We start from the raw sequence: 71,337 nt of genomic DNA on the forward strand, positions 1-71,337 counted from the left end.
CCAAAGAGAGAAAAAGAGAGAAATGGCTCCTGTCATTTTTCCTCTTTTAACTGGGGCTCTGAAGTGGTCTCCGTCACAAAGCCCCTGAGGGGAGGACATCAAACAAAGGAAAAACCTTTCACACTTTATTGTCTTTTACCGCAGAGAGCTCATATCTCTTTTCTCACTCTGTCTTCCCTCTTTTTTTTTAATACTTCTCACATATTCCCCCCGTTTCATCTTCTTTTCCCTTTTCCTCTTCCTCTGTGGGCTACATCTCTTTCTATATCTATATTTTATGAAGCTTGACGTTTTGACAATGCCCTTTGAGTATGCCAGCTTGTCAAATATACAGAGAGGGCAAAGAAGGAAAAAAGGGGGGAGAAGGAGAGAGACTGTGGAGTATGAGAGAGACATGATGGGGTGGAGCTGGACGGCTGTTTCGAATCCAAACAGAAGTGTGTCAAATCACTTTGGATGTTTGAAGAGCTGAGGTGCCTGGCAGGAAGCCTCACCTACACAGAAAAAAACAACTAAATTCCACATGTTGAAAATGTGCAAATAGTACTTGAAAAACGTCAGACAATTCAAAGACACTTGAAGAATCACGTTGACGTTGCTCACTTGTTTGTCATGTCTATGTCTTTCCAAAGTTTTCTCATACGCTTATACATTTTCACGTGCTTAAATTGCAATGAATGACATGATAGATGGGTTTCTGGATTGTCATGGTTGCTCACCTAGCACACACAAGGCCACAGGTGACCACATTTGATTTACTGTTCATGCTTCCTTCTGAAATACATGTGTTTATGTTCAGTTTCACCTTAAACTGAAGCTTCAGAGAAGTTCTTACTGTCCTGCAGATTATTTACCAGATATGTCTGTGATTTTTGGCATCAGCTTATTTTGCTGTTTAGTTTCCAGACATGGGGTTATTTAAAATATTTCAATAAAATTTATATTTTATAGGCAGGGATACAGAGGAAAGCTGCTAGAAGTCAACAGAAATGATCCTGTTGTGAAATACCAGTGATTACATTACTTCACTAATTACTCAAAAGTAAAAGTAATTAGTTACTTTACACATATTTGTTTCATCACCCAACCCAGTTCCATCAAAGGTGCCTTTAAAATACTCCTCACAGGTCAAATCTTCTGTATTTAGCATATGTAGAACTTGAAAAAACGACTCTATGGTTTAGCAAACAGTCAGCCAATATTTTAGAGGTATTTACTGACCATTAACATCAAGCTTAACATTAGCCATGGTGACTGCACACAACAGAGGACCCGTCCTCACATGGGTTCAGACGCCCTCCAAATTCGAACCAAACCACCTGAAAGTAAGCTTATAATTAGCTAATATTAGACATCCAAATAAAAACAAACATGTAATAATTTTTAAGTTGTTGAGAGTTAAATTTCTACTCATCTGGTAGAAGCTAAATGCTAATATCCCCACCTAGTGCCAAACTAACACATACCTAGCGCCAGTTTGGGCCTCTCATGTATTAGCATCAGTGGCGGGCCACGTGTTTTATACCTGGGCCTTCAGTGCTGTCCTACTACAGTTGAGCCACCTTCTAATAACCTCACTATGACGCCACAGCTGGTTATTAGGGTGTAACAATACACGTATTCGTACTGAACCGTTCGGCACGAGGCTCACGATTAGGTACGCATTACAAATCAAACAATACGTTTGAATAATACTCTCGCATTTGGAAAATGCAGAAGCTTAAATTGTGTGAAATATATTGTTCTCTCGGTGGAGCCATTGCGCTCAACCTGGCAACCCACCCGACGTAACAAACAACGTGCTGCCTGACACGCCCACCACGGAAGAACAACATTGTACTCTGGTGAGGCTTGTGTGTTCTGGGTGGCACGCTATGCTAAACTAGCTTAGCAGGAAAACCCACAGCAGCAGCACACACACTGAAAACTCTCCCCGCATCGGAGAAACAGGGCTAAAGCATTCGCCATACAATCCCCATTTCTCCAGACCATAATTCCTGCTTTGTAAAAGAAAACAATAGCCCAAACAGAAAACCAAATGTCCGAACCCTAACCCCTACAGGTTATTATTTGTTTTGTGTAAAAAATTAAGCTCCACACCTACAAATACCAGTGGTGGGCTGTCAGGGCCAGCAAAGCCTTCTCTGCTGGCCTAGACAGAATCACAAAGTTATAGCTATTTTATAATTTAGTAATTTTTCATAAATACCCTACATGTATAATGTTTTTTTTCCCCATTAGCTTATTATCTCATTGCACAGCTACTGTCGTCCTCAGTTGCTCTGCTTCCAGTGCAGCTTGTTTTAAGTAGAGCTTTTATCCAATCAGATTTCACCTCTGTGTTGTCTCTAGTTTAAAAAATTCTGCCTGGAGGCCTTCAGAATTACAAGTGAATCCCTCTGCAGTTTAAGTAAATGGGGACGATAGTGTTGATTGTCATAGTTTTCAACCAGTCAGATCTTTAGTTTGACATGTTGGGCGTATTCTTTGACATGCCAGAGCCTTCTAGCTGGCCTAGCCATACGTGATTGGTCAGTGGGCTAGCGTGACATGTTGGGCGGTGACAATCCCAGTACCTACTGCCTCTGTGGAGCGGACATTTTCAGCCCTCATAAAAACGTATTCAGGCTCGACTGTCTCCACTGGCGTCCATGAATAGAGAAGGACTTCTTACTGGAACTAAAACGCACGGATGTACTGAACAACCGTGGGATTAAACTCTTTGTAAACAAAAAAAGGAGGATGGACTTTGTCTTTAAGTGAACATCTGCAGTAGCTTTAATATGCTTGTTCATATATAATTATTTGTACAACTCGTTTTTATGAATATGGATTTTTGTTTGGTTTTATATGTAATAGGAACAATTGTTAAGTCCTATGTTGCGCTGGGGACACATTTAGTGGACACATTTAGTCGGTGCACAGCAACAACAAGACATGTGAAGCGGCAGAAGTCTATATACTCTGCGCAAAGTGTTAAAATCAAAGTGTTAAAGTTAAGTTAAAGTGTTTAAGTGATCGTCTTTGAAGATTCATGTGATTTCAAGTGGATTAATTTTCCCTCTTGGTGTTGACAGACGAATAAATCCGATGGGATGCTTTGTCATTAACGGACAATGCATATAGTCAAAATCAATGTAATTAACACAATGACAAGAACAAACTCACAAGAACCAGTCACATATATTTTTATGACAACAAAGCATGACAAATCAATCCAGCAAACCTGCGGCGCTAAAACACGTATTCCACCACACACTGAAGAGCACAGGCCATTCAAATATTATTCACATCAGAGGGAGCAATATTAACCATATCATAAAAATGACACCATAGACAAATTAACACAGTAGTAACGCTACTGCAGATGTTAAAAAAAAGCAGTTTACTTACCAAAGCTGCTTTTCACTATTTAAAGACAATGTCCATCCTCCTTTCTTTGTTTACAAAGAGTTATACAGTACATCGGTGCGGTTCAGTTCCAGTAAGAGGTCCTCCTGCGAACGTGTTCATTGAGTTGTTGATCCACTCAGGTTGAAAAAGTTTTCAAAAACACCGTAGCTTGTAAGTGTCCTGCCGTGCTATGGTGTCTTGTTCCTGCCTTAGTTAGCCAACTCAGGTTAGCAAATCCAGCGTGGCTCCAAACACCAAGACGCTCAGTTGCAAATAAAACGCATTCCCAGCCATAAAATGTGCAACACTTCTCCGACGCTGTCAGCCAGGAATACCGTTCGTAGTTGGTGGACTGAAAGTGGCGCACAAATCCTTTTCCTGGCTGAGTCAGGGCTGATGTCCAGCTTTTCTTGAAATGTCCTATTCCAGAAATCAGTTTCTCCTCCTCCCTCAGCCATCGAGTGTTAAAAACACAAAGCTACACCAAGCAAAATGCTAAAAATGTCATGTCAATGTCATAACTTCTTACATATCTTTCAACTTGAACTCTTACTATTACTACTATTACTTACTACTAAGTTCTGCTAGCTAGCTTCAATTTCACGCTAGCCCACTGACCAATCACGCCACACGTTAATGCTGAGCTGCACGTTAATGCTGACGTGCTTGTAGGCCACCTAGAATGCTCTGGCACATCAAAGAATACGCCCAACACGTCGAACTAAAAATCTGATTGGTTGAAGACTATGACAATCAACAATATCGTCCCCATTTACTTAAACTGCAAACGCTTCCTAGCAGGCATCAGGCCTCTCTTCTTACCTAGAGAAATAGGGGCGAAATCTGATTGGATAAAATTTCTACTTAAAACAAGCTGTGCTGGAAGCAGCGCTGCAGTGCTGGTAGCAGAGCAACAGAGGAAGACAGTAGCTGTGCAATGAGATAATAAGCTGATGGGAAAAATAATTAGAATACATGTAGTTTATTTATGAAAAATGATTACATTATAAAATAGCTATAACTTTTGTGATTCTGTTTAGACCAGCAGAGAAGGCTTTGCTGGCCCTGACGGCCCACCACTGATTTGCATACATTCATGTCAGGTTTTAAGACAATTCACTTGACTGGAAGAGTTTGGGAACCCAGGAGGTTGTTTAAAACTGATATCAACCCTCCATTATACTGATAGTAATTGCGGTTTTCAACAGGAATAGCACTGGCTTTGAAAAAAGGTTTCTGATTTTAGTTTCAAAACACAGACAAATGATGGTGATAAAAGTAAAGGAATATTGGAAGTAACAGCTGAAATAGAGCAGCTTATTAAACTGATTATATTATCATACTGAGTCTTTGGCTTTGGAAAATAAATGTATTCATGCTTTTATCAATAATGCAAAATAACTGTCCTGTCCTATGAGAATTAAATACTGTGAGACTATAACTTAAATAGATTCCCCTTGAAGTTTCTCACAGCTATGCATTTGAGTGTGTGACTGTGTTGTCTTTGTTTGTATTAAATGCAAAGTTACAGAAGGACTAACACAGGAGACAGACAGTGGGATGCCTTCTTACTGACAAGCTGATCACACAACATAGTATACACTCATACCAACCAGATGAGACATAAGCTCAAGGAATTGTTACACACAGTGCATCACACACATATATAGACACACACTCATTCAGTAGGACCAGGGCAGGGGTTAAAACAAAATGGCTTGGAGCGACCTTTATCTGCAGTAACTGTTTCCCCGTGGACTTCCTGCCCTTTTACAGCCGACAGAATTTCTCTAAGAGAAGACGCTCGCAGCGTCATTATTTTCATCTTCCATGCAGGAGACGGAGCGCTTCAGGAAGCAAAATGGCTTGACACAGCTGGTATCTTCTGGTCTGAGTTGGGGGTAGGTTAATCAATACCATTGAGGAAGATCAATCCTGCTGTGTGTCTCTCAGTGGTTTTCACACTGCGTGTATGTATGTGTGTGTCATTTCCCAAGTGGTCATACTGTTGGAGCTGTTATAAGACCTAATGGGGGACCTCCTGGCGACGGCTGTTAGCAGCTACATTCTGCCCAAACACACAATCTGATACACAATCTGATTGGCTGTTGGAGACACAGTTTGTGTGTCTGTGTGAGCGTGCATTTGTGTGTTTTTGCATATGTACAGGTGGGGGAATTTGTCGATGCACACAATTTTATGCGTGTGTGTATATCTGTGTGTGATTGCATGTGTAAGAGTTGTACCCAGGTGCACTGCCTGAAGGTTGGTGGGGCGGGAGGAGGGTGTGTGTGTGTGTGTGTGTGTGTGTGTGTGTGTGTGTGTGTGTAAAGGGATGACAGGGTGCGTCAGGAGGATTCTTCTCCCAAATTCCCAGAACACAAAATAAGGTCAAATTCAAAATATCATGTCAGAAAGAAAAAAAGGGAAAAAGAAAGAGCTGGACGTTATATTTATGTAAATTGTGATTATCTACTTAATTAGAAATGTAGAATAGAAACTGCAAATTTCAGTTAAAGTTAACTGTGCTGACTCAAGGTGTTGTTGATGTGATGGACATACAATTAGAATGACACTTCTTAATGAATCTTTCCTTTGTGTGTTAATAGTAGATCTGTCCTCAGGAAGAATATTTATTTTGTTGTTACTTATGGCAGTTTTTGGCACATAGATGCAAAATAGAATGAAATATTAAACAGTGTTTTTTTCAATATGAGTGGAAACCCCTCTGTATGGGTCTGACTAAATTTTAAAATTTGTAATTGCTTGCATTCCAGACATGGCTCTGCTTTTGCTGACATATATTTTAGTTTTTAGGGTTCTATAAAATGCTTAAAATTTGCTCAACCTTATACACCCGTAGGTCCCCCATTTGGACGCAGAGTACATCAAAACTTAGAGAGTTTTGTGTTAAAAGTAACTGGCAGAGAACCCACGAAGAACGAATATAATGATGTTATAGTTCTGCAGAAACCTCAGCGTCCTGGGAACAACATGAACTAGGTCACTTCTACATGAGACAAACACATCTCCCATCAGCCAAGCAAACAAATAACAAAATATCATAAATCATACTCGATATGACTGGGACAGACCGGAGAAAACAGCTGCTACACTCCGTTAGCAACGTGCTACCTACGAACATGCAGCATGAAAAAGCACGAGCGCCTGACGGAGATTACGGACATAGTTTCCATTTCTCTCCCCGGTAAACCATCGCAGAGATATTCAGCTTCGAACACAAAAAGTCACACAGCTTTCATCGAATATTGTACTTACTTTTGGTCGAATCTCAGCGAAAAAATGGAATATCTCCGTACTTCCAATGCATGTTTGTCCAGCTGCTGGTGCTCCGTGTGAATCCGTTCGATTCGTGTCTCTCCGACACTCCTCGGATTCTTGAGAGGGTTGGAAGCTCAGCAAATCAGATTTCAGAGCTGGACGTTTTTGAGCTTTATTGGCTAATAGTGCTGTCAATCATCTAGCTTTCAATTCCAGGCAATTCTATTGGCTCCTACGGTTCGAAGGATGTCTCAATGGTGAAAATCGGAGAAGGGGGGGCTGAGATACAGCCCTGAACAGAGAGAAGGGCTGAATCTGAAGCAGTATTTGACCTTAAACTAAATAACTAAAAAGGGCATAGAAAGAGCTTAAAACACTCAAAAAAAGTCCAATCTTCGGTCTATTGATTCAATGAACATCATGAGTGATACATAGAAGTGATATAGAGTGTTTTTGAATTTAAAAAATACTTTTTTACTCAAATATTGGAATATTTGATCAGTTTTCTAATTTGAAATGCTCTATATTTCATAAATGTTTCACTGTATCTATGTATAGCTGTGTATATAGAGCCTATATCAGTTGTTCTAAGAGCCCAGCATATTAAAAGTCTTGGATACCCATACTTTCCAAAAAACAATACCCTAAAAGTGCTGTTTTTCAAGATCAAGCTTTTGAGTTTTCCAAGTTCTGCTGTGTTCCATCCTTATCTTATGTGAACCAGTAACATGTATTCTGATAGTTCCATGATTTTTCTCATCTCAAAAATATATAAAAAATTTTTTTTTTTTTTTTGATTTTTTGATTTTTTTATTTTTTTTTATACAATTAATTAGGTATTTCTAATCTTTATTCGAGCTGAGGCCTGCAAATAGGCCTCGTTTTTAAAAGGTTTTAAGGCAAAACTAAAGAGAGCGGTAGAGAGGATAATGATACATTATTCAAATGAGACAAATTGAGTGAGACAGAGACAAAGAGACGAGGAGTAGGAAGACACCTGCGAGGCCCTTTTCCTCCTCTGCCCCATTATTCCATTTAGCCCTCTGGTGATTGGGTGTGTGAGTGTGAATATGAGTTTGTAAAATAACATAAGAGCAGTTACACACACACACACACACACACACACACACACACACACACACACACACACACACACGTGCAGACACAATGGTGTCTGAATATTTCTCAACATACAGGCCTTGAGGAAAACAGGATAAATCATGTGTGCAAATATTTGATTCGCAGCCCAAGTCCATCTGAATAAGCTATCGATAGGAACCATGTGTGACGCGTGAACATGTATGTGTCTCTTTTTGCCTTGTGTCTTGCTTTTTTGTTTTTTATTCATGCAGCCCTCATGTTTTTCTGTGAGCTTGTCATAAAACAGAACAGATCCTCTTAAAATGTTGAAGCTTTTAAGAAACCTGGGGGAGATGAAAGGAGGGATTGTGTGCTGTTAATGTTAGCCATTTCAGCTGGAATAAATGATAATAATACAGGAGGTGAAACAGTGGAGAAATGTGCAAATGAACCATGTTTTTTTAAAAATACATGAATTACAACTAAATCTGCTGTTGACCCCAGCTGTTAAACTCTCATTTGGCCCAGATTTTACTTCTCGATAAAACATGCATTACAAATCTGTCTCAATTAATTAGACCTTCTTATTATCATATTGCACCGATGCTTCATGCTGATAAATGGTCAGTCATCAATGCTAATTTCTGTGTTTTTTTTAAATGGAGTTAAATGACTAAATGTGACTTGAAAATTAGTCCTGATGGATGACGTCTTTTGAACTTTGATCATGGAGCCATGCGCTACTTTCAATAAACCGGACTGCATTAATCTCTCATGACATAAACACCAACGAGCATTTTCAGTTCAGTACTGCGGTAGATTAAATCAGATTTTATTATGAAATGGGGTTCTACACTGTCGCTGCTGGCCAGTTGTATATATTTAATTCATATCTTTAAATATTGTGATGTTTTTCTGTAGCACAATGCATTTTTTATGATGCAACTATTAATTTTAAATATTTTGAGGGCTTATTTTTTTATCTCCAGACGGAACATCAAGATTAAACTTCCATGGTTGTTTCCAGGCGTTTCTAGCTCTAGCAGCCAGAGTGTTGTTAAATGAGTTGTGGACGCTGCACCCCACCCTTCACCCGGCCTGGGTGGGCCTGTCTGCAGGGTGCCAAGCAGGGTGTCTGTGGCCAGTGATGTGAATTGACATGCTGTTTAAAAATGGATCCGTCTAAATTATTCAGTCTGTTATTTTAGTGTCAGCATTCTGTGATGATGTCTGGTTGTCACGGTAACATAGTCCCATGATCCCGAGCCCACAGCTGAGTCCCCGGACGACAAGGGAGAAAGAGATGCAGTGTATCAGCATGATCATTTCCACCGAAAATGAGGTAAAAATAAGTCACAAGTCAAAATGTGTATGAGAAAAAAATGTCTTCCTAGAGAGAGAGACAGAATATTTTTATGTGCCCACTAGCGGTGAGACATTACAGAGGGGCCACGGAAATGATATAAAATGTTATGTAGTGTATACTGCCAGTAGAGTCCGTAGGAGAAATATAATACTATCCTGGAAATACATACAGCCAGTTCCCTGGCTCTGTCTTTCTCTCTCTGTATGTCTCTCTCTTTCAAGAACACACCCACACAAAGGATGGGTCCCAGGCTGCGTCGGGCAGGCTTTATGGATCTCCAGTGAGACATGAACACATGGAACAGTCATCTAGCTTCCAGATGCTGGTGTGGAGTTTCTCTCCATCTCCCACTGAGGTCCTCTGTGTGATGAGAGGCTGCATCCGGGGGCTGGCACTTCACTCACTGGTCTGCAAAGAAAAACCTCTATTCATTGTCAGTAACCTCACCATGTGCATTTGTCTGCATGCCTAAAAGTGTTTGTGTGTGTGAGTGTGTTTGTGTTTGTGTACAGTGCAGTGAACATTTCTTTGTAAGAGATCAAGCTGTCAAGGCACAGTAACGGCTGTGGGAGCAGCTGGGGAATCAGACGGTGATTCTCTCTTCAACCTAAACACTGGGATTTACACACTGCTCAAAGCCCAGACACAGAGCGCTCCTGTGCCAAGATGAACATGCATATGCATGCAATCATGCACGAATACACACAAAGGAATCTTCCACATGCACACATTGCATCATACAGTTCAGGTCATTTCATCACCTATTATTTTTCATCCAAAGCGCTTCACCTTAAACAAACAATAATACTTATTGATGTATTCAGAGAGAAGGAGAGAGGAAGACAGAAAGAGAGTCTCTTGTGTACAAATTGGTTCCGGTTCTAGCAGTTTACTTTTGATATAATATGCTACTGTTTCAGTTCATTGCACACTCACTCAGCAGCACTTTAAGCCCTATTTAAACAGACAAATTGACAAACTCAGCACTGATTCTTTCTCCCAGAAGCGGGAGCACTCAGATATTGTGTGCATTCACACTGGTAATTGTTCAGTTGAACCAGTCAACATGTTGAGATGTCTGTCAAAGCACAAACTGTCACAGGGCAGACTGTCATTGCAGCTATTTGTGCTAGCACTATCTGTGACAACAATGACAACAGTGCTGACAGTGTTCACCTGGCGGGGAACCGGAGGATGAGCGCTACACTTCCGCGATGACGGCATTATCAGCGGCGGCCATTAGCTAGCCAGTAAGGCACAACAGAAAGATTCACATGCACTCAAAAGCACACACAGCCAGCCCAGCTACATAAACAAAGCAAAGAGAAGCTTGGACAACAACACACACACACACACACACACACAGAGGCAGAGCGACTTCTTTCTCTGCTTTGTGCTATATTAATCCCATATATAAAGAACTTTTAAGTGTTGTACAGCCCTAGAAAGCTAGACTGCTGTGTTTACAGTACCCCAACACTCACTGAAATTTAAAACTGAATCAAACTATTCTTTCAGTCACATTTACACAAAATAAAATGTTCACTGATCACGTGAGATAATGTGTGCCAAGCAGCTCAGGACTTAATGCCAGTCAGGATATGTTAATTCCCACAGCAGCCATTTGGAGACACCCAGCCTCCTGTCTTCACAGTGTGACTCCAAATCCCACCGTCCCTATCGCGCTTTTATCCCTACCTGTCAGCAGATGAGAGCTCTATACACCTGCGGCAGCCTGCGTTCGTGTGTATATGTTTGTGTACGTTTGTGTGTGCTCACTGAGGAGCTTGCTGTGCAAGCATATTCACAGCCAGCATTTCTGACAGGCCTAATGAATCTCCAGAGAACAACTACCTGCCAGCTCTCTCTTGTTCTGTCTTGTCTTCATTGTTCTCTCACTCTGTTTTCCTCCTTCTTGTTTTCTCCCTCCCGCTCTCTCCCCCTCGCTGTTTGTCTGCTGTAACCGACGATGCCTCTCTCAGTGCGGCGGGTTTCGCCTCCAACAGCTAACAAGCCTCCTTTATCTGTCTTGGGTACACAGCGTACATACCCCCCATTAACTCCCAAGCAAGAAAATGGTGCGAGAGAGACCTTGCTGTTATTCATGATTTGGATGAGATGAACTGCTCTCATAAGAGAGCCGACTAATGCTTTGTTTCTCCAACTTCTGCTGTGTGTGAGAAGGAACCTCCTTCTAGTGAGGAGGCTTTAATTATACTTACCCATGCTGTATTAGTCATGCCTCATCTCAGCTTGTCTATCCAAAATCCATTACCTATGCCTGATGGGGCCTTGTTAGTTCACAAATGTGCGCTAATTACACAACATTAAGATACATAAGCCTCATCTTGCTGTAATCACAGTAATTAGAGAAATAAAGTTGGTCTACAGGAGCAGGGAAGCAGAAGAACCACGACAGTGAGAACAAAAGATTAAAATTCACTCGGTATAGCATCCACCTTAAACGTCCTTCAAAACACAAATGCGTGAATGTGCGCACACGCACTCACACACACACACACACACACACACACACACACACACACACATATATCTTACATGTCAGTTAGAAAGTTGTGACTGCATCACTGATCTGTTGCCTCGCATGAACCGAGGTGGAGTGTGCACACACAGAGCATGAGTAATGAAACGCTTCACACTCATTTGGCTTTTGCACTTCAAATGAGATTGGCACGGCGCAGCGTCTAAAACACAACCATTAGATCTATAATGACTCCACAGCCTACTCCCCGTGGACTGGCTCCACACACACACACACACACACACACACACACACACACACTCCCAGCCCCCCAAATAGTCTATGTATTATGCATTCCACCCATCTGCCACTCTGTGAGCACTCTATCCCAAGGGGAAGAGAGGGGAGGATAGGGGGAGGAGAAGAGAGGGAGGTACTCACAGCTGGATGTAGGAGAGAGAGCAATGGTGAGCTCACAGTCTCTCTCACTCTCTATAGGTGTGTTTTTTATCCACCTGTTTTAGATGCATTTTCAATTTGCGCATAAAAAAGCCAAACTCAAAATATCTCAAAAAAGTTTTTAGGCTTGGCTGAGTTAAAGAAGTTTGTGTAGCAATAAAAGCAAAATGCGAGAGTGCAATGGAAACAGACTTAGCAAATTCATCATTACGCACATGTAGCATGTGACTTAAAAAATCAGATCTGTGTGGAGCGATGAGGAAACTGTACGTTAATCAAAAATACATGACTCAAAAATAAATGCCTTATTATTATATCATTTTTTTATATTTTCCCATCGGATTTAGTAGCGTCCTTTTCTCCTGCAATGGTTTAATGGTACCTGACTGGAAAGTTAGCGCTACCTACTGTTTATCTCCTGATATTCGGCAATAGTCAATTGAAACATGCATGAATCACATTTTCTTTTCAAGATTACGATTAAAAATTGCACATTTGAATGGAAACCTGGCTACACTCTTTTCTGTCTCTCTTTTCTCTCTCTCTCTTTCTCCTGTCAGGTTGCGGGCTGCTGGAATGTGAGAGGCTCACCAGTGTTTGGTCTTCCTTCTCACAGACAGGTATGAGCATATGGCTCCTGAGTGTGAGTGATTTATAGATGTCCATACCTTTTCTGTGTGTGTGTGTGTGTGTGTGTGTGTGTGTGTGTGTGTGTGTGTGTGCGTATGTGTGCGTATGTGTGTGTGTGTGTGTGTGTGTGTGTGTGTGTTGAGGGGGTTGTGTTTACAACTGAAAGATGGTTATCGCCCAGCAGGAGATGCCGCTGACCATCTGTAGCCGCAAGACTCAAAATATCTGTGAAGCTTCAGTGTGTGTGTGTGTGTACATGTGTTTGCATGTGTTGAAAGCACATTCACAAAGTAACTTGCTTTTGTGTGTGTGTGTGTGTACATGTGTTTGCATGTGTTGAAAGCACATTCACAAAGTAACTTGCTTTTGTGTGTGCGTATGTGTGCGTATGTGTGTCTGTGTGTGTGTGTGTGACACAGAAAACAGAAAGGGAGATGTGTGTGTGTGTCTGTGTGTTATCAAAGTATAGGTGCGCAGAAAACAGCGTCAAACTAGATGAACAATTATCAGGCGATCAGATCCTAAAAATGTCCCAGTTTTTGGAAGTCATGCACTCATGTATCCACCAAAAGACGCCCAAAAGGAGTGTTGATAGAATCACAAGGCCTTTCCACATTTAACTCAATGTTAGCTGGCAAAGTGACTGATTAAACAAGTTTCACTGCAGAGCCAGCTGGAGGCGAGAAGGGAGCAGTTTTAATAGTGTGTCTTTGTCTCACAGCTGCCAAACATTCACCCTGACCCAAACCAAACCACAACCCCATGATCCTCATCTGCCCTATTACATCCTTCAGCTGCTTCCTTCTTACTGCTGTGTGTGTGTGTGTGTGTGTGTGTGTGTGTGTGTGTGTGTTTGCCCCGAGAAAACAGAGGCTTTGTTGTCACCGCGCTGTCTGATGCAGCTGTATGGGCTTCAGATGTTCTTACAAAAAAGATGAAATGATAAATGAGGGAAATGAAGAGGGAGAGATAGAAAGAGGGTAAAGATAAAAAAAAACGGTGAAGAGATGGTAGAAAAATAGTTCATTTGTAAAAATGGGTCGTGTTTGTTTATCTCACATTTATTCAGATTTATTTTGTGATAAATAATTCACTTTTCAATACCACAAAAATATTTTTTGCTCCAAGGAATGATACCTTGCCCAACTAAAACAGGAATGTGTCTCTGGCATTCATATCCTTTTCTCAAGTAAATATAATAATACCACAACATGTAGAAGATACTCCTCTACAAGTAATAGTCTTTACGTCTTACTTAGCCAGGAGTACCTAATGAACTGACGACTGAGTGTATATTGTTGAGTTGTACGTAATCTAATCTGTAAAGTAACAAGTGATTATCACTGTCAAATACATGTAGTGGAGTAGAAATGCATATTTTCCTAGAAGAGGAAGTATAAAGTAAAAATGTACAAGTACTTCAAAACTGTACCCAAATACAGTAGTGGAGGAAACACACTAATGTCCTGTATTTATAGAAAACAAACAGTGGTAATAAGAGGAGGAAGGAGAGAGAGAAGAAAGAAAGGAGTGTGTTTGGAGAACCAGAACAGAAAGCATGATGATTATGAGTTCTGTTTCTTCTCCTCTCTTTCTATTTTGAACTATAGTGTCATGATAGTATTTTGGCTGTACGTCAGCACCACTGAATCAATGCACATCAGCGGGCTGGTCTGGGGTGAAGAGACCGGGGCTCAGAGTGTAAGGAGAGAAGTCTCAATGTGATAATCTCCCTCTCTGGTATCCTCTCACTCCACTGGTCTGAGCTCTCTGATGACACTACGTTTCTCTTCAGCATTTCAAAAGATAAACTGACACTGAGATGTCCCATTCTGACACTTTTTGCATAGGCGCACCTGAAACCAGCCTTAGTCTCTTGTCTTTGTAACAGTGAAGTGAATGTGCAGACACAGGAGGTCTGATAAGGCCAACTCAAGTGAAACACAACATGAGTTTGGCCAGGGAGTGAAACAGCTATTATGGGGTTGGGTTTCCACTCGCATTACAAGAGGCTTTGATACCTGGATTTTATCTTTTATGTTATCGTCTCACATCAAGAACATAAACACACACACACACACACACACACACACACACACACACACACACACACACACACACACCTGCAGGACCGCTTACCTTTACCACATATCTGTGAGGCAAGATTTGGGTGCGTGAAATTTTGTGTGTGTGTGTGTGTGTGTGTGTGTGTGTGTGTGTGTGTTATGGTGGCTGGCACTGAGAACAAGGGAGTGCATTTACTCAAGTAAATATTTTCTATTTCATGTTACTTTATAGTTAGTAGTCATTAGTTACTTTGCCAATTACTTATTCAAAATGAAATCTCCATGGAAATTATGATGCATTTGTTCCCTGAAAAAAAGGTCTTTCTCCTATTCATTTGACCTTCTGTCTCCAGTGCTGTAGGAAAATAATTGTAGCCAGTTTTCAATGCAAATTAATTTGTTTATTGTATTTGTCATAATTCCACTGCTACAGTTAACTTGAATTGTTCCAATACATTCAGTTCTTGTATGACATGTACCAGAGTATTTTAACACTGTTGTATTACTGCAGTAGTACTACAGATTTTGTACTTCTTCCACCTTTTCCTGTGTGTGTGACAGATAAGTATTGCAACATCTTACCTTTCCTATCAGCACAGCCTTTGACATGTTTGCAACAACGCAAACTCTCAACACTTACACACCCTGGCTCTCACACACACTCATACATGCATACACAGGTGTGCGTGGAGTTGTGAGAGCCATTTGTTGAATGACGGGCTGTTTGGAGTTGGGGTGAGGGGGGAGGTGGAGAGAGGTAGAAGTGGAGAAGGGAGGCAGAGGTGTGGAGGTGAAGACAAGCTGGACGTTTAGAGACAGACGGTCTTTGTGCCTGAGGCGCAGTATGTGACTGCATGTGTGATAGGCAGCTCTGCAGAGATGTCTGTGTGTGTGTGTGTGTGTGTGTGTGTGTGTGTGTGTGTGTGTGTGTGTGTATGTGTGTGTCTGTGGAGCCGGGTGAGTTAGCTTCAGCGTCCTCTGCTCCCAGGTCTCAGCTGGGGTGTAATTGATTAAATGAATTAGTATGAAATATAGAATTAAACTCCATGAATTGGGTCATGTGTTATCAGGGTTTGTGCACGTCTACGTGGGCAGATGTGTGATTAGAATGAAATATGAAATTAGTCATGATGAATAGCACCATATGCACTCATGTAATTGAATTAACCAATCTGTGTTCGGAGTGTTGGCATAAGTGAAACGTTCACCTAGTGTGCATCATCCTGCAGAGGGGTGGCAGGTCGGTCAGAGAGGCAGTTTTAACCTTCGAAATGTTGCTTGTTTAGTCTCTGTTCCAATATTTGATGCACATCTGGTTGGCAAATTAAGGGGAAAAACAGGCATAAAATGTCTTAGAAAGGTGTTGGGCCACCAGAACACCTTCAATACTCCTTAGCATAAACTCTCCATATGTTTCTGGAGGGATGAACATGTTTCTTCTGAAAGATATTTCCTTATATGATGTTGATTGCGGCCCAATAGGTGTTTAATTGGGTCTGGATTTGGTGACTATAGTTGTCGTAATTCAGTAGAAAATGCCTCTAAAATGTAGTGGAATAGAATTATAAAGTAGTGTCAAATGGAAATACTTACAGTAAAACTTCCTTTAAAACGTTCCTTTATTTGTCACCTGTCTATTTGTTTATCTCCTCCAGGCCTACTTTAAAGGCACAAACTATACATACTGTACAAATACACATGTATACACTATACAATACAACATCTGACAAGATTTACTGACTCACGGACACTCACAGACTTCCTCATTGGTGAGATCAGAGGCTTCTGGCACAAACAGGAAGTCAATATAATCTAATATCAGAGCCTGTATGAGTTGCACACATCATCTTCTCTGGCCACACTTACTGTCGAATCCTCATGAGCTTTATAGTGACTGTGTGTGTTTATTTTACTGACACAATCAGTGGGGAAGGAGCGGCTATGACCAAACTTATGTCCGACAGTGATGTGAGGGCACATACTGTACTTGAGTCATGTTAGAGTGAAACTATCCGGCTATGACACATGGCACATAAAACATCAGCCACAGAGCAGCTCTGTTTGCTACACAGCAGCCACTGTTATGGAGACACACACACACACACACACGCACACACACACACACACACACACACACACACCTTCATTCACACATGTGAACATACTGTACACATGCAAACAAGTTTGGCCACAGCATTACAGCACTGTGCCACCCTGACACACTTACTCCCCTGACAGAATACAAACTGAGCATTAAAAGAACAAACACACCGTAGATATGCACACTAAAAATGATCTATTGTAGATGCTTTGAAGCTTCCTTTGAAGCCTGTCTAACTCCACAACCTCTAGTTGAAAAGGGAGTTTGGATCACGTTCAAAATCGTTTGCAATAAAAAATATTAAAATGCGTTTCAACAGCCTCCAGAAAGTGGGTGCGGAGTGATTCATTTATGAGTTATGGCTGCGTGGAGGGAACAATAGCAATTGCAAAGGTTTAGGCTGTTGTGCATATAGTGTAGTGTCTTGTCATAATCACCTCGGGGTGTTGACATTATCTGCTCACCAGTTTTGTTCTTTTCAGTTACAGATTTACGACTGTTACAGTTTGATGTGTCTGTGTTGTTATGTCAGTCTGGATTGCTTTGCGTCACAAAGGTGCACCCTTCACATTGTGTTTCTGTTTTTTTTGCCAATAATGTAAGCAGAAATGCAAGAAATCCAGGAAGGGAAGGTTGGTCCTTCCAACTGCCACATAATTATTTGGAATAAAGTTAAAGGTGCAAGATTCGAGATCAGGAGCATTTCGATTGTCTCTCAACAGGTCTCAGCTAACAGCGCTAACAGTGCAAACTATGGCGAAAGTGCTGACAGAGCTAACAGCGTTTACCTGAAGGGGAACCCGAGGGTGGGTATTACGCTTCTGCAGAACAGCTTTTCCAGCTGTAACTGCTGTAAGAAAGCAATGCAGAGTGGTGGTCGTGAGCTCACATGCGCTAATATGCACTAAAAGTATGCTTTGTCAACAAAGCAAGGAGAAGCTCGAATAACAACACACACAGAGGGAGAGTGACTTCCTTTTCTGCTCTGGTAGACATTACTCCTCTATATCAAAATTGTTTACTGTTTATTAGTGCTCTGAATGTTAAATACAGCTCCTATTAGACTTTTAAGTCCTAAAGTAAGGGTCTTCAATGTTTTTCAGGCCAAGGACCCCCAAACTGATAGGGAGATGGAGCAGGGACCCCCTGCTATATTTATTGTATACAATTGTGTTTTATATTAAACTAGGCCTAGTGTGTATAAACATACCTTGTTATTGTGCATTCAATACTAAGCTATTCAAATAATACACAGGCTCATATATTCATGTTTTTATTTTAAAGGTACAGTGGGTAGGGTGGCCGTGCCACTGCCATTTAGAAACATACATTGTATGATAATCATGCATACAAGCTATTCAAATTGACGTTTGTATGTTAAACATAAATGTGGAAACGAAAATGGGTGATGACCTATTAGTACCACTGCCATGCATAAACATACCTGTTATCTTGCATACAATACTGAACTATTAAAATAATGGACAGATTCATGTTTGGGGGAAATCAAATAAAAAAAATTAAAAATTGTCTAATCAACCAAAAATTTCGCAGACCCCTGCAGTACCTCCGCGGACCCCCTGTTGAAGACCTCTGTCCTATGACTTTCATCACAAATCAGAGAACAAGCAATCAAACATGACTTAGCCACTCTGTAGTGTAGGCCTATATATATATTGATTAATAATATTTATTTTCCACAAAGTATTTGCAGCTCATTTGGTCAATGGATCAAAAAAGAATAATCCTAAAGCAGATTGAAATCATAGCAGTGATGAAAATGATATATATATGCACACCCTTTTGCTCCTTTCTCAGGTAACTTTATATGTGTTTCCTTTTGTTGTTCCGATAGAATAGCTATTATTAGTATTGTTTGCAAGAGTAGCAAGAATTAGAAAAAACGTGCACACATTAGGAAGTATGGTGATATCTTAGAAAGTTTGTGTTGATCAGCTTTCTCTCTGCCAAATAAAATACCTTGGCAGCACTACATCACCCATTACAGCCCATTATTCTCTTCGGTATACACAGTGATTTAATGGCATCTTACCAACCTTTTACAACTTTTATCTCCAGCCTCTTCATTATTTTGTAGACTGCTCTCTCTCTCGCGCTCCCTCTCTTTCTCCCTCTCTCGTGGTAGGCGGGTTTTCCGCCAGCAGGGTTTGGTTGATTCTCTATTGATTTGTTGGAGGGGCAGAGGAGGAGGAGGAGAAAGTGAAAGGGGAGGAGTGGAGGAGAAACCCCGGCCTGCATGGTGAGGAAGAGAGAGATGTGATTGTGCGTGTTTGGGACGAGAGAGAGGAGAGCACAGAGTGATCACAGTCAAGGCGAAAGTCCGACCGCACTTCAAAATCACGTGGGGCAGTGGATTAGTACAGGGGGAAAGTAAAAGTGTCGTCGGAGTGACTTCTACTTGTACTTTGTTTTCCTCCTCTCTTTGCCTTTCGACCCCCTCCGCCCTGCATTCCGCGGAGCAGCTGTGTTTTAATGCCCCTACGCACCCGAGGTGGAGAGGAAGGAGAGAAGAGTGAGGAAGAAGAGGCAGAAGAAGAAGTAAGAAGGCCTGGACACCACCCGTCCTCGCCCTTTGGAGGTCCGTCCACTCTCCCCTCCTGGCCCTGCATGGACGGGGATGGGGAGAGCCGGATGCTGTTGCCGCGGGGCTGAGCGCCTCGCCTCCCCGTCTCCAGTGCGCCGCTTCCGGCCGCTGCTGCTGCTGATCATCGCTCTCTGCTGCGGTGCTCACATAGGTAACTACACTACACTTCAACACTGCAACAACTGGTGTGTCTCTCCGTCATGATTGCAGTTTATCTGTAATTTTACGCACTTTTCGCATTAAAAAAAATGTGCGCTGCACAAACTGCAACCGCAGTAACATTTATGTTCAGTCTGTTGCATTTCGAAGTGATCAGAGATCAAGCTTTATTGGTTATTAGTAAGCGTTTGTGGTCATTGCATGGCCGATCCTTGCGTTGGGCCCAGTGCTGCCTGACAATGGCTCTCTCTCCAGCGGTAGTGCAGCAGTCTGAGCACGGATCGAGTTTCTCCTCCTCTCTCCTGGGCCGTCATTCTCCTGTCTGCCCCTAATGGCTCATGGAGGAGGGGAAGAGAGGCTGAATCTCTCCTAATGTCCACATCTAACAGATTGCAGCTTTACTCAGAGCAATATTGAAACAAACAGAATCTATCCTAGTGTAAATCCGACCATAAAAAGTTAGGATCAGTGCAGCACTGTGTTGTAAATATATTGTGGAATTCAGCTTATGTTCAGTTGCATGATGCAAATTGATAAAATGTATCTTAAGAGATAGTATCAAAGTGATTTAATTTACACAAGGTAGACTAAAATGCCTTTCTGAATAACAATGTGTTGATTTTGTGGTTGAAATGTGTGGTTGTTTGTCTAATAAGCATAAAGTCACACAATTTAAGCCACATGATGGACAGAAGAAGAAAACAAAGAAGTAAACAAAAGAAGAGTGTGTTCACTGAAAGCCTGAAGTAAATAAGGTGTATGTAAGGATCACTGACACTAATGTCTCCTTCTCTGTGGTCATACAGAGGCCACTAACCACTTATTTGCCACATTGTTTGTTGGTTTTAAAGTCATCATCACAGATGCATTTTTTTATACAGTGCAAAACGCTGTACAATGTCCTCTTTCTGGCAAACAGCCTCTTTTTTTCTGTATTGCTGTGTGTGTACAGGGGGTCGGCTGTTGAGGCGGCTGTCTGTTGAGCAGTCACACCTCCAGTAATTAGTTTAACACAGCTCAGGCAGCGGGACAAAACCGCCTCTGCACGCAGCCTGGTGGGAACAGAGAGACTCACTTCACGTTAAAGACCCTCTTGGCACCTACTGCTACACATGCGTCACCTGGAAAGAATGTGTATTATTTAGTCTGTTGTTTTATTTGTTATCACTTGGACATTTCAAAGCATTTAATTCATTGTCGAACCAGCCGTGAGCTCTATGTGTCTGTTCAGACAGCGAGGCAGGAATGGCTGAGTTGTTGAGTATTGTTTGCACTCCTGAGTGTCTGGTCGAGAGAGAGAGAGAAAGAGTGCATGCTGTAGTGAGCTCCTGTAAAGCTTTGTTTCTCAAAGCGCGGAGGGCTGTTTGTGTGATTTGAGCTCAGTGTATGTGTGTGTGTGTGTGTGTGTGTGTGAGAGCGCACACACACACACACACACAACAAGGTAATCAATAAGCACTTCACAAGCCATTCGCTCTGTTGAGAGATGATCCCAGTGGATCCTTTTCTGATCTCCGGAGATCAGAGAGGCTGCCGGATAGAGAGACAAAGAATCGCTAAACTGAGCCTGAGAGATTCGGCCGGTGGATCTTTTGACCTCTGTCTGGTGGAGAGCGTGCCTCAGGAGACAGACAGAGAGAGAGGGCTTAGGGCTGAAAACAGAATACAATAGTGCTTCAATATGTCAGAATTGTGCTGATGGAGGGAAATACCAAAATCTGACAGCAGATGAGGCTTGAGAGGAAAGAAGAGACGAGACCTGGGAGAGGGGGATGGAGAGAAAAAGAGGTTAATATTGTGGTAGGACATGGAAGGAGTGGTGTGGGCATTGCTGGCTGTTTTGTGTCTATATTAGATACTCACCCCAGGGAATGAAACAAACCAGGTTCTGGATGTGCTGAACGGCTCTCATGCCTCAGCTCTTCACATGAGGAGTTCTTTATTCTCCTCTTAACAATATTTTCAAGTCAATTCAGTCTTTATTCACTCAACTTATTGCTTATTTATCTGCATAGCTACATACATAGCTATGCGTGCCTAAAGAGGACGCTGAGGAGGACGGCTTCTCAAAAGGGAGACCACTGGAAGCCTTGAAGAGCAAAAATATGAAAATGATGCTTTTATATTATTGATCTTCCCCGTGAAAATCCTCCTTCCTTTTTGCGTGATGCATTCACAGGGAGGCAAAAGTGCAGGGTCATCTGGTGTGAAACTTTAGCAGATGCTTGTCATCAGAGAGGTTTTAACCTTTATACAAGTCAGCGGTTTGAACCCGAGTTCTTCTGTTACAGGGTCGACTCTTCTCACTGCTACGTCACCCTGCTGGGAAAATGTCAGTGAATGAGAGCTTTTGTGTGTTTTTAGAGCAGCTCATGATTCTGATACCCCTTCGACAGAGAATAAACCCACTCTGATTAGATTGGGAGCGGTATTTAGGTACTGCGGGGCAGATAGGAAGGAAAGAAGGAGGCTGTTGGTGCGCCAGTCAAAGACACAATGTGTCCTCAGTGCTCCGACCGTCTGTACAGCGGTGGTTGGCATGGACGGCAGCCTTTGCTTGTGTGTGTGTGTGTGTGTGTGTGTGTGTGTGTGTGTGTGTGTGTGTGTGTGTCTGTGGGTCTGTGGGTTGGTGTCAGTATTTAACAGGCAGGAGAGAGATTCTGAAGCGTGGTGTAAGTGGGGGTCCGTACCTGCGCCTTGATTTCTAAAACTCAGAGCACTACTGCCCCCAAATGGTGGCGCCCGACTCTGTCATGCCCCAAAATCAAATACATCTACAAAGAAGAGCTGGAATGTGCTGTTTGCTTGTGTGTATGTGTTAGTGGTTGTGAAGTGATGGTGTGACATTAATGGAATCCGTCGATTTCAGTAAAAACCATGCACTCTCTGGTTTTGCTCGGCCATTAGGAGATCATACCACCATCTGAAGATCACTGACTGTGAGTTAACGGAAGCACAAGCAGCATTCTTTCTAAGACAGCTATTTGTGTGTGTGTGTGTGTGTGTGTGTGTGTGTGTGTGTGTGTGTGTGTGTGTGTGTGTGTGTGTGTGTGTGTGTGTGTGTGTGTGTGTGTGGGTGGGTGGGTGGGTGGGTGGGTGGGTGCGCTTGCGTAGCTGCCCATACACTGCAGAGCCTCTCTCTGGCCTAATCTAATAGGAGCACGCTGTGACTGATGCATTAGGTCTGGTCTCTAATCTCTCTCTCGCTCTAACTCCCTCCCTCTCCCTCTCTGATGATCTATGATATAAAAGGATGGTTTGACCCTTGTTACATTCAGAAATATAGCAACAGATAAAACATCAGGGACAATTTCGGACCAAGAAATGTGTTCCTAATGTGTATACAGGGACAAAATAGTCTTTTGGATGCATCAACCTGCTCTGGTGCTCATAGCTGTAAACAACCATTAAAGTCACAGAAAACTAAAAGCTATATCTAATAAAGGTATAATTGTGATCGAGTATTTTTTTTTTTTGCTAAAGCCACACAGAATCACAAATATAATACCCTCGAAAATAACTACATAATTCAGTCAACATATTTCTGGCAGTCTCAACAAAATGGAACATTATACGCTTCACAAAGTCATGGCAGTGTGTGTGTCTGTGTACATAGCACACCTTGTACTGTCTTGCTCTCTCTTTACACTGTTTCTGTTATGTGCTCCCTGGCTATATAAGAAGTATTATCTCACTTCTTGTGGAAAAAAACCTTCTTTATCTCTTCTCTCTGGCTGCTCTTTGGTTTATTACACTTCAGGTTTATTGCACTCACAGAGCGGCACTACTGATTCATCAAGACATTACAACAGCAGACCGCTCTTTTTCCAATTTTATTAGGTTGGATTGTAATAGGTAGCATTGTGTTTTAAGTTCAAAGTAACCTTAGTTGTCATCTGAGTGCACATGAGCTTTGTATCTCTAGTTAAATCCAGCTCATAGTAAATACCCACACTATCAGACGTGTGATGATCTTTAAAGCCAATTTAGCTGGTCTCCTATCACCGTTACTGTTCCTGTGATGATATCACTTTGCTCACAATATTTCTGCTGTCCTCTCTAGGTCAGTGCCAGGTGGCAACCCCTCAGTGCCGTATCCAGAAGTGCACAACCGACTTCGTCTCCCTGACCTCCCACCTGACGCCGGCTGTGGATGGCTTTCACACCGAGTTTTGTAAGGCTTTACGTGCGTACTCTGCCTGCACCCAGAGGACAGCCAAGTCCTGCCGGGGGATTCTGGTCTTCCACTCGGCCGTGCTGGGCATCTCAGACCTCATGAGCCAGAGGAATTGCTCCAGAGATGGGCCCACGTCCTCCACTCAACCCGAGGTCCAACACGAGCCCTGCAACTACCACAGTCGCACCCAGCACGCGCACGCTCACTCCCACGCACACGCACACGTGCGTGCACACACACACTCCCATGCTCAAGGCCACGACCACGGCCACTCTCGGCCCGTCTACCTGTTCTGCGGGCTGTTCGGGGACCCACACCTGAGGACGTTTAAGGACAGCTTCCAGACTTGCAAGGTGGAGGGGGCGTGGCCTCTCATCGATAATGACTATCTGTCGGTACAGGTCACGAATGTTCCCGTGGTAACTGGCTCCAGTGCCACAGCAACCAATAAGGTGAGAAGAGAGAAAATTGGGTTTTTGGTTTCTAATCTGCTGTTATTAAGGCTGAAAGAGTTTCTTAAGTGAGAGCAGCTGGTGTAATCTAGTTTATGTGTGTGTGTTAGAGAGAGAAATGTTTCTGTAATGACCTCTAAGTTGCTTTTCTGTGCCTCAGAGTAAGAAATCTTATCAGTGTGAGGCTAGAAGACACGCTTGCTCTCCCTGCTCTACTTTTCTCTCTCTCTGTGTCTCTCGTATCCTCGAGCTCACAGGTGTGAGGCTAACGGCTCGATCTTGTGACTATCTCTTGTGACTGAAGCAGTGTTGGAAACCTAACTTGGTTTACGGCTGCATATAGCCTGACCTCTAATAACATGGAATGAGATGTGTGAAAGGACCCACTGTTTACTCATGTGTGTGTCTGCAAGTATTTGTGTGTGTGTGTGTGTGTGTGTGTGTGTGTGTGTGTGTGTGTGTGTGTGTGTGTGTGTCATAAGTGGCACTCATTACACTCTGCTTAATGGACTATGTGTGCTAAGGACCCTTATCCCTTTATGACAATAAGACACACACGTACACTCACAAACACACACGCACCACCAAATGGATGGCGAGCCACACAAGGTGATCTTTGTGGCGTTAAAGAAGCAATGTTGATGTTTCCCCCGATGATCTGCCCTCTCTAGCTCAGTCGATAGCTTTAATTATTAAAACACATACACACCCATGCATACACTTAGTCATGTATGCTTTGACAGAAACACACACATTAAGCAAATAGTAGGGTTGCTACACTGTGGAGCTGAAGGTTTGACCTTGTGTCAGAGGTGGGGCAAGTTATTAGTCACCATTATTAGGGACACACACACGCTCTCTCTCTCACACACACACACACATTAACAGCCCTCCAGGCTTAATGGCCTGCCAGGCCTCATTCCTCACGGCTGTCATGTGAACAAAGCAGCCATTCACCGGAACTATGATGCTAGTGCTAACCGTAATGCTCACACCACACCCTGTATCCACCACCGCCTCCACTCACCACTGGAGCCCTGTGTGTGTGTGTGTGTGTGTGTGTGTGTGTGTGTGTGTGTGTGTGTGTGTGTGTGTGTGTGTCTGTCAGCATGTTTGCATAGCTGTGTCAAATTACTACTTGTTAAAAAGTAATTTAGTCATTTCTCAAATGTAGTGTGATGAGAGTCAATAACCTGTGTAACGAGTAAATGTCAATATTTGTGTGTGTGTGTGTGTGTGTGTGTGTGTGTGTGTGTGTGTGTGTGTGTGTGTGTGTGTGATAAAGACCTTTTACCTTATTTCTAGGGCTGCAACCATTTTCTTTCTCAATTAATCTGTTTATTTTCAATAAATTGATTAAATGTTTTGAAGATTTCTCCAACCAAAAGATACTCAATGAAGATATTAATATAAACCATGACTTGGTTTTCAAAGTAGTAGCAGATTAGTTGATTAACTAATTAATTAATTAGGGCTGCAACTCGTGTTCATTTTCATTACTGATTCATTTTCTGATTATTTATAATGAAAGTCAGTTTGTAAATGATCAAATAAAGATATTTCATTGACTATCATATGTAACAAAGACAAGCAGCAAATTGCAGAAAATATTTCCAAGTGATTTTCCATTCAATTACCTAATCGGCTAATTGTGGCAGCTCTACAATGATTCGGCTTATTGTTCCAGCTTTACTCATCTCCTTGAAGAAAGTTGTGTTTGTCATCTAATGAATTGACTTTGTAACTGTGAACTGTCCATCAATCAGCATCATTCATTGAACCCACTTTACACTTATCCCTAACTTAGCTGATACTCCTCTCTCTCCCTCTCTGTAGATCACCATCATCTTCAAGCCCTATGAGGGTTGTACAGACCAGAGGGTCTACCAGGCCGTCACAGACAACCTCCCCGCTGCCTTTGACGATGGAACCGTGAGCAGCGGAGACCCCATCCACCTTTCTGCTGGCGCAGAAGGTGCAACTGGGAAGGTCCGGGCTCTGTGGATCTCTGAGCGCAGCCCGGGGAACCACGTGGAACTGTACGCTGGCTACATTGGTGTAACTGTAATTGTTCGCCAGCTGGGCCGCTACCTGACCCTTGCAGTGCGGATCCCGGAGGAGCTGGCACAGGCCTACGACGCCACCCAGGACCTGCAGCTCTGTCTGAACGGCTGCCCCGGAGGAGAACGCATCGACCAGGCCGGGCATCTTCCCCTGCCGCTCTCCCCTCCTGCGCTCGGCCTGCAGCTTCAGCAGCCGCGTCGGCCCAGCTACTCCTCACAGACACAAGCATCCCCCTACGGTACCACGCAGGTATTCAGTGTGGAGGGGGCGAAGGAACGCTGCAGGGAGCAGCTGGATGTGCAGGACATTTACTTCCACTCCTGTGTGTTTGATCTCCTCACCACCGGGGATGCTAACTTCACAGTGGCAGCGTACAGCGCCCAGAAGGACATGGAGAGTCTCCACCCACACAGGGATAGATGGAGGATCTACCCCCGTGGCTCTGCCACCTCCACCTTACACTCGGATTCCACACCTATCAAACGGCTGGCTCTGCTCCTGCTGTGTGCTCTGAGCGTGGCCTTGATGTAAGAGCGGGAGTGGGAGGCTTGTGTATGTGTGCACTAGAGAGAGAATTTGGGGAGTTTTATTGAGCACTGATACTTAGCAGCGCTGTTTCCTCTCTCATTTGGAGCTAATGGGGACGAGTGGTTTTGGCACAAGAGATACTGGCAACACTAACAGCGTCTTACCTGGCAGTATCGGCCTTCTGGAGAATAACACGGGAGTTGTGATGACGGCTTTCTCAATCTGTCTTCATCTTTAGATAAGACTCACGCCAATGACACAACCGTACCTGTGAGGGTGAATGGAGTGTGTGGAAATACACTTCAAACTGTAAATAGCTTGTCTTCAGTGCACAGTGTAATGGCGTAGAGGTTTTTTTTTTGTGCCATTTGATGTGATTTCTCTTTAATACCTCAGACGGAGGATGTTTGTTTTAACAGAAGCACTTTATATAGTTTTTTTTTAGTTTTTTTAAACAAATCCACATCAGTGTTTCTTCTTCTCTCACTTACTGTCCTCTACCAAAATCGCCAATGGCTCAAGTTTTGGAAACCATCAATAATTAGATTTTTGAACCTTTCAATGTAAAAGTCTGTGGAATACAAGGAGCTGCCATTTTTGTTCAAATCTTCCAATAGCTGATTTAACTCAGCATCTCATTTTTAAGTCAGTCAATGTGAAGTGTTCTCTTTTGAATGTTTTATGAATATTGTCACAGCAAATGCCATCAGTACTATTTTGTTGCTGTATGAATTTGTTCTATTTCCTCAGTCCTGATTTCAAACATGTTTGAGTGTGTTGGTGCATCAGTGTTTTTTTTTTTTTTCCGTCACCAGTTGGTGACATACTTGGATGTGTTTTATTTCCTCTGAAAATCATGTCAGAGGGATTCCCACCTTTTTGCCAAAAGGCTGTGACAATGCCGGCTCATGTATGTTGCTCTCTGTATTCTTTGTTGTGTTAATTTGAGCCAAAGACAGATAATGTATGGTTTTGTATGTACAAATGAGATCAAAACTCACCACCAAACCAGCACCCTTCTCCTCACGCTCTGCTCTTCTTTTTAAAGTTGCTACTGTAGACTGTTTTACTCCTACTACCAGAATTGATGAGCTGCTCCTTACTGGTATACTAGATACTGGAGTGAAGACAAAACACTGCAAATCATTGAGATTTTTAACATCGCCTGCTGTGTGCTTTAGCAGTGTGTTGTGGGACTATGAGCCTTTTCAACATGTAACATTCTGTATAATTATGCCCCATTTGGTTGACCATAATCAGCTTCATCTCAGTTTTTGGCGATGTGATCTCTTACATCATGTGTGAGTGTCAGTTTGGTGAAGAGTGACTGGTCAATGTTGAAATACTTAACTTATTTATGAACGTAGTGTCCTGTAGAGGAAGTTAAGCTCCATATTCTTGCTGTTGGATAATAATAAAAGAAAATGTCAAATGTGATTGTACTGCCACTTAGTGGTGCTCTGTTGCTATGTCAGTGTGTTACTCAAGGCGCTAAAGAAAATGGAGGAAAAAAAACTGTGCAAGTGTTTTATTTAAAAAACAAACAAAGTCAAAACAAAGCTTACCTCATGTTTACTAATGCCACATTAACAGTAACATAAAAACAACATAATAAAAAATGTAAAATTATGTTTATTTATACCTTGAGCCAAATTTCCCCCACTATTTTTTTAGAGAGGGAATTCAGGATTAAAGATGATTACAAATACACTCAGATCTTCTCACACACACACACACACACACACACACACACACACACACACACACACACACACACACACACACACACACACACACACACTCACACGTTGAACAGCATGTGCACTAACCCATCTGTCTGAGGTTAGGTTTCGATCAGATACCAGACTTGCCCTCACAGACAATCGGTTTTCAACTGCCACAGTCGGCAACACCTGGGATGTCAATGAGAAAAGGGCGCGACAAAAGATTTGAAGCATGTGAGAACTGCTACTCCTGTGATCCTGACGGTGGATAATTTCCCATTTAGTCCTTGAGATTCCAAAACTCAGTGTAAAACCATAATCATAACTCCAAACATATGGGAGGGCTATGCTCTTCTTTCAATGTGGAAATCCTCGCTGTGCAGACCAAAGACAAGAAAGAGTTCCCCTCTCTGGGTGAGTTTTCAGAAGCCCTCGATTTCCAACCATCTGAAATGTCATATACATTGTTCAGATCAATTACATATTCTAAACACATTTCCACACTAAGACAACACCATGAAGGTGAGTGAAGATCTGGTTATTTTCTCACTGATGGCGCTTTTGTCCAAATAAGGCACACAGACTCATATGCTTACCACTTAATGACAGCGTAAGTGGTCATCAAAGTGTTGAAGACGAGGACCTTCATGAGAAGCAGCCTCATAACCAGGACAACCACTGTGTTTGTCCACACACCAACATCTGGAGGTCAAACCCCACCAACGTCAGGAACAACATCTTTATGAATCAGGAATTTCTAAATTTTTTGCAAACAAAGAAAATGTACCTTCTGTCTCTTCATATTCATAGCAGATCCTGTCTTGATGATCTGAAATTATAAAAATGTTTTCAAATTGTAAAATAAAAAGTTTATTTGGGAGGAGAGATGTCTGTAAACAAATTCAAATTCTACCTGATGAGGTGGTGTGGTGTCTCCTGGTGACTTTTGGGCGTTTTTTGTGACTCACAGAGCAACTGTAGGATGGCCAGTTCCCGGTCGCCACTGTGATGATCGCCACAGCGCTGTTGCCGCGATGCTTCCTGTCTGAAGCGATGCTGTGTGGCGAGCTGGACATGTGGCCTTCTGATGGTGACCTCCAGGTGACCACGAGGTGCCCTCTCCGGAAGTCACTCACCATACAGACCAGCAGGGTCCAGCCCAATTTCTCCCCCGACAGGTGCACAGGTGGGGCCAAAGATGCCAGCACATCACCCTCTACCCCTCCTAAAAGATGATGGAGGACAACATGAGAGGATATTTGGGTGCTTATTTGGTCTGTAGCTAACTAACAGAAGGTGATGCCCTGGTTTTAAAACAATAATGCAATGACTCACATAAAATGTACAAAGTAGTTTTCTGTTAGCTTATAAGAAAAATGGACATCAAAATAACACTATGTTACTGGTGTGTAACTGTTTATAAACAAAGTGTGTGTATATATATATAATGTATTAACATTATTGCCAGAAACAACTACAGATATGCTAATCGCTTGTTTTTGTGTTGCAATCTTAAATACCAGTCCTTCTGATTGTGATTAAGTCTCAATGCTAAATTGATTCCTATACTAATATTGGCTGCCACCATTGATAATACAATAACCTAAAGATAGAGGGTGTTTAATGTTTCAAAGCTCTTTGAGAAAATGTGTGATGTTGAGCTGTATAAAGAATACTGACTTAACTTCCAACCGCCTCTGATTAAAACTCAAACACAGTGGTCATGCTTTAAAAAAATTAAAAGTGTCTGAGAAGACAATATTTTGGATATTCATGATTTTCACCAAACAGTGATATTAATATTCACCATAATCATGTATTATAAATGGAAAGCTCTTACCTGTCCATAAGTAGATGATAGGAAGGTAAAATAGACCCCTGTGTGGTTCAGCCATGTCTGTTAGTTATAGTAGCTCCACTGATCACTGATTCGTCTGTGTGTCTGTTTGTGCACTTTGTGAGTGTGTGAAATGAGGGCAAGCCGTTTGGCTTTGCCAGGAGCATTGCATTGTGGGGGATTGACAAGTCACATTGTTGTGACCTTAAATACTAACAAAAACTACACACACACACACACACACACACACACACACACACAAACCCAAACACACACAGGCAGAGAAAGAGAGGGAGACAGTGTGAGCTCTTACACACAGTGTGGGCTTTATCTACACTCATAAAGAGGACAGAATCTGAGAACAGGACAGTGAAGTGGACAGTAGAAAGACAGTTTAGAACAATTAGAGACACACCTGCTTATGGCTGTTAGCTCTCTGAGGTAAGAAAACCGATCATAGCAGCGCACCCTGAACATTCGATAACACTCCTTTCGGGTACACTTGCGCGCGCACACACACACACACACACACACACACACACACACACACACACACACACACACACGCACAGGGTAATTTTGTCAGCAGTGGGCGGGAGCTCAGCTTTTAAAAGAAAGTGAAACTCAACAACAGGAACATGAGGAATGACAAAGCTGATATGAACGAGATGACACGTTTTGACAATTGCTCATTTATTTCTGTTAAAACACAACTTCTAAAGAAGGTGAGCATTATGTTAACTGTAACTTCATAACAATCCACAATTAGTTTCTGCTATTTAATTTCTGTTATCATAACGATACACAGCACGACTCCTGCCTGTGCAGCCTCATTTGAACTGTCGTTGTTAATGCTGCTGCAGCTGTTGTCACCTCACAGTTATAGCTGTGTCCTCACCTTGTTTAGTCCGCATGGAAAATCATGCGCTTCGTTTCTCACATGTTTGAGTCTCCTTCAGGCTGAGCTGTGTTGTGTTTACATTACATTACATTACAGTCATTTTTTTTTTGTAGCAGACGCTTTTTTTTACGGCCTAAAACTTGCTCACAGCTCGGTGTGCCCGAATTAACTGACTGTTCGACAGAATTCATGTGTCATGCTTGCGAGGTCCAAAACCGTCCCCTTGTGGAACATTAACACCTTTAACTAGTGGGTAGAAACAGGGTTGCTACATTGCAAGCTATATGATAAATGTGTGGCAGGTTCATTATTTAGGGTATGTATGAATATATGAATGCATAACATATTAACAGTGGTAGTAAAGGTTTGTCCAAGTTTTACAGCAAAGATAGTAACCTTTGAAATCATAACAACAACCCTAAATCTGGCTGGAGGAGGCAGTAAGACATTAGTGGTGAGATGCAGTAAATGTTAACATTTTTGATAGGACTCAAGACTAAACAGGAACTACAGTGGTATAAAAGTTCCATTGAGAGACATATGTGGTGTGTTCTTAATCCTGCTCTAATGTCTTTCAGGTTTAAGAGACGTTGAATCATCCATATTGTGACATCTGGACAAATCATCCCGGCAGGAATTCAACACTCACATCAGGTGGTCCTTCATCACTCCTCATGTGTGGGATGTGACCAGGTTCATATAACTGTCAGCTTGTCACACGGTTGGCTTATTTATTTATTTTTGAATCAGCGGTTAAAGGACATTTCCTCTACAATGGTCTTGGTGAGGCTTTTAGTGCTGTCTCTATTTCACATGTCTCTGGGTGGCTCGCAGCCCACCCAGAGTTCACAACAGGCATCCAGCCCTCCTCACCCCGCAGGAGGACAACAATCTCCTTTGGGTACTAGTAATCTGTCCTTCCCTTGGAGCCGTCTTCGCCTGCCAAGGTATGCTTGCTTCTTAACGGCTGCATCCAAGAAATTTACAGGAAAATGGTTGGACCTCTATTTTTTGATTCATCAATCACAATCCAATTGTTTCTTTGTCTCAGGTACATCATTCCTCTTCACTACCACCTCCTCCTGCACCCCAACCTCACAAGTCTCAGTTTCACTGGCTCAGTGCAGATCCAGATTGATGTCCAGAACAACACAAACTGGGTTGTATTACACAGCAAGGGTCTGCAGATCTCCAAGGCCACCATAGTGGACCAGAACCTCGCTCATCTGTCTGATCAGGTAGTTGTAAATGCAGCACAGTTAATCACCATATTTGTCATTGTTACATACAATGGAACCAACCCCTCTCCATCTCCTCTTGTTCTAGGTTCTTCCAGTTCTTCATAACCCTTCCCACGAGCAGATTGGCATTTTCTCTCCCAGGGTGCTCAGCAGCGGGCAAAAGTACTTTCTGTATATTGAGTTTGGGGCAGAATTGTCAGAAGGCTTCTATGGCTTCTATAAGAGCACCTACAGAACCAGCACAGGAGAGACCAGGTAAGACCAGATTGTAATAGATATTTTCATACAGAGAGGTTCCAACTTCAGTTCAATATTCTATTGTCTTTATGCCTCTGTGTCTTTTCAGAACCTTAGCTTCAACTCACTTTGAGCCCACGAGTGCTCGGATGGCATTCCCTTGTTTCGATGAGCCGAGCTTCAAAGCTAACTTCTCCGTACGGATCAGGAGGAGTCCAGAGTACATTTCTCTGTCCAACATGCCTGTAGTGAGTGCTGCATTGATGCTAGCCATCACACATGTTGAAATGTGTGCGCGACATGGCTACAGTGATCTGTTTGTGTATTTCAGGTCAACACGTTTGAAGTAAACAATGGCGTGTTTGAGGACCAGTTTGATGCAAGTGTAAAGATGAGCACTTACCTCGTAGCTTTTGTCATCTGTGACTTCAAATCTGTCACTGCAACAACATCTTCTGGGGTGCAGGTGTGGTCTCACTGACAATATTTGAATTTCCTTCTTTCTTGCCAACAATATTTCTTTCTCAGGGACACTTTTTTTTAATGAACTTTTGTGTCTGTAGGTGTCCATCTATGCCTCCCCTGAGAAGTGGCCACAAACCCGCTATGCCCTGGAGGTTGCTGTCAAAATGCTAGACTTCTACGAGGAATATTTCAACATCCACTATCCTCTACCCAAACAAGGTACCCTTTGTTTAGTTTTCCTGTAACTACTTTGTCAGATCCCCCTCTTTCCCCCTTTCACGTTCTCTCCACTGACCTGTGTTTTCCCTCTCTCAGATCTGATAGCCATCCCAGACTTTGAGTCTGGTGCGATGGAGAACTGGGGTCTGACCACCTACAGGGAGACCAGCCTGCTCTTTGATCCCCTCACGTCCTCCATTTCGGATAAACTCTGGGTCACCATGGTGATCGGACATGAGCTCGCCCATCAGGTGAGAGTGTGACACTGTGTCTGCACTCTACTGACATACTGTTCGGCTTTAGATGCTCATAATCTTAATGATCTTGCCTGCAGTGGTTTGGTAACTTGGTGACCATGGAGTGGTGGAACGATATCTGGCTGAATGAAGGATTTGCCAGATACATGGAGTTCATCTCAGTGGAGGCCACCTACCCTGACCTCAAAGTGGTATGTGCTTGGTTTAATGTGAGAATCGACTTAAATGATTAATAGTGGTAGATTAATATTAAGTGTAATAAACCATAACCCTGTTCTGTGCACAATTTTGCAGGAGGAATATCTTCTGCACACCTGTTTTTCAGCAGTTGGTCATGATTCGTTGAACTCTTCTCGGCCAATATCCAGCCCAGCAGAGAACCCGACTCAGATCAAGCAGATGTTTGACACAGTTTCCTATGACAAAGTATGCTTTCAGTCTCATACATGTATTGTGCCTGCAGTCACAAAGAGGGTCGCTCAACTATTCATTATGCGTATCCTATTTGTGGAAATACAGGTCTATAAAACCAAATATAGTACATTTAAAACCCCACTGATATTTCTGTTACTCACTTCTGATTGGCCTGGTTTGAAGTAGTTGAAGAAACTTCCCTTAAACTTTTGACTGCATAACAAATCTTTTTTTCACATTTATGATTTACAACGTTCAAATTGCTTTGAAACCAACCTACAGCATAACCTGTCGTGGCTTTGATTAAATACAGCTTTTCTCTCTCTCTCACCAGGGAGCATGTGTCCTCCACATGCTGCGGCACTTTCTGACAGACGATGTGTTCCAGCGGGGGATAGTACGATACCTCCGCAAATACAGCTACAGAAATGCACACAACCAGGATCTGTGGGACAGCCTAGCCAATGTACTAACACAAATTACATTAATTCAGTTCATAAATATTTTATTACGTTTAGTTCTTATATTAGAAGTTTGGTATATTTAACATGTCTGCTAAACATTTTATAATGGATGCTGTAGTGTTTTTGTTTTTTGTTTTTGTTTACCCTGTTACCAGACAGACATTGTTCCCATTAATTTCTTTATGGAGAATAAATCAGTTTGCTGAGACTAGAAAGTTACATAAAGTAGGTAATTGATCAAAAATAACATAATGTCTGTTTTTATTGCCATCAATATTGTGTAATATATGCTCAATAATGCAATTGCGAGTGATTCTAAAAGAATAAACCTCCGTGCCATGCATCGATAACAAAACATTGACAAAAATGAAAGCAGACGTGGTGTTCACTGTGATGGATTACCAATCTCAAGCAAGTTAGAAGTCCCAAAGTTAATTGTACTGTATTATACAGAAGGGAATTGGAAGTGAATTGTACAACTGCCTTGAAAGATCACATTTAAATTGTAAAGCATTATAATGTATTATGGAAAGGAGTACGGTAAATGCGATTTGCAAAAATCTTTTGTTGTTTTCCAGACATGCTCCGAGGAGGACTTCATCTCAGGAAAACACTGTTACAGCAGCAGCCAGGCCTCCAAGAATGCAGTGAGTAAACACATAAACATCCACTCACTACTTCTCTTCATTGATGTCCTCTTATACATTTTACACAGCGTAAACAACTACTTTCAGGCCTTGTGACGTGTTGTGGCTGCATGTATTGTCTCCTACAGTACCTTTTTGCAGGAGAGCACATGGACCTGACAGCCATGATGAACACTTGGATTCTGCAGAAGGGTATTCCTCTGGTAACTGTAACTAGGAAAGGGTCCCATCTGCTGCTGAGACAGGACCGGTTCCTGAGGACAGTGCTGCCTTCTGACCGTCTCTGGTCAACTTTGCAACAGGGGTGAGCATGCACATGCACTTGTACAGTTTTTTTTACTACTTAGTGTACTCTTGTTTTTGCAGCTACACACCCATTATTACCTTTAACGTTTTTCATGTATAGTTTCCTTTGGCACATCCCCCTGACATACAAGACAGATGCTTCCAGCACCATCCACAGACACCTGATGACAACACCCACAGGTAACAGGGAAGAGAGAATATGTTAAATATGTTTTATGCACATTTCATGCTTTTTCATTGTGTTGTTTTTCTATGCTCTCTTTTGCTATTTATGTCTCATTTAGACAGTATTCATCTCGGAGAGGAAGTCAGCTGGGTGAAAGTAAACACTGACATGACAGGCTATTATGTTGTTCATTATGAGGATGGTGGTTGGGACGAGATTACAAAACTACTGAGGGAAAACCACACTGCTCTCAGCTACAAAGACAGGACTCACTTGATACACAACGCCTTTCAATTGGTCACGTAAGCCTCTGTGTGTGTGTGTGTGTGTGTGTGTGTGTGTGTGTGTGTGTGTGTGTGTGTGTGTGTTTGTGTGAGACAACACAACAGACAGTGACATAAACAATACAGCTTTAATCATCCCACCTGAAACAACACCTATAAATATTCTCATATGTCTCTAAAGGGCAGGTCATCTGTCGCTCGATAAAGGCTTAGACCTGATTGGTTACCTGCAATTGGAGACGCACACTGTGCCTCTTCTCGAAGGAATAGGCTATCTGGAGGCCTTTTACCGGATGACTGAGAAAAGGAATGAGTTTGATGTAATAAGCAACCTGGGGGTAAGAAGATGAGAGTACAAATTAAGTATGATGTTTCTGAAAATGTCGGTAGGTGGTGCAGTTTAATTTCCTGTGAAATGCCGTTTCTCCGCGTGCAGATGTACATCCTGAGATTCTTCCGTGCGGTCATTGACCGGCAGACGTGGAGCGACAGGGGCTCTGTGTCCGAGCGACGCTTGAGGTCAGAGGTCCTGTCACTGGCTTGCCACCTGAAGGACCCTCCCTGTCTGGAGCGCGCACATGAGAGCTTCAAAGACTGGCTTCAGTCCAACGGTACACTCAAGTATGTCTGTCTAAATTATAATCCAGCATGTATCATTATCAGTCAACAACCTCTGATATCATTCACATAAACAGCAGCTATTCCCTGTGCTAGGCCAGACCGTATATTTTGATGTTTCATCATATCTCTAATGTGCATCTCTGCTTGTGTTTACCCCAGCTTGCCAACTGACGTGGCAGACACAGTGTTTTCAGTTGGAGCTCAGGATGACCACGGCTGGGTTTCACTCTTACACACATACAACATGTCTCTCTCTGAGGCACAAAAAAGCAAAATCCTGTTTGCCTTGACCTGCAGCAGAGACACAAACAAACTGCACAGGTACATCTTCTCCTCAATACATTTTTAACATGGTAAATGCTGCCACCATGTGGCAAACTTGGGATGCCACAGCCAACAGGTATCCAATATTTATCCAGTGTCTCGTTACAGATATGCTAAACATCTTTCAGTGGGGGCTCCTCAAGTGATGGCAGATAATGGAGCGTTACTAGAGCAGGTTATATTGTGTGTTATTGTGTTCCAGACTGCTGGAGTTGGGTCTTGAGGGGAAGGTGATTCGATCCCAGGACCTGTCCTCTCTCATCCTGATGGTGGCCAGGAACCCGCGGGGACATCACCTCACCTGGAACTTTGTCAAAAAGAACTGGGACACACTGGTTCAAAAGTTAGTGCAACATAATGGAGACCATCATGAACGACAATATAAGTCAAAACATGTGATGCTATGAAAATGCACTTTTGCTTACCTTTTTAAAACATATTAATGTCTTACCCAGTATATATACTCTGTTAAAAGTGTTTTGCTCATCAAGCTGGTGTTTTTAGTTGGATGCAAAAACCTTGTGCAAACCAGTAAGACCTGCCGTTTTAGTGGCTTCCATGCCATTCAATAACAAGTGGAACAGGTTTTTGATTTACTAAGGACCTGATTATACCGCATGCAACACATTGGGTAGCTATAATAAAAAGCCCTAAATAAGAGGTATTAACCTGTGAGTGTCCTCTCTGTTGTCTTTCTGCTCCGCAGGTTCCAGTTGGGCTCATTTTGTATTAGAAACATCCTCATAGGCACCACAGGACAGTTTTCATCTCCAGAGGAACTCACTGAAGTAAATGCCCTCTTATATCTTGGATTTATCTATATTCTACAAGGCAATTTAGAGATTACCAATATTTCAACATTGATATTGTCATTATTGGTATTAGTTGGCATTGGCAATATCAGCAATATTAGTGATAATGATGGTAATAACAGAGGCACTCTCAAAGATGATTTCCAATTGTCTTCAGTTGTGATTCTGACCTAAACAGAAGTATCTATAAAAGCTAAATTTCTTTTAAGCATAATTGTGGCTTTAACTGAAAGAGGAATTGAACTTTTCTGCATCTAAATTTGAGGTGTGTGCTTGTTTGTGTTGTTGTAAATGTAGGCTATGTGTTTGATCCCCAGGTGCAGCATTTCTTTGAGTCCATCAAAGAGCAGGCGTCTCAGCTGAGAGCTGCTCAGGTTGCCCTGGACAACGTGCAGAAAAATGTTCGCTGGTTTCAGAGGAACCTCGAGACTCTGAGAAACTGGTTGAACAAACAATTGCAGTGAAAGACAGCAGAAAGACAGGTGGCGGTTAACAGATGCCACAGCGGGGATATTTGAAAGTTTCTTTGAATTTTTTACATGTTTTTATTTGCTTATTGTGATGTGTTCGATATCACCGAAGAGCTGACAGTTTTGTATATAATTACTGTTTTGTAAATTTGCAGGAGATTTATTTGTTAGACCCAGACTGAGAGAGAGATTACATGCTCGGTAGTCTTTTTACCAGATCGACAATAAAAGAGTTCATTGTACCTCCTGCCACCTTTGTGTGTGTTGCTGAAACATATTCTTGTGTTGAATACAACCTGTGTTTGTTGGTGTATCTACTTGGTATTCATCATATTAACTATTTATTTAGGGGCTAAGACTTGGGGTTATGGTAAGAGTTATGAATAGGTTGCGGTGGAGGTTAGACATGTGGGTTAACATTTAGCGTTGGGCTCCAGGGAACGAATCATGGATACAAAACAATGAAATATCCACACAAGTATAATACAAATGTTTTTGTTGTTTAAACCATTTATTTGACAGTTCAGACTTTGTTTTACGGTTAGAGTAACTGTAAATAGGTAGAGTTTAGCTTTCAGGCCAGGTTAAGGTTAAGAATGTTACAGTTAGGATTAACCACCATGTCATGAACAGTAAGAAATACGATGTTCTCACAAGTATAGTAAAGTAGTTACGTATGGGTGTTTGCGTGCATCTGTGCCTGTCTTGTGCCCTAGCCCCGCCCTGCGGTAGTAACATCCAATAGGATGTCAGCATTGTAATTTGATGAGAGGTTGTCAACAACCGGTCGGGGAGGAAGGAAAGTGTCATTTGTCCGTTCGTTAGTTGACCAACGGGCATGTTAGAGTGAGATTTGTGTACATATTAGTAGCGTGAGATTTTTGGATAACGCTGCATTCATGTTGTAGTCTACTAAACAGTTATGGGCGATAAAGTTATAGATATCACCTAAGGCTAACGTTAGCTAACTGAATGTTTTTCAGTCACTTACAAATGTCAGAAGTTGGCTAGTTCCAAGCTAACGTTAGAGCAGTGAGGATAGGCTGCTAATTATTGTGAGCGTTTGTTAGCCTGCACCGGGGGATTGTGGACCAGCTAGAAAAACATACGTCTGTGGAGCTGCTGTAAAGGTTTTCCCTTGTTTTGGACGCGAGGAGCTGTTTGAGATATCCTACCATGGATCCATTTGACAGTAACAATGCAGGTAAGGAAGGAAGATGGAAGGTACAGTATCAGCAGGCTAGTAGCTTCAGGCCAGCTAATAACTAATGAGGGCATTAGCAGTGACATTCACCGAGGACACATGTTGAGAGGGATAAGTTTGAGTTTTGGAAAGGCAAACCGGTTTGTGACTGTAACATTAAGTACAACGTAGGGTGGGTGTGAACCATGTTGTTTATTCATGTAACGTTTTGCTATCATTTTAACTGAACGACGCCAATAACACATTTGTAAGAGTTTAAACAATGGCTGCCTTGACAGAAACATAGCATGGCACTGTTAAGACTCAAGTTAAAACACAGCAGCGTTGTTTGTCCAGTTGAAGCCTGTTGGTTTGATAAGAGCTATGTTTTGTGTTGGTGTGGAGAGCTGATAAGTCAAGCTCAGCTCCGCTCAGGCAAGCAGCTGCTTTATAACCTCTATTATGGTGCTAGGGTGTCCATGACTTGATTAAAACAAACAATACAACCCAGCGCACACACTAGTTTCTCCTCGGTGAGTGTAATTTTATTCAATCTTGGTCTCAACCTGGAAGAAGCAATCACCAAATCACAGCAGGAAGACTTCCTGTTTTTTCTTCTTCCTGTTCGTTCTGACTTTGTGATCTTTAAGTAAAAGCCCCAAATCACATTTCACAACCACATTCTGAACAGACAATGGTGAGAAAACAGAAACAGATGCTTCCTTCCCCTAATTTGAATCACCAACCAACCAGTATCAGTATCGTGGCTCAGTACTCTGAATCTTATGTAGTGTTGCCTGTTCTTACCTGGGCTGAATTAGTGGACACACTTGTCCAATATATTTAATTATATTTCTGTGACTCTAAGGTAATACATGTTTTGAGTTAACAGGAAGAGCGCAGTCAGCAAATGAACATGACCCGCTGCAGTATTTACACAGCTTTAACCAGCTTGATGAAGGTACAGGAGTTGTTGGTTGCTCACATTTGCGTGGTGTGTTTTCTAATTGTAGTCCAGATGATAACCATCACATCCATTTGCCTCCTCTCATCCGAACACGTCATCTTGCTTATATGCAATAACTTTCAGCATAATATCACATCAATTTGAAGTAGATATGACAACCATGATTAATCCAGTTTGATGTGTTTTGTATGGATCTTATTTTTATCATATCCTCCACTGCACATTACACATTACCCACTACTTAGCTCTCAGCCTATTAATAGACAATCATACCATAGCAATGTGGTTCAGACAGGGACATGGTGACAGCACATCAGAAACACTTTACAGGACAAACAAGGAACTAAATTCACCTCGTGCATTTCTGGACTTTCGTCTTTCTTTTGGGAAGCTAAAGCTCAACTTATTTTGGTGTCATTGTTTCTGTATGAACACTGTGTATATTCATACGTGTTCATTGGCTCTCTGTGCTTTTCACTCCAATCCATCACCAACCGAGAGTGAAAATGCATTGTCTTAAGTTTGTAAAAAGCATGATTGTAACGTGAGGCAAATCGGGAGACTTGCATTGCTTAGAGTTTTACTACTTTGGGTATTATTAAATTAGGAGGATGAACATACCTCTGATTGTTTCAAGGATTACTGAGAACTATTGTTGGGAGAATCTGGCTGCCACAAAATCACATGGGTTTTGTAAGACACAGCATAACTCTTGTCATGAATCTTGATTCTGAAGACGCAGGTTATGGAAATGCAGGCTTTTGTAAACTGCAGTGACGGGGCCAGATGTTGAATATTCACTGTATTAGCTTTTTTTTAATGGCCTTGTTTTTATTATTTTTTATATTTTTCTTGTTTATTTGTATATTCTATGTCTGTACGTTGAGAGCAATGTGAAAACTGGAGTCAAATTCCTTGTAATTATACACACACAGTACATATAGCCAATAAAGCTGATTCTGATTTTCCCTGTACCTGAGGGCTCTTTGTCAGTTGTTGTTTTTTGTAGGTTTTTTTCTCCACATGAATGAGTGAACTGTGAAGGAATTACAGCTATTTCAAAAGTTAATAGTATATGTCTCACCAGTCTTATGAACCCATTCGTTGTAGGTCAAAGTAACAGGAAATGCTGCAGGAGGTTTACTAACAGGAAGCTGAAGAAACTCAGTCAGTGCTTTGTCAAACAAGGCTTCATGTTGCCTGCACATAGTCACACACAACAACAACAACAAAAAAGGCTTGTTTCCACAACTCTTCTGTGGAAAACTTTGAAACTCTAAAAGTCACAGCACATATGTTAACATATAACTGTGTGTGTGTGTGTGCGTGCGCGTGCGCGTATAATCATTTAGATTTCCTCTCTCTCACCTCTCTTACTTCCTCTTTTGAGAATCTCCTTTGTGATTTCTCTCCCTCTGTGTGTTGCAGAGCGAGCCAACCTGCCGAGGAACATGATAGAGAACAGCATGTTTGAAGAAGAGCCTGATGTTGTCGATTTGGCCAAAGACTCTGCATTTCCAGTATGCTCATGTGATCCTATGCCATGCATGCTATACATGTGTTCATTTTAAGGACCAGCCTGGCTCAATAGTTTGCATATCACAAAAAGCATATTTGCACCACTCTGCACATTACCTTTTGCAAGTGCTTTCATCTGTAAATCTGATAATGGTAACAGCTCAAGGCAATATAAATAAGGATCAGTTAATTCAAGGGTGACACTTGTGGATAACCACTGATGCTCATTTGCACACTTTCAGTTCACATACTACTGCTCTGTAAACTATTTTAGATCTGTCAGCTGCAACCATCTAAATTTAATAATTGTGAGAATTACTTCTAGCAAAAAGAACTTCATTTTAGATGTTGATGATTTAGCCTTTTCTTCAGACCTTTACCCATTTTCCCCAATTAGCTTCTGTCATTCCCGACATACTGTATCATAAAGCTTCATAAACAAAGTCGTATAGACCTTACCTTTGACCCCCAGTCCCCACTACCTCTGCCCTCCCTCACTGTCTGACATCCAACACACCCTCTCCTAAATTTTATCCCCCCCTTTGCATCGCTTATGTTCAATATATTTATTTCTGCATTACCCGCAAAGCCTCACTGGAAACTAACAGAGTGTACTGTACATGCTCTCTGCAGACGTTTCCTGCGCTTGACCCAGATGAGGTGGCGTATGAGCCTCGTAGCTCCCGGTTGCTTGTGCGAGGCCTGGGAGAGAACGACTTGGATGAGGATGAAGAGGACTGCGAGTCTTCAGCCCGTCTGCTGGGCATGTCCTTCATGAACCGTAGTGCTGCTCACAGATCCATCTCGTCCCCGTACACCAGACAGGCTCCACCCAGGTAATGCACTGAAAAGGTCATCATTTGGGAAGCTGTGCAGTATGTTGGCATAAAAACCTAGTGCTGCACAAGCAATCATGCATCATCACATGTAAAGCTCATGTGATTAGTATTTGAGTCTGGTGATATACAAATGTTGAATTCAGGTTAATTACACTGTAACTAAGCTTCCATATGTCAGAAATACTAAAGAATTGTAATCTCTGTGGGCTAAATACAAATCTCTTTCCTCCATGACCGACCTCATCTTTGACTAAGATTTACATAAAATCATATAACAAGTCCTGGTGGTTTAGGTGAACAGGTTGGACTTTCCTGAAACTGCAGCTACATTCAAAGTCCTGTCGGAAACATCGTAGTTACAGTTGCAGAGTAAAGAAGCAAATCCATGCTAAATTGGAGTTAGTGCACCTCAATGTAATAGGACATATCCTTTTAGTCGCTCAATCATTCCAATCCAGTATAAATCATCTGTAACAACAATACTGTTCAGAGACGCTTTCAGTGGTAATCCCAGACCAACAAAAGTAGCCATTAAATGCAAGTGCAATATTAGAAACTTCCTGTTAGTATTATGTAAGTAAGTATTATGCTATGTTCACACTACAAGCAACTAAAGCATCAAAACGGCTATGCATTGCCAGATGCATTGTTGGCGTTGATGTAGTTATGTTGTTGAATAGCACAGAGAACTGGCTAACGACGTTTGATAGATGGAGCGGAACAGGGTGAAACAAAAACATATTATTGGTTGGCGCTTCTCCGCGTCATTGAAGAAAAAGTTCAGTTCAGATCAGCTCAACTTTGATTTGTAGCCCCTCACGCTCGTCAGTTTGTAGCTTCATGTCACAAGCTTCCATTGACAATAACTTGAAAATAAGTAATATTATACTCTTTTTGGTCTCAGGTCATGTTCCCGACCCTCAACCCGTACCATGGTTGTGTGTGTGTTGTTCCTGGTGATAGTGGCCTCTATGACTATGGTACTGTACTTCTTACCTGGATGCACCTTTACCAGGGTAAGAAAACAATCCACTGGTTCTGTTTAGCTACGTTTTGTGATTCATCATACTCACCCCAACCCTCCATTCTTCTGCAGAGTGGTTGTCCAAAGACCAACAAGACCACTCCCTCCGAGCAAGTCTACCCCGTGTCCACAAATGGTGAACTGTTTCCATGGGCACAGTTCCGGCTGCCTCACAGCGTACATCCTCTTAGCTATGACATCACCCTGAACCCGGACCTCGACGACATGACCTACACCGGCCGCACCGTCATCAGCATGTCTGTGCATCACAACACCAAGCGCATTGTCCTGCACGGTGCTAATCTCAACATCACCAAAGCTACTTTCAAGGTGGGATTGGAAGAGGTTTGTGTGCAGATGATAATGTGTTATAACACATTGAGAGTTTAGATGAGATGTCCTTCTGACTAGATGTACAGAACATATATACACACTTAAAAAGATCTCTTTTGGGCCAGAACAAAACACTTGATTGAAACTTTTTTCTTTTCTTATGTTGTCTGCTGTTCGTCTACTAATACTCCATGTCTTCCAGTCGGGTGATGGGGAGGCCAGAGATGTGACTGTACTGGAGTACATACCCAGACAGCAGATAGCTGTTCAGTTCCCCGAGGAGCTGAAAACAGGCATGTACTGTGTCTTGACCCTGGATTACTCTACCAGCCTCTCGCATACCTATAATGGTTTCTACAACAGCTCATACTCCGATACAGACGGAAACAAAAGGTACACTTGACTATTTGGCTGTGAAAGTACTTATAATTGAGAGATGTCCTGCAGAGTAAGGACTTTATTAAAAGCCTGTACAGAGAGTGTTGTGTGTCTTCATAGCCAAAACTGAAATTACAGCAAATATGTAATTTGTTATTTTTAGCATGATCATGCTCTTCCCCCTCTTGTCACCAGTGTCTTAGCAGCAACCCAGTTTGAGCCACTATCAGCTAGGAAGGCCTTTCCTTGCTTTGATGAACCGGCTTTCAAAGCCACCTTCCTGATTAGAATCAGCAGGAAACCAAACTACCTGACTCTTTCTAACATGCCTCAGGTACTGTAGTATTCATTCATTCCTGCTTATTTTTAAGTGTTGAAACACCTCACATAGTTTACTAAAACAAACAAACAAAAGATTTATGTAAACATCAAATGATAATTTGATTATTTTCATGTAGTGGGCTAGAAACAGGGTCTGTCGGTGTCTGTTCTCAGCGTTACTAGGTTTATGACCTAAAAATAGTTTAGTCTTTGTCAGTGTGCATGGCCGCATTCTCTGCTCCCCCACACATTGTCAACTGCAGCTGACCAATAATGTCACGTGTGTCATATATATAAACACGATTTACAATACAACACTATGTCACCACTCACTCTGTACACTATGTCACCTCTTCTCTTGAACTCGTGGGTCAGTCCTGTCCCCACTGCGACTCGTACGCTCTTCCCGTGGGGACAAATAAGCAGACCGTGTATTGTTTTTTTGCTTGTAGCGCTGTATTAATTAGTTGGCAGTAACGTTATCCTTTTGTATTTCAGGCTAAAAGCACACCACTTCTCAATGGTCTCATTCAAGATGAGTTTGAAATGACCAGCGTCAACATGAGCACCTACCTGGTGGCCTTCATCGTCGCCAACTTCACCCCTGTCAGCAAAAATGTCTCAGAAACTCTGGTAGGTCAAATATGAATCCTTTTGGCTTTCAATATATACTTGTATATACATATACTTTTTAATTTATTTAAATTTAGTTTTCAGTGAAGTTCTGTTTTTGCTGAACTGTCTTGACTAATATATGTATATTTTATTATTATTATTATTATTATTATTATTTATTTCTGTGTTTTAGGTGTCTGTGTACTCTGTGCCAGAGAAGAAGGAGCACACTGACTATGCTCTGGACACAGCCTGCAAACTGCTGGAGTTCTACAATGGCTTCTTTGAAATTACCTACCCCCTCAAAAAACTAGGTGAGTGGACAAAGGTACTTGCATGTTTCACACAAGGTGCACACACACTCATCTCTTCTCTTGTGATCCCCCCCCCCCCCCCCCCCCCCCCCCCCCCCCCCCTCTTTACACATCCCAATATTCTTCCTTTCTCTTTGGTCAGACTTGGTAGCCATCCCAGACTTCCTGGCAGGAGCCATGGAGAACTGGGGACTCATCACCTTCAGAGAGACCAGCCTGCTGGTGGGCAAACAGTCCTCTCCTCTGGAAAAACAAGTAGTTGCCTCCGTCATCGCGCATGAGCTCGCTCATCAGGTAGTTGCGTTTGCCTGTTTGTTTGTGAAAGTAGCAGACACGGTGAATGTGCTACGGTCAGGTCCTAATCTATCTCTGATGATGTGTTGCAGTGGTTTGGAAACCTGGTGACGATGAGGTGGTGGAATGACCTGTGGCTCAACGAAGGCTTTGCCACATACATGGAGTACACGTCGCTGCAGACTGTTTTGCCTAAGCTGGACATTGTAAATTTACACACCTGCCTCATATAATTTGAAGCAGATAAAGCTGTGTGCTTCATTGTGTGCCTTCGCAGTAAATCCTGTGTTTATTTGCAGGGTAATTTGTTCCTGGCAGTACGCTTCAGAGCGTTGGACAGAGATGCACTTAACTCCTCCCACGCTGTGTCGACGGAGGTTAATACGCCAGAACAGGTGGAAGAGATGTTTGACTCTGTCTCCTATGAGAAGGTACACTTTTGTAATTTATATATACTCAGATAGATAGATGCAATTTTTGTTAATTCACTTTCATATTCAGCTGTTTAACTCAGAGAGTGATTTCTCAACTGGACCTCCCACTCATTCAGAACTTTAGTCAGTGCTCTGTTTAGGGTGTGATCTCAGATGATTTGTGTCTTCCAGGGTGCCTCCATTCTCCTGATGCTGAATGCCTCCCTGCCAGGGGACCAACAGTTCAGAAAAGGTATCATTCAATACTTGAAACAGTTCAGTGGATCAAACACGGACACCAACGACCTCTGGAACAGCCTTACACAGGTGTGTGTGTGTGTGTGTGTGTGTGTGTGTGTGTGTGTGTGTGTGTGTGTGTGTGTGTGTGTGTGTGTGTGTGTGTGTGTGTGTGTTTTTTTATCACTTTGGCTACATCTAACATTTAACTTCCCTCTGTAATCTGTCAGCCAGCCATGTGGTTAAATTATACTCATCTGACATCATCTGCGTTTGGCTAGTTTCACTGTCATCACATAATGGGTGATCACAGAGAACTGTGTCAGGAGCTGCATTATGAACATAACAAAGCAGTAAATGGCTTCTGATGATATCATGTCCTAATTTATTAATCCTATAAGAGTGTTGATTTGTTTGCTTCCCATTCCTTTGAGGGGATGTCAGAGCACATCATGCTGTAGATACAGACAATAAGGTTTGAAACCACGTGCCCCGTTTATTTTGGCCTCAGTTAACATCTCCTTTGGTTTTGGTTTTTAGAAATTGTAATCTTCTGAAAATAGCTGCAAAGTTTCAGACCACTGCCAGTCACAGTTGTCTTCATTTAATTCACATAACAAAAAACAATGAACATGAACATTGGACTGCACAGACTCTGGATTTCTCTTCCTGTCCTCAGGTTGAGGTCTCGGCGCAGCACCCGAATGTGTCAGAGATGATGACCTCGTGGACGTCACAGAAAGGCTTCCCATTGGTTACTGTAAGCCGTAAGGGAGGTCAGGTGACCCTCACACAGGAGCCCTTCCTGCTCACATCTGACAATACCACACAGACTTCCAGGTGGGTTCAACATCCCCCCCCTCATACACACAGATCATAGAAACGAAACACAACCCTGACTGTATTTTGTGCTCTATTTAGCTTGTGGAATATTCCGGTGACGTACGTAACTGACAACTGTAGTTTGGGCCCTGAGTGCAGACAGATGTTCACTCTGAAGAACAAGTCAGGTAAAACACAAAGCATTACCAGCAACATCAAGTTAAGAGTCAAGATTTTTATTTTGTGACAAATGCTACATTTTTGTGTGTGTTTTCAGGGACTCTGAAGGAGCTACCAGAAAGTGTAAAGTGGCTGAAGTTGAACTACAGAAACACAGGCTTCTACATCGTCCACTACGGAGAAGATGGCTGGGCTGCTCTTATAACGGCTCTGTCCAACAATGTCGGTGTTCTTACACACGAGGACCGGGCCTCACTCATACACAACATCTTTGCTCTTTCCAGGTAAAGCGGACAACATAAATAGTTCTCTGGATTGCATTTAGTTATAGGAGAAACGGGAAGTAGAGGACTGTTTCATTCTCCACCTTTCTTTCCTCTCCCCCACTGTCCTGTGTTTTTAACAGACTGGGACGCGTGTCCTTTCACCAAGTCCTCAACCTGTTGAAGTACATGACCAATGAAACTCATACTTCTCCTGTGACAGAGGCCTTGTTACAGCTCAATGTAATCTACCGGCTGCTTGACAAAAGACAAGAGCACCATCTTGTGGCCCGCATGAAGGTATATACACACACACACACACACACACACACACACACACACACACACACACACACAGTTAAGAAATGTAGGTCACAATACATTTTGAGAATATAGATATAATGAGCCACATTTCTGTCAAACACCTGCAAATGTTTGTAAAAAGAAATATGTTTTTCAAAATCAGTGTGTGGACTATGAAGTGTTGTTATGAGTGTAATTGTCTCAATAATGAGAAACATTAAAACACACATTTTCATATCTTTATTTAAGAAGTTAAGATGTAAGTTTTGATGGCAAGTTATTGTTGTATCAGGACATCTAGGATACAAGCATGTCCCACGTCTGTGAAAAAAAACATCATTCATTCTTGTCATCTGTTTAAGTGTAGTGTTTCTGTACACTAATAAAATCCATTATTGTTTTTGTTACATACGACAGTCTTATATTCTGCGTCAGTTTGGTTCTCTGATGGACAAACAAACATGGAAAGAGGAGGAGAGTGTGTCTAAACAGGAGCTGCGCTCAGCCCTGCTTGGGATGGCCTGTAGTCTGAATGAAGAAAACTGCACTCAGCAAGCCCAAGCCCTGTTCAAACAGTATGTCGAGTCCAATGGGACCTCACGGTACGTATAGCACACAATTTATTTTTGAGTTGCTTTTCTGGGTCACATTGACAGCTACAGCAGGGTGAGAGGGGCAGCCCAAACAGAGATAGAAACCATCCTTAAAAGGGACGGGGGAATGTAACTGGGTGAATTGGTATCTAACGTTGAGTTGTAAACAGTGAGCTGAATTTTGGTCCACTTTGAACATAAAATAGGTTTGCATCTTTATATTTCCTGTAGGATCCCAGGGGATCTGCAGCAAGTTGTATTCACTGTGGCTGCTCAATCGAATGAAGGTTGGGGGACTTTGCTCAGCATGTACGGACGTGTCACCTATGATGCAGAGAAGAGAAAAATGCTGCGGAGCCTAGCATCTACTCAGAACGCACGGCTTATAGTGTGGTAAGTGTTTGCATGTGGCCTCTGGTCAGGTCATCAAGCAGCAATGTCTTTCCTTCCCCACTGAATGAGAGAACAATCCAATACACTCGTTCAAAGTGCGTTTCATTTTTTTTTTATTGGAACATGTCTTGAAACCAATGTGTAACAGAGCAGCGGTATTTTGAATCTCAGGTACTGTGATAACAGTTGAGTTACAGTCACTAAAACACCAATATCTGAGATGTGATAAAACATTTTTTTCTTGTTGCTGGTATTTTTTGTTTGTTTTTTCTTCAGTAGTGATTTAAAGGGCTTGACAAGCAGTTTATTTTCCTGCTGTATGGAGGTGAGTGTAGTGTCAGTGTTGTTTATGCTCTGAATTTCCTCTGAACATTTATTGCGGTCTATCTAGGATTCTGAAGGCAGGTCTGAGGGGGGAGACCATCCAGACACAGGAGTTGCCTTTGGTCATCAGCACTGTGTGTAAAGGCTTCACCGGCTACTTGTTTGTCTGGGACTTCATTCAAGAGAACTGGGACAGCCTCATAGAGAAGTAAGTGGTCCCTGTCAGCATCAAACAAGTCGTCAGACTAATTCACAGAAAAAGGAAAAGCTCAATATCAGTGTTTTTGTGTTTTTGTCTTAAGGTTCCCTATGGGCTCCTTTGCCATCCAGACAATCATCAACTCTGCCACCTCTCAGTTCTCCACACAGGCCCACCTTGATCAAGTATGTTTTGTTTTCTTTCTGATGCAGCGTATTTGAAGGTCTGTGCAATTGTTTGTGGGGAGATATTAACTGTTCGCTGTGTTTTGCCATTGATAACATAACATCTGTGTGTGTGTGTGTGTGTGTGTGTGTGTGTGTGTGTGTGTGTGTGTGTGTGTTGTGCAGGTTCAGAGTTTCTTCTCCAGTTTGAAGGAGCGCGGCTCTCAGATGAGGAGTGTGCAGGAAGCTCTGGAAACCATCAGGCTGAACCAGCGCTGGATGGAGAAGAACCTGCCCACGCTCCAAAAATGGCTCTAATATAGCCGCTCCATCCCGTCTCTGCCCCGCTGACGGGACAAAGGGGCACGACGTCAAGACAACAACAGTGTTTGCACTATTGTAGGACGGTGTCTCTCAACTCCCTTTATCCAGGCCAGAGTACGAATCAAAGCCAGAAGTTTGGCTCTACCTGGGTGGACAAGGTGTTCTCTTGAGGTTTGTACTGTGAGTTGTATTTGCTAGCTCAGGGTGGCTCTGATTGTGTGTCTGACAGGAAGTTGTCAGATGCAAACACACACTCCTCACAATTTATGCTGTCGACCAAACCTCTCCTCTGCAGCTCTCATCTAAACCTCACGCCTGAACAGACAATCGTGCTTCATCCACACTCCTTTTCCTCCGCCTGCTCTCAGGCACCTGACTGTATGAGCTGTGCAATGGCCTCTTCAAAAAAGAGGAAGTATGAAGAATGTCAACATTACTGTGTTTGTATGTACTGTCAGTCAGTCCTGGACTTTATCTCAAATTGTCTGATATATGTGGATGAAGCTGTCGGGGATTTCTCAGCGATGAGAAATTACAGGTACGTTGGAGAGGAATTATTATAGAATTAAACTGACCTTGCATCGCCATGTTATAAAATAGCTGCCTGCCATTCTGAACTCTAGTTACACATGCAACTGGAAGCATTTACTATATTAGTCATGATTTGGGTAGAAGATTGGTTGGTTGATAGCTTAAAATACCCAGCTTGTATTTGCATCAATTGAATGTACTGAAAAAACCTTCCCACTGTGTACAGTAGATGGAGTACTGCACACCAGTGCAGGTTTAAAGCAACAACCAATGTGTCTTAGGTGAGAGCAGGCAGTGCTCGCTGGAGCCAAACGTTGATTTCTTTCTTCCTCTACGAGTCATAAGCCCAGTTTAGCTCTGATCAACAAACTTTTATGTTGATAGTTCCTACACAGACTTATTCTCATTGTGCTTGTAAACTTGTAATTATAATGTAAACATGCTCAACCCTATAGTGTTTTCTCCTGCAATTTTGGATGCAATGTTTTGAACATCTTGACTTTTAACATTTTAGGATTTGCTATGTGTTGTGTGTATAAAATGTTAAGAGGAAATGTATACATAGAATTGTTTAGGAGTCTTGGTCAAATAGTGTCTCTGTATTTTTTGAATGACTACCCCCTGGGAGGTCATTTGCTGATGAATGTTAGTGTTCTAAGGGCTAAAGTGCGTAATGAAGATACAAAGGTTAAAGAAGAACATTTATACTGGGTGTGACTAATCTGTCCAGTAATCTAAATATACAGAAGGTTTAAAGTCATGTTGCTCCTGGGAACGAGGAGCAGCCTAGCTATATATATATTGGAAAAAGTGTCTCCCCAGCTTTTATTTTCAAGATTTTATTTAAATGCGGTTGTACACTCATCCTGAGCTTTATTTAAAGTGGTACTGCTTACTTATTCACTCCATCACTGTCATAATATTCCGTATAATGGAGTAAATAACATAGATTTAGATTTGATCATTTTCTTTGAACATCACCTTCATGAGACATGCATCTGTTTTTTGTTGTCACATTATCTTCTTCTGAAACCTTTTTGTTTGTTTTATGTAAAAACTTTTCTCAAAATGTGTGTCACAAAGGAAACACACATTGGTTCAATTCCGGGTAGCATTATCTCATCTCTGCACAGGCATGTGCCTGTTGCTGCACTAGCGACTCCTACTGGTTGGTCGAAGTGGCTGCCGGGAGGAGGGGGACCAGCCGTGTTAGGCCCTCTTAGAGAGATGGCAGGTGGAAAAACACACACCGAGACACCATGTGTTTCAAAAGCATGGCTGTCTACACCCTGTCCAGCCGTGGGGGTCAGCAGCATGAAGGATCTCTACAGAGGATTGTGCATTCCAAACAGGAGAAAAGATTAGTGTGACACTTTACTTTGAAGGATCTCATAGCAGTTTTGCTCTGTCTAGAGACTAGTAACAGTATTTGACTTGGCCGTTGACTTGTTCCATCCATCCGTGTGAATATGCCTTCAAATACACAACTCAAATCTTTATATCTTCACTAATTTTACTTCATTTTTTTTCCAGCTGCCAGCAATCAGATGAATTAATCAGCTTCATTGAGGCTCTGGCACTTTATTGTTCCATCATATTTTTGTTAAGAAAACAACTGTTTCATGTGAAGTCAGTTGCAATAAGCTTTAAGAGACAAGAGTTGCTGATGTCAATCAGGTACCAGGTTCAGTGGAAGTTGGTGAATCAGGGATGTGGCCGGTCTGATGACAGGATTGTACTAGAGTACCACATGTGCAGTGAACCCAATCAGATCGTCTTTGTTTTTGCACTGGGATAAAATGCTGCAGATGCTTTTGAAACTGTGTTGCTCCCTATGTGAATAAGATATAAATAAAAGTTGTTTTCTGAAGATGTTGGATTTCATTTTTTGTTAAAATACAAAGGCGACACAATAATAAAGATGATGCAACTTTTAAGATGTACACAAAAAAATCTGAGGAAGGACTTGAAAGCTGTTCCTCCGAATCCATTTCCCCAAGCTTCGTCACATTCGGGAACAAAAATGTATTTTACATTCTTGATTTCGAAAAATCAATTGTGAATATCAGGCTGCAAGACCTCTAAATCCCAACTGTGTAAACACAGTGGAAATGTTGTTGTGATTTCTTCTCGCTTGTACCACCAGAGGTCTCTTTAGGTCTTCTGGAAACTTGCATAGTTGCTCTCATTCATTGTAGGCTACTGTTTAAATTGTGGATGTAAATTCTGCTCAACTGTGTATGTTGTGGAATGATCTTCTAAACAGATTTTAGGTGGTGAGTGAGTGTGCACCTCTGTGTCTGTCCACGGCTTATCTTACATTCTGCTGCAGCAACCTGCAAAATATTTTGAGTGCCCAGTCATGGCTACATGCTCACCTCGTGTTTGAGGTAAGTGACACGTTCTTAAAAAACCTTTTATTGACTGTGTTAGACTGCCATTGACTGCCTGCTGACTCCTCAGTCACTAAACCGGCCCCCAGCTGTTAGGGGCTGCTAATGATAACACAGCTGAGTGCGACTCTGACCCCCCATCTTTCTGGGCCAGAGGCAGTTCCAAAAGGAGACAGCCCACTGAGAGTCACTGTCCCTTCCAATACCCATACTGTCATACTATTTAGTATGTCAGAAAAAATGTAGTATGTCCCAATACAGAGTGTGTCAAATGAAGCTCTAGCGTAAGTTAAGACAGGAAGACTATCCCCTCATGCTTAGGCTTAAAGGCCTTTCTCCCATATAGCTCTCCCACTAGCAGCACATACTCTATTCCGGCTGTCACTGTCAGAGGCGTCATAGACTCTATCAGCTGTTTAACAGCTGGGTCGCCCCCAGCCAATAGCGCTTAGGTACACCCTCTTCGTCGGCCTATCAGCATGCTGCTGTCTCCTTTTTAAACGCGCTGTATCCCCGCCTCCAGCGTCTGCTGCTGTTTTATGCGACTCCGTACTGACGGGCATTCATGGCAAAACCTCGGTTTGTTCGGCTGCTAATCATCGGGCTGATAACCCTCCTCACAATGGCAGACTCAGACACAGAGCTCATAGATGCCGACTTGAACGATGCGGCTTCTTTCACATCCGCAACTCGGCGCAGCGCTCGGATCTCCCCCGTCATGAGGAAACGGGTCCCGAAATACAGGAGATGCTAACCGCTCAAGGCATCAATCCGGCTCCTGGCTTAGACGTCTCACAGCTTCTAAGCCTGGCGAATGAAGTGGGCCTCGTATCACCAGCCCATCACCGCAGTTCCCGGCCGCAAACGAGCAAAGAAAATTCACCATGCAGCTGCTCCAGCTAAACGTAAGGCCCCGGCACCTGTACCCCAGCAAGCTTTTTATCTAATCCTACCTCAACATTCCCTGGCCTCCGCAATCCCCAATCCCTTTCCAGGTAGGCCGTATATTCCATCTGGAGCAAACATCTCGCCACGCTTAAGAGCTAAAATTCTGCAGGGGAAAGATATTAACCTTATCAGCCTCATACTGCCATCCCCCAAGTGCGAAGGTAAAATTACCACCGGAGAGAATTTTACTGCACTTATCAAATCTGCTGACCCAAGATTGTCAAGAGACATGACAATCGCCAAATTCTTATTCGCTTTCAGCATTTTTCGGGAAGTAATATGCTCCGTTTACCCAAAACGCCGACAAGAACTGGACGGGTATTTAGGGCTGATTGGCGAGCTTAATCTCAGGTACGGAAAAAACACTTTTTTAAAATACCACAAAGGGTTCTCCAGCAAAGCCACGGTATATTTAGCCCAATCCAACATCCGCCTAAACTTGGGGGTCTTGGACACCAAGCTGCTAGTCATGATAGTGGGTGGCTCGCAGCCAGTGACTTACCTAACTTGCGGTACCCCGGGTCACTCTGTACCTCTCTGCCCAATGGTACCATTTCTACCCTTGGAGCACTGCACTAAGGCTGAAACCAAATTAGACTGCATGAGATTCAACCAGGATCCACGCCCCCCGGAAAAACCTGACAGCCGTGGCAGCAAGGTGCACATTTTCAACAACCAGGCTGTTTGCAATAACTTCAACGAAAATGTATGCACTTACCCCAATTGCATATTTCTTCACATCTGCAGCTACTGCCAAGATGCGCACCCCAAATCAGTATGCCCACGCAGGGCTGGGCCCCAGCAGAAGCGTTGTGGGCCAAGGAGTTATTGATGGTCCACCCTTCCACACCAATAAACATCCCAGCTCTTGCATCAGAACTGTCTTCTCATCCTGATTCTGTGTTTGTTGATTACCTGCTCTCCGGCCTTTCCCAAGGTTTCCGGGTTGGGATCGTCTCACCGCTAGCATCCTCTTATGTGTCCAAAAATCTCCAGTCCGCGTTAAAAGAACCTGAGGTAGTGTCTCATCTTCTTAAAAAAGAGGTCGACAAGGGGTACGTAATTGGCCCTTTCAATGCTTCGCCCTTCTCTGTGTTCCAATCCAGCCCCATAGGAGTAGCAACTAGGAAATACACCGGGAAGAAAAGATTCATTTTCGATCTTTCTGCCCCCCGCACGGGATCAACACCCAGCGTTAATAGTCTCATTCCTCCCGAGCCCTTTTCCCTTCACTATTCCACCGTTGATAATGCCATCAAGCTCATTAAGCTAGTTGGTCAGGGAGCATGGCTCTCCAAAACGGACATCATAGACGCGTTCAAAATAATTCCAATACACCCTTCTCAGTGGCATCTCTTCGAGTTTAAGTGGGAAACTAAACTGTATTTCGCAGTGCGCCTCATTTTTGGGTTGTCGCGGAAAAAAATATCCTGTACCCGCTTTGCGTGAGTCTTTTGCTGCTGAAATAAAGAATACCAAAGACCAGAGGTTCCCTTCTGTATATTTATTTTCAGCGCAGAAAAGGTTCAATCATCACATCAGAATGCGTACAGTCTCAGTGAGGAAGAACCTCGAAAAAAATGAACAAGCTTTCTTTATGCAGAATGAGCAAAGGTGGGGGCCGATGGCCAATGTCACAGACATTTCGGTCTCAGACTTTTGGTCTCAGACTGATAGGAACAACAAGCAAAACAAACGGCCAGCAACCAAAACAAGAGGCCCAAAGGCTTTGGCGCTGGGATATTCTCATACAACAGTCTCAAAACACAGTTATCTATGTGAACAGGCAAGAGAGAATACTTCTTTCCCACAACAAAGACACAGTGGTGCAGTTCAACAAAGTTCAGAGCAGAAGTACTTATGCATGCATACAATATACTAATATACTCAATAGAAATATATACTAAGTAGAAACATATACTAATATACTCAATAGAAATGTATACTAAGTAAAAACATATACTAATATATATATATATATACTACGTAAAAAATACCATTACAGGGTGTATAAGCAGTCTGGCAATCTTTAATCAAGTATTCAAAGCCCTTTGCTGGATCCTCTTAAACAGATTCCGTGTCCCCTCTCTCCTTCACCTGCTTGACGACTTTCTCCTGATAGACCCTCCGCATGATAACGCAGGCGCATCACTGAGCAAACTTAAGAACATGTTTAAAAATCTCCAAATTTGCACAACGTCATTTCACTGAACGAAGGGTGCCACTCCAATCTGTGTTTCTGGTCACGGTTGCTAAGGCATTGGAATGGTGTAACATTATTTTATGATGACGTGGTTCATTATAAAATAATAATAATTATAGATAGAATAATTATAGAGCTCCGACTCTATAAAGTTTTCACAGATGCCGTGCCCTTCATGGGTTTCGGCGGGTATTTCCAAGGCCAATGGTTCGCCAACAGCTGGCGTCACTCATTCCCCAAGCTTGATTCTCCCTCAGCACTGTTCGAAATCTATCCGATCGCAGTAGCTTGTCACATATGGGGGAAGTTTTGGAGACGCAAACGCATCGCGGTGCAGTGTGACAATCAAGCAGTCGTAGGAATTATCAACAAAGGCCGCTCATCCAGCCTCGACATCATGCCTTTCATGGCCATCCGTCACTCAAAACTTCATATTAACAGCTTGTTTCGTGCCAGGTCATACTAATGTCATCGCTGATGCCTTATCCCGTTTTAAATTTCAGGTATTCAGGAGTCTGTGCCCAGAAGCCAACCCATCTCCAACAGTCGTTCCTCCTCTAGAAGCACTAATACTCTATTAAATCAGCCATCATTGCAGTCTTACCTAGAATCAGCAAGGTTCTACATGAGAAAAGGCCTAGCAGCGTCCACCTTGAAATCTTATAATTTTGCCTTGAAAATGTTTGCCTTATTCGGCATTTCCGTGAACTTGCCACTAAAGCTGGTAACAATCTGTCCATTTATTTGTCACTGTATGGGTGTGCGTTGCAGGGATTCAGTTTAACGCCAGATACTTCGATCCTTCTTTTCCCAGCCTGTTTTCTAACCCAGCCATTAAGCTGCTACTTAAAGGCATTTCAAAAGTGTCCCGTCCTTACATAAATAAAAGACTCCCCATTACAAAAAATGCTTACAGCTTTAAGACATAGGTGTTTTTCTCCCTATGTACATTCCCTCTTGGACAGCTGTTTTCTATTTATTTCTATCTAGCTTTTTATGGGTTCTTAAGGAGCGGAGAATTTACCACTGCCTCTAATTCATTCGATCCAGCTAAGGACGTCACCTTGTCAGATTTAACCTTTCACCCAGACTTCTTCAGTCTTTTTCTCAAACACTCCAAAACCGGAGGTGCTTGCGGAATAGTTATTGCCCGCTTGGATTCTCAATTTTGCCCGTTTAAATCCATGTGTAAATATTTAAAAAACAGGTCAGGGACCGACCCCCATGCCCCTCTGTTCCTGACCCCCAATGGTAATCCCATGTCCAAGTCCTGGTTTAGCCATCATCTGGAGCAGGTTCTTAAAAAATGCAACCTACCCCCAAAACACTACTCAGGCCATTCATTTAGAATAGGCGCTGCAACCTCAGCAGCTATACAAGGCCAATCTACGGCTTCACTACAACAACTGGGGCGTTGGTCATCCTCAGCTTATGCCTCCTACGTGCGCCCAGACGTCTCTGCCATCATCGGAGCGCAAAGATCCCTAAAACCTTAACAGCCGGTTAAGCTATCGCATATAACTGGTGGTTGTGGGTCTTACACTTTATGCAGCTGCACTAAATCATAAATGCTCAGGTCATGACCAACCCTATAAGTGAGTCTTGCAGGATCGTTACGGCCGTTTTCACATACAAAGTGCTTTAAGCGGGTGGTATCATGTACTGTAAAACTGAAAAGCTCATGTCATTTATGGTAAACACTGTCATCCAAAGTTTAAACCTAGCAGCAGTTCATGGGCCAATGCTGGCTTCATCAGTCAGCACAAGCAGGACACGCAGCCTTTAGCCACTGCTGGCTTCATCAGTCAGCACAAGCAGGGCACGCAGCCTTTAGCCACTGCTGGCTACACCAGTCAACACAAGCAGGGCACGCAGCCTTAAGCCACTGCTGGCTACATCAGGCAGCACAAGCAGGGCACGCAGTCTTTAGCCACTGCTGGCTACACCAGTCAGCACAAGCAGGACATGCAGCCTTTAGCCACTGCTGGCTACACCAGTCAGCACAAGCAGGACACGCAGCCTTTAGCCACTGCTGGCTACACCAGTCAGCACAAGCAGGGCACGCAGCCTTTAGCCACTGCTGGTTACACCAGTCAGCACAAGCAGGGCACACAGCCTTTAGCCATTGCTGGCTACACCAGTCAGCACAAGCAGGGCACACAGCCTTTAGCCATTGCTGGCTACACCAGTCAGCACAAGCAGGGCACGCAGCCTTTAGCCACTGCTGGCTACACCAGTCAGCACAAGCAGGGCACACAGCCTTTAGCCATTGCTGGCTACACCAGTCAGCACAAGCAGGGCACGCAGCCTTTAGCCACTGCTGGCTACATCAGGTGTTAGATCTCGTTATTGATCACAAACAGCAGCTAATCAGAGAGCCACAATGGGGTGGTGGACAGTAAGTGTGGGGTCTGGGAAAAATTCAGACAGATGACAACATTTAAAAATATAATGAAATACAATACAGTAAGGTTATCAGACATTCTGTTTTGCTTTCAAATATGTATGTTATCCCTGCTGAGTCAACACACATGTAGGCCTGATTTACACCTCCCTCCTCTTTGGTTTATTTTGTTTGGATGAATAACCTCTTTAAATGTGAATGTGGCACCGATTCACTGATAGCTACATTATTTCATTTTACTTAATTTATTAACCCCTGAACACTAATAGCTCTTGTGTGTTTTAGCAAGATTTCTGCTCATGTTTGAAACTGAAACTAATTGATCTCACTTCAGATCGGGCATAAATCTAATAATTTTTTGGTTTACATCCAAATATTCACTTAACAAACCTCCAATAAAGCTTTTCAGAAGCACACGCAGCGACACAGAGCTTCAGGTCAGAGGAATGCGTCGTTCCATAGAAAACACACACACACACGCACACAAATTATATATATATAGAGCTATCACACATTATGTACATATATACATTCTTAAGTTTCTTCAGAATTTTGTATGTAACCACTTAAGATACAGCACATGGTCTGTATAGAGGGGTCGAGCTCTCATGTAGTTCTTTGTAGGATGTAACATTGTGATTGTTAAAAATCAACTCCCATGTTTGCAAGCCTTGTGAGGTGTCATAATGTTGGTGTAAATCCTTTTAAAACTGTATTTTAAAAGCCCATAACAATACTCAAACTGATAGCCAGGCATCATATAGCTAATCAATTTTATTGCACATAAAATCCAAAGAAACTACAGCAAATGTGGATTGTACTATAAGTATAATTTTATCATATTTATTTCAATTCAGTATTATTGTTTTCATATATAAACACATTAATAACACCGAAACTTAGACACGTTAAACATAAAAAAGTCCCATCTGACTTGTAGTGGAGTAAAAGTATTGAGTCTCACCAACTTAAGAATACAATACTTTAGAATTGTGCCGGTACTTTGAAACTGAAGTTGAGTGCAGTAAGTTACTTTACACCTCTATCTTGTGCTCAGCATCTTTACATCTTTGCACTGCTGACGTGTGGACGCAGATTTATGTCTTCTTTGTTAGAGAATGCAGCCATCAGCACAAATGCAAAACAGAACAATCTCACACAGGGTGATCTGCAAACTCTTTGTAGAATGTAGCAAGCGGTTAAAAGCAGATAGGATCATGTATCAGGCCACAGCATGACCTCAATCTAAGTAAGACAAAAGGCTCATACATGTACAAACAAACAGACTTGACAACATGCGTCATGAGTCACAAACCTAGTCCATCAAACAATAAATCAATCACTGTTAACCCCATTCAGTCACAACCCTTATTATAAAAGCAACAACCATTTTAACTATGCAGCCCTGCTAAGTGGAGCACTATCACTGGAGCTGGGCATGGTCATAGTCACCCTCATGTGCAGCTTCAGCTCTGTTGGCATCAGATTGATCTGTGGATACATTGGTGTGGCAGTGAGATTAAACATTACATGACGCCTGATCACTGATATGCAAAAAATTGTGGGTAATGCCTTTGAATGAGGAAATATGAGTAATAGGTGAGCAGCAGGGACAAGTACAAAACAAATAATGCTAAAATAAAATAAACGTTAATATTTCTCTACTGATCTGTGCTATAAATGTAATTTCTGTATGATTCCAATCATTTCTATAATCAAAATCGCTGATTAAGCGCATGTCCTGTTCAAACAGAGGAGACACGTGAGGTGAGGCAGTGACGAGCTGTTCCTCACCTCAGATTGCGCAATCCCTCACAAACTGGGTTGAGCGCGTGCCTTTTGCTTTCTCAATGTTTGTCACCACTGTAATATTTGTAGACACTTTTATTATATGTCCTTTCTTTCCATATAATAGGTACTGTATTTCACGTCTGAGTAGAACATATTTTGTGTTGCTGATCTGACAGAAACCGCAGTGAAAAAGCACAGAGGGGCAAACACTACTCACTACTACCCACGGGTCGGGTTCATGCTTGTTCTGTCGTTACTCTTCTTCTACACTTCTCTTCTTCTTCTTATATTTTGCTTTGACCATAAACATGTAAGATTCTATATCCAAGCTTAAAATTTTTTCAAAAAGCAAAGAAATATGAACAAATCAACAGCAATTCAATGTCGGACAGGTAAAGTAACCATGTGTTTGTTGTTCTCTTTATACATCCGTGGTTGTTACGCAGATTATCGCGGAATCTCACGATTTTCGCGAGTGGTGCCCGCGAGCGCTCCGCTTCTAAACGGTGGAATCAAATATGTACCTTACCTATGTGTGTGTAAAGAATGCTGATATGAGAAACAACCAGTAGTCAATGTGCAAGCTGCCAATTGAATGGTGATTTAAGCTACTCTATTGGGTTCATATATTTGTAAACCTGACTTATGTAGTGTCAGTGCCTCACCAGCCACAAACCTCACCGCACGTCACTGGTGAGCAGTGTGACTGGAGTTAGGGGACAACAACATAATGATCCATAACTCAACTCTTCAGTCTCTGTCTCTTTTTCTTTTCACCTTTGCTGTCAAATGCTACTGTTAACCAGCAATGTGAATGGAAATGTCGCTGCTCCAGTTTCTAAGTTTAGTGACACCTAGCCTGTAAATGTGTGTTCCCTGAAGACTATGACTACGAAGAGTCAGCTGGTGATGTTTGTTGAGCTGTTGGAGATGGTGCAACCCAACTGGAAGCGCAGCATTGACCCTTGTGATTGAAACCTCTGTTATACAATCTGTCTAAAATACAATCTGGGATGTCATAGTCAAAAATTCAGCACGGTAATGATGTTGGGTTGCTTATACACTGGAGCTTTTTGATGGGATTACGTTTTTATTTATAGGTAAATAATTGAATTTGCCGTTTTGTGCCATTTCAAAGATGCTTTATAGACCATTATACTTTAACAGTATGATATCTCATCATGAGATGATACTGCATTTGTACTCTTTAATCTTTCTGACTGTTCAATTTTAGTCTTACCACTTTTACTAATCAGCCTTTCCACAGACAGCTGGTTGAGTCTCAGATTTTGTGATAACCTGCTCTCTGGTCCACATACAGAACATCTGCTGTGGGCCCTAGACTAGTATGAATGTTATTTTAGTTGCAGTTCAGCATAAATTGCTATGTTTCTAAAGAGAAGCTGAGTAGATTCAATTGGTTATAGGTCCTTATGAGGTTGAAAGTATTTTATATATCTGAATATGTTTGTGTTGCTCCAGGACTTGGTCTTTTGAGTTAGCTATGATTCTGCCAAGATGTTTAGCGTTAGGGAAAACAATGATTATATGCCTGGTCATTTTCAGGGATTAGTCAATACATAATAATCATTACATTAGATTTAAATGTTCAAGACACACACTGTCATTTTACTGACAAATATTAATCGAATGAGCAGAGGTCCAAAAATACATTTCAAAGTCATTTAAACAGCAGTCACTTCAGGTCATACTGGACATGTGAAGCTGCACGAAGCAATTCAAAGTATTTGTTGAAAATGTGATACATCATGAAAGCTCTGAGGGTTCGTGACTGTCTTTGCTCCAAAAAGTACTCTCTGAAGACAAGCTGTTATCTGCATCCAGTTTTAAAATATTTTTGGTTTAAAGACTCAAATGGGCCTTGCTACTACAAATTAATTATTAATATTCTCTGATTATCAGTGAATCAAACTTACACATTTTCTTAAGATATATATTTTTTGAAAGTTCAAAATTGCATTCTAAAATTGACTCCTGCTCAACAGTCTAAGTCATGCTGCTAATCTGAGGGCACAAGTGACAATACCCTGATCCAGTAAGGCTGAATGAGGTTGAAAACATGCCACACTGCTAAGTCATTACACATTCAACAGAAAACAGTCCATAGATATTTGTGGTCCACTTTGTGGTGTTTGTGCTTTCCTGATAAACTCATCTTTCAATAAATTATTGATACTTTATTTCGCTCCTCTCAATCAGAGAAGACTTTGCAGTGTTGTAAATCAATTCTCTGGCCAAATTCCTGAAATATTCTGGTTAGTTGTACTGTGCCCGCTTATCTGATCATCTGATCATTTTCATCTTCATGTCTCACATGCTTGCCTGTGGCCCTCTATCAGTTAATCTTGCACCAGAAACCTTGCACCCACTGGATTAAATCAAAAGAAAAAGTACCCAACCACCGTGCCCTACCACCAATCCTAGGTGTAGTATGACTGTAGCAATCTCATAATGTGACTGATTGACTGATTTTGATAAACAGCCAGTGGTACCCATGCCATCTTTCAATTAAAGCTTGAGGCTACATCCATACTACTCCGTTTTCGTTTGGAAACAGAGTTTTCAAACGAAAACGATCTCCGTCCACACGGTGTTTCAGCCATCGTTTCCAAAATGATCTCCGTCCACATCACACGCCTGAAAACGAATATCACGTGACTCTTCACGTACACTGGACATGCGCCGATGTAAACAGGAAGTATATTGTCGTATTTTGTAACTAAGCAACCAGAGTAGTAAAGTAGTCTTTAATGATCGTAAGTACGTGTTTGATACTTAAGATCTTCTTTAAAATCTTCCTCTATAAACTCAAACAGATACAGTTCGTGGAAAGTTGTATAAGTTTTATTTTTCAGACTTAACGTTAGTTACAGCGCTGCGGGTCTCTCTCTCCCTCTCTCTGCTCACTGATCTCTTTCTCTCTCACGCCGCTCACTGATCTCTCTCTCTCTCTCTCCCTCTCTCCGCTCACTGATCTCGATCTCTCTCTCACACGGCTCACTGATCGCTACAATAACAGCTGTTTCCTCCGCAGACATGCAGACTTTAACTGGACAACAGCTGCTAGTAAAGACAACAAGGTCAGCAATGCCTGTAATCAGTTGTCCACGTTAAATTAACCTGGTAGTCGATCGCGGGTCTCTACGTCATTGTTTCCAAACGTATGCGTTTCCGTCCGTCCACACGAATACGCTACCCGGAGTTTTCAAAGTTATCCGGCTTTGGGATCGTTTCTAAACTCCTCCGTTTACAGTGCTCGAAAACGCCAGCGTAGTGTGGACGCTCAGTGTAAACGTAGCAAAACATATGCGTTTCCAAACGAAAACGGAGTAATGTGGATGTAGCCTGAATCTGCTGAACATCATGGGCCCTCGGAACAGTGTAGATGACATCATTCAAGTAAACTACACAACCATCCAAACCAGCAATCACTTGCTTCATTAAGCTCTGTAATGCTGCAGGGACATTTGTGCAAAGTTCTCCTGTGCAGATCAGTAGATCATAGGGGTATGATTTTTAAGGGAAGATTTACTGATCCGGTTTTGCTGAGCCAAAGAGATGTTTGTGAGAGATTTATAAGCAGAGGTCCAGAAATACTGTGAAAGTATTCAGTAGATTAGATTATCTCTCAATCGTCACATGCTTGCCTGTGGCCCTCTATCAGTTAATCTTGCCCCAGAAACCTTGCACCCACTGGAGTAAATCAAAAGAAAAAGTACATGACAGAAGTATAAACAAAAGGCAGGGGCATATCTGATCCCATGTAGGTTTACTGACCCGGTTTTGCTGAGCCAAAGAGATGTTTATGAGAGATCTATAAGCATCGTTTGGTTGTTTTACCAAAACAAGACAAGGTCTCAAGAAAGCTCAAACTAGAAGGTTGAGCAATGCACTTGTCAAACATACTGTATATACTGTACCTCTAAATGTTTGGATTGCAACATACAGCACAGTCCTTGTATTTCCCCTGTCCTGACTGTGCCATGTATCTAAATGATATATTACTTATTTCTCAAACAAGAACAAAAGCTTATCATACCAGATGATATATATTTACAGGTTTTTGTAATTATTAATCACAGATGATTTATTATTATGATTTATTATTATTTATAAATTATTATTATTATTAATTATTTATTAATTTGTAGTTATTTCATATTCAGATATTTATATATTGAATATTGTGTTGACTGTGGCTCAGAGGGAGAGCGGCAGAGATGGGCAGTATTTCTATTACTTGTATTTGAAATACATATTTCAATTACTTTTGAGTATTTTGTAATTTGTATTTGATAGGGCCGATAAAAAATCGAACGTAATTTGTAACAAAATACTTAAGTGTGGAGTAATTTTGTATTTAAAATACTCAAAATACTTTATCCACGAATCAAAAAACAGTTCACGAGTTCAACCTTCAGATCTTCAAGTTCAACAGATTGTCTGTCAAGGTAAATATTTTATCTGAGTGTGACAGATGTCAACTAACTAGATGTATAATGTATGTCTGGGTCTGGCTACATAGCCTATTGTATATACATGGTGATGGTTATAATATCAAGCTAGCAATCGATGCTAACATGCTAATGACGCTAGCATGCTGTCTAGGCTAGTGCATAGCCAGTGTTTAGCAAGTTAGCTTATTGGTCGAGTAGCTAGCTATAGGAAGAGGAAGATTGGGAGGTTGTATGTTCATGATAACCTTATCAAGAGACGTCTGACCATCTAATCTTACTGTATTACAAGTTATGCTGTATCTTCTCAATGTGAATGTCATAATATCAACTACTGGCAGATACTATAGTTCACAGTTAGCCAGGCTATGACAGTAGATGTCCATTTGTTAAAAAAAACAAAAAAACATTAAATATCCAATTTGTTTATATGAATATTAACATAACATTACAATTATTATGTGATAATGATATATATACAGTATCATAATTACATTTCAACAAACACATGTTGAAACTCCCTGATGCTGTTGTGATTAAACCAAGGCAGGTATAACCTATACTATGTGCAAGGATATGGTTATTTATGGTACATTTGTTATTATTTAAATTTGTGCTCCTGACATCTGGGGCATTTTTTGAAGAACCATGCCTATGTCCAACAGTTGTTGTAGACCTTGTTCAGTAGGAGACAGTAAAACCAGGTCATCAGCTGAAAACAATCACTTCACAACTGTATCTGGGAGGGAGAGGCCAGGAACAGAAGACAAAGTTCATTTATATACACAATAAATTAATTGGATTTAAATTACCCTGACGAACACCTCTTCTCTGATTGAAGAATTCAGTTTGTTTTGTCTATAATTTTAACATCACACTTATTTTTCAAATACATTGAATTAACCTCATCATACATTTAGCCTCTTATACCACAATGTAGATGTCTGTAAAAGAGTCCTTAACGCTAAATAGAATCAAAAGCTTTCTTGAGATCAGTGAAACAAGTTGTTTGTTAATTAAAGCGTGAATATACATGGTTGGTGGTGCAGTGTTTTGGGAGGATGTCAATACATTTTTTGCAAGATGGAGTGTTCCTCTCTATCCTCTGTCTATCTCTCCCGCTGCAGAAATCCAGTATTAAACATGATCCGCAACAGTGACCTCAGTTAGATCAACGTGTCTGATATCTTCAGCAACCTTTTGTTCAACCCCAGGTGCATAGCCTTCGACAGGTGTCCCGTCATCTTTACTGTCTGATGCCTCACTTGCTGCTCTATTTTCTTCCAGTCTTTCAAGCTCTAGCCTTAGTTGCTCTTTCTCGTTCAGTATCATCTCTTCTTTGTTGGTGTTCTTCTCACGTTCTATCCTCTCTTTCTCAGCCTTTTTCATTTTCTCCTGCTTCTTCAGCTTCCAGAAGAAGCCCAGGTTTTTCTCGGGGTATGTGACTTTGGCCAGCGGCAGCTTGAAGATCTTCTTCGTTCCCGTTGTTAAGAGGAGGAAAGTGATAGCAGAGAGACAGAAAGGCCAAGTGCAGGCTGGCAGACCAAACTGTAGATGAAAAACAAATCCCGTTGCTGTAAGTAACTTGTGTTTATTATGGACTGATATAGCATTACAAGTCAGAAAAAACCTTACCGTGGACATGATATTGGCAATGGCTGAGCCGAGGTATGCGCAGAAAAAAGCTATTCAGGAGAAGAAGAGAGATACTGTGAGATGACATTCATGTATCTGGTCGCTCTGCCAATGTTGCATGTGTCATGTTATCATCCTTTCTGAATTAGATTTCTTGTTATAGATAGTGTTTTAACTTCTGGATGTGTACTAACCACACGTGATGGCAAGCAGATGCACCTGCCAGGTGAGAGCGTAAAACATTCCTCCGATGGCAATGCAGGCTAACACACAGTTGTATCCCCAGAGGCCAAAGTAAATGTCTCCAAAAGGTGCTGCCAGTGCCAAGCCTGCAACATATGATAAATCACAGCAATCAAAGAAATGCCAAGTTACGTTTAAGGTTGGATTATCTTAATGAATGATGACCGTCCTGGTAATTTTGCAGAGATTTTGAGGGGATTTCATCTTGTGGTTGGAATATATTGACTTGAATTAATTCTGAAAGCATGTAAGGAAGTAAGTTTTTTGTAGTTGCAAGCTCTTTAAGCTTAAGGACAGAATTACTTTTGCATTCGACTATCAAGGTATTGTCCTCTCACCTGAAACCATGCCCACGGCAGATCCCAGGACGGCATGAGCGCAGGTGATAGGGGAGGAGATGAACAGTGAGATAATGAAGATTCCTCCAGTCCACGGGTTGTCACAGCCGTAGACCTGGCCTATTCCCACAGGCACCGACATGAACAGCTTGAGAGGTAAAGACATGGAGGTTGCATAACTGTAGGTCCACAACACAGCATGATTTACAACTGCAGGTGTTTCCACTGATGTTGCCTCATTAAACCTCTTGTCGGGCTGTGTAGAGAGACTGATTGATTTCCGTCACTCTCCTGTCAGCTTTGATGCACCCACACAACTCACACACACACTTATTTAATGTAGTACATTCAGATACCTGGCAGGGAACATGTTATATAAGCGCTGATGAATCTGTCACATCTAAATTACAGAACGTTGAAATGCCATCAGAACAAAGGTAAAAACATCTGATGTTCAAGTGCACAGCATCTACAGTGTACCAGCCCACAGAGAGCTGTGTAGCGTGTATAAACAAATCCTGGCCTGTCACTGACCTGGGCTACGTCGATTTCAGCCCAGGTAATGTTGGGCAGCTCTGAGCGAGGCTGAATGAGGACTTGGGGGAAGTGGTGGTTGTAGTGTCCAGTGGCAACCATGTGGAGACACACCAGGATGTTGAAGGGCAGGGTGAACACTGGCAGATCCCATCGACTGTTAATAGAAGCCAGGGCACTGGACACAATCGGGCTGAAAACAGAAAGATATAACATCACCCGTATTAGGTTTATTACCAACTCAGGACATATGGTCATTACATACTACTGCTACTGTAAACGGATACATTTTGACATTTGACATGTCATGTTTTGGTTACTTTATCTACTTTCTTACGTCTACCTCTCATTTCTTATGAAATGAATACACTGCATAATTTTATCATTAGTCAATCTTGTTGCTCACCACATCATGGACATGAAGATGTTTGGTAGCAGGAGCCACCAGTACCAGTCTCCTTTGTTGGAGAACACCGCCATCAGCAGACCCACCAGGATGCCATTGTAACCGTACAGCCCTGCAGCTATTGCACCCCTGAATGAAAAGTTATTTCAATTGATTAATTCAACATATTCTGCTAAACAAAACTATCTAAAATCGCCAGTCATTTCACCTTCCTCTAAGGAAATAATCATCCAGTTTTGTCTATAATTTTTTGCATCATGTTTCAGGTCAATACGCCTACTGTTGATGTGAGTATTAGCGAGTCATGGGGATTTAGTGTGAATGAAGGTAGGTAAAGTTTAAGTGAGTGCTAATTCACATCCAACTTTCTTTATAGACAGTAACATCTAATTCAGATTCAATTTATTAATATCTCTGTAGCATTAGTTTGTTCAAACCTGTTTTGTTGCAGAATAAGGGCAGAAATGGTGGCAAAGAGCGTGCCCACAAAGCCGTTGAGAGCCCACCAGTAGTTTTGCAAGATGAGGCCAGCAAAAATGATGAGGCCACTTAGAGGGTTGTTGACGAACATCACCTGAGCAGCTCCACGCAAAACCCAGTCCAGCAACTGCAGCAAGAAAAACTGCTCTGGAGGACAGAAATAAAGAACAGACAGACAGCATTGACATTTGCCCAGAGCTGCTTGATAGGCTTTCCACATTGAATGTTGTGCAAGCTTTAGGTTTCTCATGCTCACAGTCTGGGACTCTGAGATAAATAATGACAGCGGATACATCTGTGTCACAAAATGATTGTTCAAGGTCACAGAAGCCATATCTTATATGAACAACAGGTCTGTCGACTGAAACAGAGTAGTTAACACTGTATCTTATCTTCACAGGGAACATGTTGCAAATAAGTAGAGCCGAATAATGTAGAGCCGAATAATGCAGTCAAGAAGGTAGCACATTTCCTCATGTTTGGGTACTTTTCCTCTGTGAGTAAGTTCCAAAACTGTCCATGAGCTCTAGACTTCAGCTGAATGTCAGCCTGTAGTGTCAAAACATCATCCTCCATTCCAGACGAGTTCAGGTGAAACAGCGTTGTAATTTTTGAATCAACCTCAATATCTTCCCGAAATGTGCAGCACATAAATGTAGCGACTGGCTCGAGTAAAGCAAAGCTTTGAAAGAGTTTGTCAAACTCTGACAGACACTTGTCAATCTGCTCTGTGTAGTTGTGCGCCGTCAAGTAGCTTCTGTAGTAGAAATAAATTGGGAGGCTAACTAATTAGCTCGCCGGAGTTTTGCGGTTGCTCGCGCATACGTGGTGACCCGTGTGTTAGAAAAAACGTGATCTCAGCCTGGCTCCCATGTACGTCAATCAAGTGGCAAATGCCATGGGGACATCACATTTTTTTTGAATGGCTTGCGATCTACCCGCACTACCTCCGACGTATTGGGCACCCCTGCTCTAAACTCTCTATAGCCTGGCTTACCTTGACGGTGCAGTTTCAAGTTCCTGTCAGTGACACATAGGTGTTTGTAGGTGGGTATAACACATTGCATGGTTGCGTGTTACTTGTTATTCAATTCTAGTTTCGTAACTGAACTCAAGGTAGAGTATCCCAGCTGATGAACACAGATTGCCAATAATTTTACAGCAACGTTGCGCACCCTTTTTAGTGTAGGGATTTAACTTTTATTTCCCAGGCTGTTGTTGTACAATGGTTATCAGTGTCAAGTTGTTTATAACATCCAGCAATTTTTAATAATGTCATCAGTATTTTTATCCTTTGTATTGACCAAGAGCAAGTAAAGAAAATTAGAGTTGACTTACTTTCCATCCATTTTCCAAACACCTTCATGTCTCCAGAGAAGTAGGAGACTCCTTTGAGGAAGCGAGCCCTGGCCGTCTGCTCATTTCTTGGACCTGGCTGCTCAGGCTCAGGCTCCTTTCTGTCCAACTGATAGTTGTCATGCTCAGATGGCAGGTCAGGGTTAGCCATCAGGGGCTGGAGCTCCTGCAACCCCCATTTTTGTGGTTAGAAATGAATTAGAGATTCTCATTCCAAGACAGTTTGAAGCATGTAAAATACACACAACATGGAACTTATGTTGTGCATCTAAACTGTGAACATTGACTTACAGTGAATATGATAGCAGGAGAGGAGCAGGCAGCCGAACTGGAACTGTTGATATTCTTCTGAATATCCTGAGAGGAGAGCGGAAAAGTTGTCACTCAGCAGTACATTAAGTCTTCATCACTATAAATAATACAAAAATACATATATTTGTGAAGTATTTCAAAATGAAAAGGAAAATGAAAGAAAAAAGAAAGAAGTGATTATGATTTTGCTTTATTTACTGCATATAATGCTGTTCCATGGGTTCTAACTATGGTCAAAGATTTGAGTTCATTGAATTTGAATTAACTATCCATCAAAATCAATGCTCTCAGATGAGGGAATAATATACCTTTCATAATTTTGTACCTATAATCTTTGAATATTAGTTAATTTGATCAAGCAGGCACACATTCATTTAAGTTTAGTAACATTTTACTTTCTTGCTTGACTTTAAAAAACAATTACAAGTGCTCCTACCTTTGTGCAATGGGTTCCAGGCATGTGTCCTAGAATAGACGTAGGCCAGCTTCTGTCAAGCTGTGCTACAGAGGTTTCAACTGAACGCTTTTATAGCAACAGACCGCAGACAAAAACACTCCTCTCAGCTATCAGTCTCTACAGGAATCTCTGTCACTCTCTCTGTCTGTGATCATTTTTGCCACCCCCAAGACAGATCTAAGAATTTTTCCAGGGTTTACAGCTTCCTCCCACAGTCCAAAGCTTAGGTTAATTATGGAAATTTTATTTAATTTTTTTTAATTTAAATGACATATTATATCCGTAGGAGTTATGACTACATGCCATGCATCCTACTTGTTATGTGTTTTTCTGACTTCCTATCAGATCTTGATATATTGTTTTGGGGCTTTGTGATATAGGCTACTTACCTGTGTGATAAAGTCAAAACAGGTAAATAAGGCAAACTGTTCAAATTCAGAAGGAAGTGGTTGTATATTTGGTTGTCTAGTATTTACTTATGTTTGCTAATCCTGATGAAGAAACTTAAAGGATTCCTTCTTTAAGAAGTGGATGCATTAATAATGTAAGCCAAATCATGTGTCTGTTGTTTTTTATTGTTAGTCGTGGTATGCAATA

General features: G+C 42.0%; 4 protein-coding genes across 4 annotated transcripts; 3 read left to right on the top strand and 1 right to left on the bottom strand.

Annotated features, from left to right (window-relative positions):
- The first annotated feature begins 19,069 nt into the window (after nt 1-19,069).
- rgmb (repulsive guidance molecule BMP co-receptor b) lies at nt 19,070-28,281 on the top strand. The gene is made up of 3 exons (XM_068702823.1): nt 19,070-19,615; nt 23,687-24,252; nt 26,089-28,281. Exons 1-3 carry the CDS (start codon nt 19,498-19,500, stop codon nt 26,845-26,847), a joined length of 1,443 nt encoding a protein of 480 aa, XP_068558924.1. The 5' UTR covers nt 19,070-19,497; the 3' UTR covers nt 26,848-28,281.
- Nucleotides 28,282-31,017: 2,736 nt separating this feature from the next.
- Nucleotides 31,018-38,475, top strand: erap2 (endoplasmic reticulum aminopeptidase 2). The gene is made up of 21 exons (XM_068702822.1): nt 31,018-31,130; nt 31,885-32,253; nt 32,358-32,544; nt 32,633-32,802; nt 32,894-33,032; nt 33,116-33,250; nt 33,348-33,468; nt 33,565-33,719; nt 33,803-33,916; nt 34,020-34,151; nt 34,474-34,605; nt 35,182-35,250; nt 35,379-35,554; nt 35,657-35,736; nt 35,841-36,024; nt 36,188-36,344; nt 36,443-36,627; nt 36,787-36,948; nt 37,154-37,294; nt 37,658-37,739; nt 38,081-38,475. The coding sequence occupies exons 2-21, from the start codon at nt 32,081-32,083 to the stop codon at nt 38,225-38,227; spliced, it is 2,841 nt and encodes a 946-aa protein (XP_068558923.1). The 5' UTR covers nt 31,018-31,130; nt 31,885-32,080; the 3' UTR covers nt 38,228-38,475.
- A 559-nt stretch (nt 38,476-39,034) lies between these two features.
- On the top strand, nt 39,035-52,635 carry lnpep (leucyl/cystinyl aminopeptidase). The gene is made up of 22 exons (XM_068703276.1): nt 39,035-39,437; nt 41,812-41,903; nt 42,535-42,737; nt 43,645-43,756; nt 43,837-44,094; nt 44,300-44,490; nt 44,671-44,809; nt 45,295-45,429; nt 45,605-45,725; nt 45,868-46,019; nt 46,112-46,225; nt 46,319-46,450; nt 46,625-46,759; nt 47,349-47,509; nt 47,591-47,679; nt 47,769-47,955; nt 48,078-48,234; nt 48,655-48,839; nt 49,062-49,223; nt 49,615-49,755; nt 49,850-49,931; nt 50,097-52,635. Exons 1-22 carry the CDS (start codon nt 39,410-39,412, stop codon nt 50,226-50,228), a joined length of 3,108 nt encoding a protein of 1,035 aa, XP_068559377.1. The 5' UTR covers nt 39,035-39,409; the 3' UTR covers nt 50,229-52,635.
- Nucleotides 52,636-65,388: 12,753 nt separating this feature from the next.
- Nucleotides 65,389-70,786, bottom strand: slc14a2 (solute carrier family 14 member 2). Its single transcript, XM_068703566.1, has 10 exons — nt 70,720-70,786; nt 70,263-70,328; nt 69,954-70,137; nt 68,573-68,762; nt 68,136-68,264; nt 67,730-67,922; nt 67,196-67,343; nt 66,809-66,943; nt 66,615-66,664; nt 65,389-66,527 (listed from the first exon to the last, which is right to left on the bottom strand). The coding sequence occupies exons 1-10, from the start codon at nt 70,741-70,743 to the stop codon at nt 66,117-66,119; spliced, it is 1,530 nt and encodes a 509-aa protein (XP_068559667.1). The 5' UTR covers nt 70,744-70,786; the 3' UTR covers nt 65,389-66,116.
- Nucleotides 70,787-71,337: the final 551 nt, after the last annotated feature.

The sequence above is a fragment of the Cebidichthys violaceus genome, unplaced genomic scaffold (assembly GCF_023349555.1).
Source record: "Cebidichthys violaceus isolate CVI_PGR_0920_01 unplaced genomic scaffold, fCebVio1.0.p SCAF_9, whole genome shotgun sequence".
Classification (NCBI taxonomy): Eukaryota; Metazoa; Chordata; class Actinopteri; order Perciformes; family Stichaeidae; genus Cebidichthys; species Cebidichthys violaceus.

What these genes read in the sequence shown, in the direction of transcription:
- rgmb (XM_068702823.1), top strand. Translation starts at nt 19,498, where the DNA reads ATGGGGAGAGCCGGATGCTGTTGCCGCGGGGCTGAGCGCCTCGCCTCC. An exon ending in CTGCTGCGGTGCTCACATAG is followed by an intron (nt 19,616 to 23,686) that starts GTAACTACACTA and finishes TGTCCTCTCTAG; the next exon opens with GTCAGTGCCAGGTGGCAACC. An exon ending in GTGCCACAGCAACCAATAAG is followed by an intron (nt 24,253 to 26,088) that starts GTGAGAAGAGAG and finishes CCCTCTCTGTAG; the next exon opens with ATCACCATCATCTTCAAGCC.
- erap2 (XM_068702822.1), top strand. Translation starts at nt 32,081, where the DNA reads ATGGTCTTGGTGAGGCTTTTAGTGCTGTCTCTATTTCACATGTCTCTG. An exon ending in TCGCTCATCTGTCTGATCAG is followed by an intron (nt 32,545 to 32,632) that starts GTAGTTGTAAAT and finishes CTCTTGTTCTAG; the next exon opens with GTTCTTCCAGTTCTTCATAA. An exon ending in GACACAAACAAACTGCACAG is followed by an intron (nt 36,949 to 37,153) that starts GTACATCTTCTC and finishes ATTGTGTTCCAG; the next exon opens with ACTGCTGGAGTTGGGTCTTG.
- lnpep (XM_068703276.1), top strand. Translation starts at nt 39,410, where the DNA reads ATGGATCCATTTGACAGTAACAATGCAG. An exon ending in CTGGATGCACCTTTACCAGG is followed by an intron (nt 43,757 to 43,836) that starts GTAAGAAAACAA and finishes ATTCTTCTGCAG; the next exon opens with AGTGGTTGTCCAAAGACCAA. An exon ending in ATCTTGTGGCCCGCATGAAG is followed by an intron (nt 48,235 to 48,654) that starts GTATATACACAC and finishes TACATACGACAG; the next exon opens with TCTTATATTCTGCGTCAGTT.
- slc14a2 (XM_068703566.1), bottom strand. Translation starts at nt 70,743, where the DNA reads ATGCCTGGAACCCATTGCACAAAG. An exon ending in GTTTGGAAAATGGATGGAAA is followed by an intron (nt 68,763 to 69,953) that starts GTAAGTCAACTC and finishes TCTGTCCTCCAG; the next exon opens with AGCAGTTTTTCTTGCTGCAG. An exon ending in TTGCCAATATCATGTCCACG is followed by an intron (nt 66,528 to 66,614) that starts GTAAGGTTTTTT and finishes TTTCATCTACAG; the next exon opens with TTTGGTCTGCCAGCCTGCAC.